This window comes from Trachypithecus francoisi, unplaced genomic scaffold, assembly GCF_009764315.1.
Source record: "Trachypithecus francoisi isolate TF-2019V2 unplaced genomic scaffold, Tfra_2.0 Lachesis_group12, whole genome shotgun sequence".
Taxonomy (NCBI): Eukaryota; Metazoa; Chordata; class Mammalia; order Primates; family Cercopithecidae; genus Trachypithecus; species Trachypithecus francoisi.
Window position 1 is genome coordinate 48,419,326 of NW_022681457.1, and position 60,199 is coordinate 48,479,524.

Sequence of the window (60,199 nt, forward strand, 5' to 3'; positions counted from 1 at the left end):
ATTTTCTTATTTAAGGGGAGCATGAAGAGGTGTTGAGGTTATGTCAAGGTAAACAAAACCACCATTGTGGTAAAGACCACCATGAGGGATAACTAGATATATGGTTTACAAGATGTTTATTGAATACACAGAACAGTCTAGATGTTCCTAGGCAGGAGGGGGTTGCGGTGACTTTGGGTGGGTTGGTGTCCATGGCTGGGTAAACATTTATTTATTTATTTATTTATTTATTTATTATAATTTAAGTTCTAGGGTACAGGTGCATAACATGCAGGTTTGTTACATATGTATACTTGTGCCATGTTGGTGTGCTGCACCCATCAACTCGTCAGCACCCATCAATTCATCATTTATATCAGGTATAACTCCTAGTGCAATCCCTCCCCCCTTCCCCCTCCCCATGATAGGCCCCGATGTGTGATGTTCCCCTTCCCGAGTCCAAGTGATTTCATTGTTCAGTTCCCACGTATGAGTGAGAACATGCGGTGTTTACATTTCTAAGAAGTAAACAAACCTATCAATGGCCAAGCTGCTTGTCACCTGTGAAGACTTCCATGGAACCGGATGTGGGCTCCCCCACCCTTACCCCAGCATCTGGCACACCTGAAGGCAAATTGAAATATTTACAAGTACACAATTTGAGACTAAGATATTGTTATCATTCTCCTATTGAAGACAAAAGCAATAGTAAAACACAAAGACCTGTGATAAACCCCCTCTGATAAGTTGGAAATGTGTGTCTTTATTTTCATATCTACATACATATATGTATATATATAATGGTAAAGAAAGACACCTTCATAACCCACATTTTCCAAAGAGAGAAATCACAGGGAGATGTACAGCAATGGGGCCATTTAAGAGTTCTGTGTTCATCCTGATTCTTCACCTTCTAGAAGGGGCCCTGAGTAATTCACTCATTCAGCTGAACAACAATGGCTATGAAGGCATTGTCATTGCAATCGACCCCAATGTGCCAGAAGATGAAACACTCATTCAACAAATAAAAGTAAGTTCTTAGTAATTATCCATGCTTTTTAAAACATAGCATAATGTTGTGACAGAGAGAACATGAGTGCCCTATTCCAGCTGCACGACACTGGCATGTATTTTTGTGTCTAAGTCTCAGTTTCTTCATCTGTAAAATGGAAATAAGTTAACCATTAGGATTCTTGTGTCAGATAAGATAATAAATGCAATTCACATAATTCAGGGTGATACATTGTTGGCAATTGATAACTGATAAATTGATATGTACTGCTGTGGATTATGTCACTGAAAATTTAGTTCTATAGTACGGCAGGGTCAGCTACATTTGACAGATACTGTGAGATGCACAGACCCTTTGCCTGATTTTACCCTTGGCACGTATCAGACTCTCCGTTTATTCTCCTAATTGGAACCCCCTTCCCTGTGATCCTAAAAGGAGCCCAAGATGCAAATCTCTGATGTAAGAACAACACTGACCCTCTGATGGGAGAAAACCTTGCATTTTATCAGCCCCAATTCAAGGGATCCTTTCAAGGATTTCTTGCTACCTCTTACATAGCAGAAGGGAAAGGAAGAAGGCTTCCTGTCCTGGCAGGGGCATCTATACCATTGAAGAAGGTCTTGTACAACAACAAACAGCTAAAACTAAGAGGGAAATGCTTTATGAAAGACCACCCTGGAATCTGGTTGTAGCACATCCAGAGGCAGTGCTGTACTAGTAAGAGGACTAGTCTGTAAAATGGGAATAATAATAATAAATATCTCTCTTATTGGATTTTGTGAGGATCAAAGTTTAAAATGCATGCACATAAAGGGAAGCTGGGTGGAGTATGTAAGAATATGGTGTAATATTTTGCATGTCTTCTGTTAATCTAAATTTATTCCAGAACTTTAAAAAATAACTTTAAAAATGCATGCATTAGTGCCTGGTACATAGTAAGAGCTCATAAATAAATGGTGGATATAGTCATCAGCTCTCTCTAGATGGAAAACCAGAGGGATTTCCCCCAGAGATCCATTGCTCTAAGCAGAAGCAAATACAGAAAGATAATGTTTGGAAAGAAAACCATCTCTACCTGCCGGGAGTGTGTGGTTAGAGAATTGGAGCAGTAGGGGATGGGGAACAGAGTGGAGGGTGTCATTCACCATAAAGTTTACCTACTTAACCCAAAGAGAATCAGGCTGTCTGTAATAAAAGGGAGATTCAGACCTCTTGAATCTCTCAGTCATCTCAAATGTTGAGTGAGTTTTTGATTGTTTCTGAATTTGGAAGTGGCATCAGCAAACGTGTGACCAGTGTGTTTCGGTCTCTGGCTAGACAGTGGGGTTCAGCAATATGCCAGAAGGAGAATGTAGATGCCATATTCATCTTCAATGACCCTAGTGATTTGTATCTACAGTATATAGTGCTTAGAGCTTTCAAAGTGCTTCCACTTCATTGTCCTTGGAGGTTTTCCTCCTGAGATGTGTACTTCTCACTACAATTATTAAATTGGCTTTCTAGTATGGATCCTGAAGTTGGGGGTAAGATAAGTTGGCTTCCATTATTTCCTTCTCTGTAACAAGAACACTTAAGTGAATAGAATGCTCAGAGTCCCTAACTCCCTCCTATTCCATGTCCCAGATCTGCAGAGTTGAGGGACCTCATCGAGGGCTTAGCCACCTTTCCCGACCATTCCTCCCTCTGCTCCAACAACCTTCTTGCTGATGAGAGACTCTCCCCTGGTGCCCCTGTTGGGACAGAAGCCTCTAAGTCAGCCTTTAAAATACTTGCTTCAGCAGGACAGTCCCCAGATTTCCCTACCTACAAGAGCAGTTGATGGCTCTGCACCACTTCCATCCACTGCATTCTTGCTAATATTAGTAGGGTGAGTACACGTCACAAGCTGAGGAAGGGAGAGTCAGAGAGAAACTCTCTCTCCCCCTGTCAAATATACATACACACGCACACACACGTTTGCACACACACATGCCCATGCACACACGCAGACATACACGCGGGCATGCATACACACACACGAGAAGGTACACAATAGGGTTATTTTGGAGTCTCTGCAATGCACAGGACCCCACGCACTGCCTGTCTTGGCACTTCTATACCAGTTTGTCACTTACCAAATCCACTTTATTTATCCATTCATTTGTTTATTCATTCAACAAATATTTACAGAGCATCTAAATTATGTCAGGTACTCGAAGTCCAGTGGTCAATATACTGTCCCTGTCCTGAAGGAATTTCTAGCCCATCCTATAAACTGTCACCCCCAACCTTCTCTCAGCCTGAGAGTCTACGTGTGTATTAGGATGTGAGGTCATTTTCTGAAAATCTGGAACAGATGCCAAAACAAAGATCCCTTAGTATTGTTTCTATTACAATGTGGAAGACAAGAGCATTCCATGTTACTCATTCTTCCTGGGAGACACTGGAAATTCCCATTTCACAAGTCAAATGGTAATATAATACTCTAATATATGAAGTTTTATACCTACTTTTCAAGTTTTTGGTGATCTTGGCTCATTTTTTAATTTTATTTTTTAAAGTGACATAATATTAAACTCTCCTAGTGAGTGTTAAAAATCCAGGAGTTTTAGAAGAAAAAAATGTAAATCATTAAGAACACTTAAAAAAATAGAGGCAACCATTATTATCACTATTTGAAAGGGAGAAACTGAAGCTCAGAGAGGTAAAATAAGTTCCTCAAGTTGACCTCTTAGGAAGAGGCACAGCAGGATTTCCCCTTGCGCTAATACCCAAGTCCTGCTTCCCCATAAAATGATGAAGTGTTTCCGCTCGGAAGACAACCCCCACTAGGCAATGGAGTCTGGTCACTCTGGTCTGTTCCCACAAGGACTTTGCTTCTGCAATGACCCCTTTTTCTCTTACATTTTTGGTTTTTTTCCCATTAGCATAGAAATATTGTATAATAGTTCCCATTAAAACAAACAAAACTGTCTTGTCCTGAAGTCCACTTCCAGCTACTGCCTATTTCTCCCTTCCCTTTTAGTTCACAGAAAAACTTCTGAACCTGTTGTTGTCTGTATTCACTGTCTCCACTGCCTCACCTCCCACTTTCTCGAATCCACTCTATGGAGCTGCTGTCTTTATTCTGCCACAAGGGCTCACCATGCTGCCAAGTCCAGCAATCAGTTCTTAGTCCTCATATGAAGTGATGGCTCAGCAGTGCTTGACACTGATGATCACACCCTCCTCCCTACAACACTCTCATCCCACAGCTCCTTACTTCCTCTGCAGGCACTGGCTGCCCTTCTGAGGCCCCTGTACTGGCTCCTCCTCTTCCTACCTCTGAATGCTGGGGTCCCCCACATTCACTAGGCTCAGTCTTCAGCCTCTTCTTTCCTGTCTATGCTCACTTTCGAAGCAAATGGTTTTCAGTCCTAACAGACATACTGCCCCCTTTCTGTAACAGTATCTTCTATCACTCTCCCTGCTCTCTTGTCATAACGTGTCTCAGGGAATCTGCAGACACATTTATAATTTAACACTGTAGCTATTTCATTTTAGAGAAGTAAAATTAGGTGTAATTTGAAAGTATATAATTATGCTATTTTCTTATATCTAACTCTTAGTACCACGCTGTACAAAAAATAAATACTTCTACAGCCCTTGGCAAAGTTTAAGAAAAAGAAAAATAAATAAATAAACAAATACTACCATAACATTTAGTATTACATTTAATTTGACTTAGTATATAATCCCAAAATGATTACAAGAGTCAGCAGGTGTTAAAATCATATTCACTTTTTCTCTTCATTACTACTTGCTGTGAGACCTTGAGAATTGTACTAAGTCTCAGTTTCACCCTCAAAGATTTATTGATCCTCAAAGAAGCGAGTGAAATGAAATGCGTAGCTAACATTCTATACTTGCTTGTGCGAAGTAAACATTGTTCCTAGCACATCACATGTTTCACTTTGTTCCTCACCACGACCTTATCAGCCAGTTACTATAATATAATATTCCATTTCGTAAATGGGAAAACTGAGGCTCAGAATTAGAAATTGCCGAATGTCCCACAAAAAGTGGTGCAGCCAGGATTAGAGTCTGTCTCTAGAGTCTACATTGCTAGTGATTTTTCGATGACACAGGGTATATGGCAGATGCTCACAAAGCTTAGCTATTATTATTAAAATGTGTTTCTACATTTCTTCTTCCCATCCTAACAAATAACTAGTTTTTGAAAATGTGAAATTCCGATGTGAATTTGAATGACTGATAATTTAATTTATTTTCAGTCAATTGTTATGTATGTTTTTTTTTTCTTCCCAGGACATGGTGACCCAGGCATCTCCATACCTGTTTGAAGCCACAGAAAAACGATTTTATTTCAAAAATGTTGCCATTTTGATTCCGGAAACATGGAAGACAAAAGCTGACTATGTGAGACCAAAACTCGAGACCTACAAAAATGTGAGCATATCAAGTTCTTCTTTAAAATTCCATTTCCTCCTGTAACCCAGATTTTTTAAAATCAAAATGCTCTAAAATCAAACGTGATTGTTTAAAACTTACTCCAGCACGAATATGGAGTTTGCTGAAACTTTGTGATGATAAAAACTGTTTCTTAAATTTCAGGCTGATGTTCTGGTTGCTGAGTCTACTCCTCCAGATGATGATGAACCCTACACTGAGCACATAGGCAAGTGTGGAGACAAGGGTGAAAGGATCCACCTCACTCCTAATTTCATAGCAGGAAAAAAGTTAAATGAATATGGACCACAAGGTATGAACTATTCTACCATACTTCTCATACGATTTAACTATTTTATGTTCAAAGTGTATAAACACTAGCATTATCTTTGGGAGTAAGCGCGTATAAGCCAAATTATTAGAGTTTAAAACATCATCGCATTTTTCACTTGAAATGGAACATGCATTTCACTTAGAATTTCTAGCATTTCTCAGCTATGAATTTAATTTACTTTAGATACATGTATAAATATAGTATTTTGAATTTTCATAAATTATTGTAGCATCATACTATAACTGTAAAAGAATTTATTTTGTATTATTAAGTTTCTATGGATATGTAAGAAGACAACGGAATTAAATCTTCTGTCTGCGATTCATATGATAGCCACGAGATGGCGTATATGTGCAGTGTTCTCAGACGTGCAAGCAAATTATGAATGAATCTTGTTACATTGTGGATTCTTCTTTAGGAGACCGAGGCGGGCGGATCACGAGGTCAGGAAATCAAGACCATCCTGGCTAACACAGTGAAACCCCGTCTCTACTAAAAAATACAAAAAAATTAGCCGGACGTGGTGGCGGACGCCTGTAGTCCCAGTTAACTTGGGAGGCTGAGGCAGCAGAATGGCGTGAACCCGGGAGGCGGAGGTTGCAGTGAGCCGAGATTGCGCCACTGCACTCCAGTCTGGGTGACAGAGCGAGACACCGTCTCAAAAAAAAAAAAAAAAAAAAAAAGTGGATTCTCATTCATTAGGTGTGGAGTGGGACTCAAGAATCTGCATTTTTAACAAGCTCAGAGGAGATGTTGATTCTAGTTGTCTGTGGCTCACACTTTGAGTAGCAGACAGAATACCTTTGCAATTCAGCTCTCAAAAACATGTAACTAAAGAAAGAACTCCAATGATAAACAAACTTTATCATTTATATATGAGGTATACATAATAATTATTGGAGGAAGTATTAAGTAATGACGTATATATAAACTGTACTTTTCAAGTATAATCAAATGTGATTCATTACTAAATAACTAGCATTAGATTTCTTTATCTCAAAAAAGATTTGGATCCCCTAGAACCAGCTTGATTTTCTTTTTTTAAACACATAAGGCAGAGAAAACAAGCAAACAAAAGAACACTATCCAAGCCCCATTCACTCCCAAATACACTACAGCGCTTAAAGACCTGATCAAGAGGATGTGTCAAGCGTACCTCTCTGTTGTTCTACAACACATTTCACCTCCATAACAGAACAGAACATTCTCAATGTATGGCTCAACAAATAAGTGTTGAATTGATTGACCTAACTGCCCCATCCCACTCCTGAGCCCACTCCAGCCATCGTGATCATATATATAACCATTCCTTTATAATGTCTCCTTTCTGTACTGTGACTCCACTCCAATTCTCTCACAATCTTCCTTTAAAGAGACCACAAACACCTACAAAATAAAGTCCCAATCCTTAGTGTGGGATACTAGAGTTTCCACACAATGCCCCACGTCACATAACCATCCAAATTCAGCCTTCCTTGAATTTACATTTCAGAAAAACTGAGCTGTACATAAGTCATTAAGATTTCATACAAGTTTAACAAATATCACTGAATGCCTGCTAAGTTCTAGACACTATGTGCCCAGATAGGACAATGAAGAAGTCATATTGTCGATCCTCATGGAGACAATTTTCTATTGCGGGAGACTGGCAATTAAGTAGCAATGACTATTTATCATTGTAAGTTCCTAACAGGAGATAGTGAAATGCAAATGGGGAGTACTGGGCCTAGGATGAGGATGTCAGGGCAGGCTTCTAGGCACATAGAAGCTTGATTTTCAAAGAAGAATAGGGGTTATCCAGGCAAAGATAGGAAGGAAGTATTCCAAGCTAAGGAAACACAGGTAAAAAAGACCAGAGTTGAACAAGAGCATGATGTGACCTAGGAAAAAAGGAGTTCAGGAACTCATCCTAATTCTAGAATTTTGGAAGTGAGTGGAGAACAGCAAGAAACAAGGTTGCAGAGAAGAGCAGGCCTGAGGCATCAGGGACCTTGTACACCATGTTGAGAAGTTAGACTTTCCCTGAAGGATGGAGACATGGAAGCCAATCTGGTGACTATTGCAGCAATTCAGGAGTAAGTGGCAATGGGCCTGGAAAGGTGAAAATGAATAAAACAGACAGAGATGGAGTAAGCAGACCTTGAGGTTTGATGAGATAGGAGCCATGAGGAAGAAGAATTGGTTGAGGATGTTGCCCTGGCTGCTGTGGGAATGCCTGGGCTCCCATAGCCACCTTTGTTGACCTGTGTCATCATGCCTGCACCACCAGGCATTTTAGCTTCTAATCACACATGCCCTCCACTATACCAGGAGCTATGTGAGGACAGGGCAGCTGTTTCTCTGTATCTGAATGGCTGCTTGGCACTTACGAGGTGCCTGATTAACATTTGATAAGCCAAAATAAGTATTTATATTTCAAGAAAATGTACAGCTATGATATTAGATCTAAAGAAATCAAGTCTTTCATTTAAAAAATTAACACAGCAAAGCATAAATATTCCAAAACATTGCTTTCTCCTAGTCTGAGAAGGTAATTTTGCCATTCTTATTGTAATCAGTTTTTTAAAATACTTTCTCACAGCTAGGGCATTTGTCCATGAGTGGGCTCATCTACGATGGGGAGTATTTGATGAGTACAATAATGATGAGAAATTCTACTTATCCAATGGAAGAATCCAAGCAGTAAGGTATGTATATTTTTATTTAACTTGTTCCAAACTATTTTATTTATTTATTTATTTATTTTTTTGAGATGGAGTCTCACTCTGTCGCCCAGGCTGGAGTGCAGTGGCGCAATCTTGGCTCACTGCAAGCTCCGCCTCCCGGGTTTACGCCATTCTCCTGCCTCAGCCTCCCAAGTAGCTGGGACTACAGGCGCCCGCCATCTCACCGGGCTAGTTTTTTGTACTTTTTTTTTTTTTTAGTAGAGACGGGGTTTCACCGTGTAGGCCAGGATGGTCTCGATCTCCTGACCTCGTGATCCACCCGTCTCGGCCTCCCAAAGTGCTGGGATTACAGGCTTGAACCACCCCGCCCGGCCCCAAACTATTTTAAATTGCAACCTTTTTTTTCTTGAATTGATTACTTTAAAAAATGCGTGTCCTGTCTTATTTTCTAATTCAAATTCATTCTTAGTGCCTTCTTTTTCAGAGTTCCACAAAACCACTGTTTGGTTACTTTACAAGTGTTTCAGTTCATTGAATTCTTCACTCTGCAGCTAGAAATCATTTGCCTCCTTTTTTTTTTTTTTTAACTGTACCAACTATACAAAATCTACAGGTGCTGTGTTCAGTGTCTCCATCATCCCATACCAGCACCAGTGACATAAACAGAGCTAATGAGGCTCTTCAGTGCCTTGAGAGCAGAATAATATCTTTTTTTTTTTTTTTTTTTTTGAGAAAGGGTGTTGCTCTGTCACCCAGGCTGGAGTGTAGTGATGCAATCACAGCTCACCCCAGCTTCAACCTCCGAGCTCAAGCAATCCTCCCGCCTAAGCCTCCTGAGTAGCTGGGACTACAGGCACACATTCACATCAGACTAATTTTTATATTTTCCATAGAGATGGAGTCTCACCATGTTGCCCAGGCTGGTCTTAAGTTTTTGTACAGACAGGGTGTCCTTATGCTGCCCAGGCTGGTGTTGAACTCCTGGGCTCAACAGATCTTCCCACTTCAGCCTGTCAAAGTGCTGGGATTATTTCTGCCATCACGGTAGTGTGAGCCACCATGCCCACCCAGCCTAGAATGGTATCTGTGTGGACTTTGTCAGTATGAATGGGCTTGGGAGGGACTGTGAAACGTATCTGAAAAACAGTTTGAATATCAAAGCAAAACAGAAACTCCTCCCAGTTTGAATTAAACCTTGCGCGATGTCAGTAGAAATCAAGCACAACCCTTGGAAAGAACACTTGGTTGCCGTGAATTTATGGGCTAATTCTTGCAACCAGCAGTCTCAGTGCACAAAAGCTGCTTTAGTGCAAACAGAAGTGATAGGGAACGTCCCAATGTATTTTAAAGAGTTAGTATAACTCAGACACTAAAACCTGACAAATGGAATGAAAAAAATTCTGTAGCTACAGCCTCTCTAAAAAGATAGAGGCGAAGATTTCCAATAAAAGGATAGCAAATTACATCTGGCAAAATTAAGGGAATAACAAACACATTAAAACCAAGTAAGAATGTGTTCCAGAAATCCAAAAATGTTGTAATAGTAAGTAATGAATATAGTATATGAAGAAAAGAAGAAAATAAATGATTGTTTCAATAGATTCTCAAAAGAAACTTGATAAAATGCATATTTATTCCTGCATTTAAGAACAATACCCTCTTTTTAAGTAGAAGTTGGTACAGCGTCCTCTCCATGTCTGCTTCCAGTCTTGCTTGCCTGATAGCCCTTTAAGAAGATGCACTCAGCTTTGATTCCTGTCTCCGCCTAGTACAATTTTTTCAAAAGGGGCTCAGAACTCAGTTCTGGCTTCCATTTATCCCACAAGACCATTACTGCTCTTTACTTTTCCCTTTCTTTATCACAGTCAGACTCTGTACACTTGGTCCATTTCCATTATATTATGCCTCAGTGTTGGATCTCTTCAGGCATAAAGAGGCACCAAGTGGGCTGGGCACAGTGGCTCACATCTGTAATCCCAGCACTTTGGGAGGCCCAGGCAGGATCGCCTGAGGTCAGGAGTTCGAAACCAGCCTGGCCAACATGGCAAAACTCTGTCTCTACTAAAAATACAAAAAAACTGGCCAGGTGTGGTGGCACACACCTATAATCCCAGCTACTCAGGAGGCTGAGGCAGGAGAATTGGTTGAACCCGGGAGGCGGAGGTTGCAGTGAGCCAAGATGACGCCACTGTACTCCAGCCTGGGACACAGAGCAAGACTCCACCATAAAAAAAAGAGAGAGAGAGAGAGACAGTGAGAGAGAGACACCAAGTGCACTGCTGCCTCCTAGAGCCATGCACAGTCTTCCTGATGCCTTCAGCCTATACATGCTGCACTGCATGGACCATAGCCCAGAGGAGCTTCTCTGATGCAATCATGTTGCTTTGACTTTTCTTTTTTTTTTTTTTTTTTTTTTTTTGAGACGGAGTCTTGCTCTGTCACCCAAGCTGGAGTGCACTGGCCAGATCTCAGCTCACTGCAAGCTCCGCCTCCTGGGTTCACGCCATTCTCCTGCCTCAGCCTCCCGAGTAGCTGGGACTACAGGCGCCCGCCACCTCGCCCGGCTAGTTTTTTGTATTTTTTAGTAGAGATGGGGTTTCACCGTATTAGCCAGGATGGTCTCGATCTCCTGACCTTGTGATCCGCCCACCTCGGCCTCCCAAAGTGCTGGGATTACAGGCTTGAGCCACCGCGCCCGGCCTGCTTTGACTTTTCAAACGCAATGGGCACCATTCCAAACCTGATATCTCTTTCCCAGTTCTCTTTCCTATGCTTCCAGCCAGTTAGACACTGTATATTGCCTTGGCAGACAGGGTGATTAGTATTATTTCTTTCCAGAGATATTCTAGAAACGAGTACATATACAACACGTTTTTCTTTCCACGGATAAGACATGATCACCATGTCCTCTTTAAACCTTTTAATTTTAATATATTAATAATACGTATTGTTCATTATCTTCCAAATGTTTAAATTATTTGTAAGGCTTAGAAGCAATCACACAAATGACAGCACTGCCCAGGACAGGAGGTTACTTCATTCATATGATACAGAACATCTGTTTAGAGCCAACAATCTACCTCATATTTAATAGGGAAACACTAGAGACACTGCCAGGACTAAGAATGGCCACTGTTATCACAATTATTCAACCTTGCTTAGGAAACTGTGTCCAACGTAACAAAACCGGGGAGGTAAAAAGATGGAAAGGCTGTAATCCCAGCATTTTGGGAGGCCGAGGCGGGCGGATCACAAGGTCAGGAGATCAAGACCACGGTGAAACTCCGTCTCTACTAAAAATACAAAAAATTAGCCGAGTGCGGTGGCGGGCGCCTATAGTCCCAGCTACTCAGGAGGCTGAGGCAGGAGAATGGCGTGAACCCGGGAGGCAGAGCTTGCAGTGAGCCAAGATCGCGCCACTGCACTCCAGCCTGGGCGACAGAGCAAGACTCCGTCTCAAAAAAAAAAAAAAAGACAGAAAGGAAGAGAGAAAATCACTGTTACACAGATGATCTGTGATCCACTTAGAAAACACAAGGAAATAAATTGAAATTAAAATTGACAAGGGAAGCCAATAAGGTGACCAGGTACAAAATAAATATTCAAATTACTTTTCCATATGTTAGCAATAACCAGTTCAAAAATATAATACTCCAAGACAGCAATGAAAGGTATAATAAAAGTAGAAACAATGCTAAAAAATGTGGAAGACATATTTAAAGAAAACTATAAAATCCTTCTCAAGGGGTTAAAAGAAAACCAAGATAAATTGAGAGACATTCAATTCATGGAAGACATAAACAAATTTCATATATAGGTTTTATGAAATTCTAGTCAAAAGTACATCAATTTTTACCTCATTAAAAAAATCCAGGAGTTCGTTTAGTAGATAGTAGCTAAGATCATTTTGGGGAAAAGATGTCCTTATTTCTTGGATCATGAGAGGAAAATCACAGGAAGGCAATCTGTCAGAAACTGAGCATAGACTCTGACCCTTTGAAATGACGACATCACCTAAACATCTAACCTTCCTATATTTTCAGATGTTCAGTAGGTATTACTGGTAGAAATTACTGGTAGTAATGAGAGATGTAAATTTGACAAGGATGAGGTTCATGTATTATCTAGTAAGTTACTGTCAGTGGGATGAAAGCTCTCACAGATGGTTGTTAGAGGCCTAAATTCATAAAGGGGATTCTTACTTTTCAAATTTTAAATATGCTATAAAACTACATTAATTAAAATAATGTGGGCCGGGGCACAGTGGCTCACCACACCTGTAATTCCAGCACTTTAGGAGGCCGAGGCAGGCGGATCAGGAGTCAGGAGATCAAGACCTTCCTGGCTAACACGGTGAAACCCCATCTCTACTAAAAACACAAAAAATTAGCCAGGCGTGGTGACGGGCGCCTGTAGTCCCAGCTACTCAGGGGGCTGAGGCAGGAGAATGGCGTGAACTTGGGAGGTGGAGCTTGCAGTGAGCCGAGATCACGCCACTGCACGCCAGCCTGGGCAACAGAGCGAGACTCTGTCTCAAGAAAAAAAAAAAAGAAACAATGTGGGTAGATATTTACACTTACACATATAATTTAGTTATTATAGGTAGAATTACAAATCTGAAGAAAGGTAGGCTTTCTTGAGATAGACATTTTTTTAACTATGTGGGGAAAATATTAAGACTCTTTTCCAATTGGATGAACTCTTTAAAGATAAAAAGCAAATTATTAATGAAAACTAGAAGAATGTTAATAAGTATCAAATCCCTAGATAGCAAAACTCTTTCAATGCATTCAATCATTGAAAAATATAACTAAGAGAATAATAAATGTGGCTACATAGAAATTAAAAATTTTGTTGCACACAAACCAAACATTAAATAAAAAGGAAAAACAGAAAAAGATATTTGCAAAAATAAAAAAGAAAGCCTTTAGAAGCTTAGTATTGTAATACATAAAGAGCTTTTGAAAAATCAGTAAAACAGTAACATCCAAATAGAAAAACAGACCAAGGAGAAGGGTAGATAATTTACAAAAGAAGAAATTAAAATGCCCAGGAGTTTGAGACCAGCCTTGGCAACACGGTGAAACCCTTTCTCTACAAAAAATAAAAATTGGCCTGGCATGGTGGCACGTGCCTGTGATCCTGGCTACTGGAGAGGCTGAGGTGGAAGGATCACCTGAGTCTGGGGGTGAGGTTGAAGCTGCAGTGAGCCATGATCACACCACTACATTCTAACCTGGGCAACAAGAGTGAGACCCTGTCTCAAGAAAAAGAAAATTAAAGAAATGAAATAATACTAGTAATGAGAGATGTAAATTTGACAAGGATGAGGTTCATGTATTATCTAGTAAGTTACTGTCGGTGGGATGAAAACTCTCACAGATGGTTGTTAGAGGCATAAATTCATGTAACTTTTCTGGAAAGCAATTTGGGTGACACATATTAAATTTAAAAATTTATTGATCCTGTGATTTCATGTTTAAAAATGCATTTCATGTTTAAAAATGCATTGTAAGGACATGATAGAGAAGCTGTATCAACAGGCTTTAAAATGTTCAAACTTTTGGATCTAGTAATTACTCAGGGAATCAATCACAGGGCAAACTTGGAAATACAGTCAAAATTGGATATGAAATTTTGTTTATTCATTGATGTTTTATTTATAGTACTGACAAATTGGGAGGGGAAACTAAGTTCAACAAGTTAGTCTGAATACATGTGATGGTATTAAACGATATAAAATTATTAAGATCACATTTTGAAATTTTTTTTTTTTTTGAGGCAGTCTCAACTGTGTCTCCCAGGCCGGAGTGCAGTGGTGCGATCTCAGCTCACTGCAACCTCTGCGTTCCAGGTTCAAGTGATTGTCGTGCCTTAGCTTCCCAAGTAGCTGGGATGACAGGTGCACACCACCCTGCCCAGCTAATTTTTATTGTATTTCTGGTAGAGTTGGGTTTCACCACATTGCCCAGGCTGGTCTCAAATTCCTGGCCTCAAGCAATCCACCCGCCTCAGCCTCCCGAAGTGCTGGGATTATAGGTATGAGTCACCGCATCCAGCCACATTTTGAAAAATATTAAATAATATATAAATATATAAATAATAATATTAAAAAGTTAAATATGCTAAGATTTTTTAAAGCAGGAAACAAAGCTATATGTGCAGTGTTATGTTAATATATACATATTCAACATGGTAACAGTAGCTCATTTCTGATGGTGAGACATGTTTTTTTCTTTTCTTCATGCTTTTTGCCATTTTCCAAATTTTCTGTAGTGCTCATGCATTGTTATATGGTTAAAAAATAAAATTAAACAATAAGATGTAGGGGGAAAGCATTCCAACTGTAATAGCAACAAAACTCATAAATACCTAATGCATGGAAACATTTAAAATACCTGTGAACATACCAGAACTCCGCAAAAGTCGTATGCAATAAACTAATTAGAAAACAAACAAATAAGAAATGTCAGCAAATCTTTTGTGGGAAATAAAAGAGGGCTCTTGACCTTCTAGGGATGAAGGGAATAGATTCAGAGGTGCCTGAGGACTTAAGTCTGTATTAATGCTAACAACAGCCCTAAACCAGACTTGGCTCTTCTGCTGCCTAGAAATATATTCTAATACCATTTTTGGAATCCCCCAGATACTTTCTGGCAAACAGAAATGACTCTGATGACAGTTTAACAATTTTGCTATGATGGGATGTCCTTGTTTCTTGGATCATGAGAGGAAAATCACAGAAAAGCAATCTGTCAGAAACTGAGCATAGACTCTGACCCTTTGAAATGACGACATCACCTAAACATCTAACCTTCCTATATTTTCAGATGTTCAGTAGGTATTACTGGTAAAACTGAAGTAAAGAAGTGTCAGGGAGGCAGCTGTTACAGCAAAAAATGCACATTCAATAAAGTAACAGGACTCTACGAAAAAGGATGTGAGTTTATACCCTATCCCTCACAGACCGAGAAGGCTTCTATAATGTTTGCACAACATGTTGGCTCTGTAAGTACCTTGTTTTCCCCCTTGTCCCCACCCCCCGCCCAGATTCTTTTGAATTTAGTGAGGCTTTTACTCCAAGTGCTCCAAGGCAGAATCAAAGTTTACAGAAATCATCAGTGAGCAGTGGATTATCTCTGGGACAAGCTGGGCGTGCAAGTCAAGGATAAAGTCCTATCTTCCTTCCCCTCACCCTCCTCGTGTCCACGCTTTCTTCTCCATCATCCTCCCCCAACTAGTTTTTAGTTCAAGTGCTTAGCATTACTTTAAATACTCACAAAGGCATACAAGCACACACATTCTTACTTAAATAAGGACTTTACCCAGGGGGATTAGGCAGTTCCTTTTGTTAGTTAATAAAGACATGATCAGTAGGCTCTTTTTTTTTTTTTTTGAGACGGAGTCTCCCTCTGTCACCCAGGCTGGAGTGCAGTGGCCGGATCTCAGCTCACTGCAAGCTCTGTCTCCCGGGTTCACGCCATTCTCCTGCCTCAGCCTCCCGAGCAGCTGGGACTACAGGCGCCCGTCACCTCACCCAGCTAGTTTTTTGTTTTTTTTTTTTTTTTTTTTTTTTTGAGACGGAGTCTCGCTCTGTCGCCCAGGCTGGAGTGCAGTGGCCGGATCTCAGCTCACTGCAAGCTTCGCCTCCCGGGTTTACGCCATTCTCCCGCCTCAGCCTCCCCAGTAGCTGGGACTACAGGCGCCCGCCACCTCGCCCGGCTAGTTTTTTGTATTTTTTTTAGTAGAGACGGGGCTTCACCATGTTAGCCAGGATGGTCTCGATCTCCTGACCTCGTGATCCGCCCGTCTCGGCCTCCCAAAGTGCTGGGATTACAGGCTTGAGCCACCGCACCCGGCCAACTTTTCAGAGAGTTCTTTTCAGCCTGCATGTTTGCTTTTGGTTAACTGAAATTTTCTATCTTTTTAAGAGTATTGGTTACGTTAGGGAGGTCATATATAGTTTAAATAGCTTTAAAGTTTTAAAATTCTTAATTTTTTTAATGACCAACTGGTCATAAAATGAACTTGGCCAGTTATTGATATTACTGTTAAATATATAAATCAGAAATTTTGCACAAAATGAGATTGAAGGCATCAGTTAACTGACTTCAGTGGGAAATCTCTCTTATCTTCCAGTCTCATATAAAATTACATTTTCCTTTTGGAATGGAGGTTGAAATAAATTGCAAGAGTCTGTCAATAGGAATGTAGCATAAGTTTTTAAAATGTGATGCACCATGGCTCACCAGGCCCATTGTCCTTCAATTTGGCATTGCAGTCCATTCCCGGGCCTATTCAGAAACTTCCAGGAGGAGGCCCAGATTATATATTTTAAATTAACCACAGAGTTAAATCTGATGCCTAGTCAGGTGTGGTAGCCTCTGCCTGGGGTTTACACAAAAGTTTTTCAGGTCTTCTTCCTAAAAAGTATCCATACTGATAACATAAAAACATTACCAAAACACGTGACCTGAAAAATGCACATAAAGAGAAAAATGTTGTACAACTAATGATTACTTTCTAAATTAATAGAATCCTAGATACTAGGATTTATAATTGAATGATAATATTGTAAAGTCACTGAGAGGAGGAATCATGTTACTTCTCTTTTATATACTGTGTCTTAATAAAAAATCCCCCACATGTGAGGGATATAAATACTAGCAAGTGTTATATGACATAGGAAAGGGAAAGGAACCATCATTTATTGGCTGTGTTAGTATTGACCCTAGTGCCTATATTCTCATTTATTCCTTGCATAATAACTATCACTATTTTATAGATTTAATAATTCAGGTGCAGAGAGGTTAAGGTTAGTCAAAAAACAAAGTTATATTGAGTTTTTGTTATGTGTCAGACACTAGGGCTAAATTTTGAGGAAGCAAAATTTAGTAAGCAGGTTTTTGTAATAGATGGTGTATTAATTCATTTTCACACCACTATAAACTATACCTAAGACTGAGTCATTTATAAATGAAAGAGGTTTCACTGACTCACAGTTCCACATGGCTAAGGTGGCCTCAGGAAACTTACAATCATGGTGGAAGGTGAAGGGGAAGCAAGGCACACCTTACGAGGTGGCAGGAGAGAGAGAATGCAGGGGAAACTGCCACTTACAAAATCATCAGATCCCGTGGGAACTCACTCAGTATCACAAGAACAGCATGAGGGAAACCATGTGAATAATCCAATCACCTCCCACCAGATCCCTCCCTCAACACGTGGAGATTACAAATCAAGATGAGATTTGGGTGAGGATACAGAACCAAACCATATCAGATGGATTTACAGTCCAATAAGTGCATTGCAATGTTAAAGGGGCCTTAATGAAATTTCTACAAGATACTACGAAGCTGTAAAGGGCAGAATGGAAATTCTCAGGAGGAAAAGTAGAAAATGAAGAAACATTTCGGAAGTGACTTTTTGGCTGAACATGAAGGTAGTTTACAACATAGAAGACAGAGGAGGAGCAAAGCCTTAGAGATGCCAAAGGCTAGCAAGTTTGGGAACTGACAGGCTATAGTGGGGTAAATTAAGAGACATGGAACACACAGCCAGAATGAGAATAGAGAAGGAAGCAAAGTTCCAAGTCATAGAGTTTGCCGTTGGTATATGAAGGAGCGGATTGTAATGTATGAACAATCATGAGCCAACAAAGGGTGTTAAGCAGAGGAATAAGAGGAAAGACTCTCAGGCAGCTGGGAGGTGGACCAAACAGAGAGAAAACAAGACGGAAAAGTTACATAGGAAACTGCAATCATCTGAGGGAGGGACTGTGATGGCTTGGGTGATGGATATTTCATTGGAGATGGAGAAAAGATGATGAAATGGAGAGACAGTGAAATGTATTGGTCTTGGTTACTTTTTAGGAGGGAAAAGGTAGGAAAACTTCCAGTTTCCTAATTTTGGTGATGGAGTGCAAGGTGGTGACATCAAGTTAGGAAATACATGAGGAGGAGGAGCAGATGGGAGGAAGGTGATAAGGTCAATAATGAACATGAGGAGTTTGAGGAGCATGTGAGACCTCCAAGTGGATTTTGGAGAGAGCTGGAAGATTGGGAGTTGAAGGTTGGAATATAGTGTGTTAGGAAATAGGTGGGAAGTAAGGAAATGGAGTTTGGTAGTATAAGGATGGAGAGATAAGATGGTTCCAAGAGAGGAATGCTGAAAAGGGTGCCATGGAGAGAGTAGTGATGGCTTGAAATGGTAAATTTGAGGAGTAGGAAGGAAACCAGAAAGAGGAGGTAAATGGATTGCCGAGGAGCACTAAGGGTCTAATGAGATTGAAGGCCTGGTTTAAGGTAGGAAGTCTCCATTATGACCATGATTTTCCCCAGCACTGTTTTACAGTGATTGTGCAATTGAGCCAAGGTTATGCAATAGCAGAGCAGACAGGAAAAGGACAGAGGATTAAACTATTTTAAACGTGGATTTAGAATATTTCTATCAGGCTGGGCATAGTGGCTCATGCCTGTAATCCCAGCACTGTGGGAGGCCAAAGTGGGCAGATCACTTTAGCTCAGGAGTTCAAGACCAGCCTGAGCAACATGGAAAAACCCCATCTCTACTAAAAATACAAAAATAAGCCAGGCATGGTGGCACAAACCTGTAGTCCCAACTACGCGGAAGGCTGAGGTGGGAGGCTTACTTGAGCCCAGGAGGCAAAAGCTGCAGTGAGCTAAGATTGTGCCACTGCACTCCAGCGGCTGACTAAGTGATACCTGTCTCAAAATAAAATAAAATATTTCTAACAAATTATCAAATATTTTACCATGTAGTTTACCATTATCTATATCATTTCATTGACAATTTCAGGTAGTTGAATTCTGTACAGAACAAAACCACAACAAAGAAGCTCCAAACATGCAAAATACAAAATGCAGTCTCCGAAGCACATGGGAAGTGATCCGTGATTCTGAGGACTTTAAGAAAACCACTCCTACGACAACACAGCCACCCAATCCCACCTTCTCATTGCTGCAGACTGGACAAAGAATTGTGTGTTTAGTCCTTGATAAATCTGGAAGCATGGCGGTATGTTCAATGAGTCTTGGTCTTCTGGATGCTGGTCACAGATATGCATATTCTGGACCCTGACTCGGAACTGGTTGGGAATAAACATAACCCGAGGGCCAGAATAGTTGTAACTATAACATTGTCTTCAGAAATGCCCACTTCACCTTTGTTCAACAAAGATTCAGCATATACTATCTCATTTGCCAAATTGAATTAATTTTCAATTTATGAGCCAAGATCTGATGAATTATATGAGCTTAACATTTTTAATGTTTCACTGACGATATATAAGTCTATAGGTCCACAGCCTTATGTATTACTCTGTTCTCATACTGCTATAAAGAAATACCCAAGACTGGGTAATTTATAAAGGGAAGAGTTTAATTGATGCACAGTTCCCCATGGCTGGGGAGGCCTCAGGAAATTTACAATCATGGTGGAAGGGGAAGCAGGGATGTCTTACATGGCAGCAGGAGAGACAGAGAGTGAAAGAGTGAGAGAGAGTGAGAGAGAGAGAGAGAGAGAGAGCACACAAAGTGGGAAGAATCCCTTATAAAACATCAGATCTTGTGAGAACTCACTCACTATAGCGAGAACATCATGGAAGAAACCACCTCCATGTTCCAATCACCTCCCACCAGGTCCCTCTGTTGACATGTGGGGATTATGGGGATTACAATTTGAGGTGAGATTTGGTTGAGGACACAGAGCCAAACCATATCACCTGATACAGAACTTATATAGAATTATTACTAATGCATTGAACTTTAATGATTATGTAATCTGTTTTTATCTTTTACTATTTATATACTGACCCTAAAATTCTACCCAAAGATGCTGCTAAATATAAATAAGAAATTTTTCCCCCTAGGATATGCCTCAAGTAAGCTTATGGTCATTTGCTCTACATTTATGCAACCACTTCCAAATTCCCTATTGCCTTTTCTGTTATTAGTCTTTCCATCTAAATGTAACCTGTTTTTCTTTTGCTTCTCCATTTAGACTGGTAACCGCCTCAATCGACTGAATCAAGCAGGCCAGCTTTTCCTGCTGCAGATAATTGAGCTGCGGTCCTGGGTTGGGATGGTGACATTTGACAGTGCTGCCCATGTACAAAGTGAACTCATACAGATAAACAGTGGCAGTGACAGGGACACACTCACCAAAAGTTTACCTACAGCAGCTTCAGGAGGGACGTCCATCTGCTCTGGGCTTCGATCGGCATTTACTGTGAGATGTGTTTTTCTATTGTAGTTTAGAATGTTTGCAATTTATGTTGCTTAACAAATTTCCATTTCCAGTGTTTTCATGCATGCCTAGGGTCCAACTGGATGAGAGAGCCAAGGTCAGAGCAATGGTTCAAATGATGCAAAGATACAAACCTCCAAAGATACGTGCATTCATGCTTTTCTGCATGCGTATCTGCATTCAAAATATTCGTGGTGTGCCTTCTACGTGCCAGGCAATGTGCTAGGCCCTAAGAATACCATGAGGGCCAAATAGACACTACCCTTCTGTCATGGAACTTACCATCTTATTGGGGGAGACACCTTAACCAAAATATAACACAAATAAGTATATATTTACAAACTGCAATGAATGCTGTGAAGGAAAGGTACACAATGATGTAAAAAAGTATCTTCTGTGGGAATAAAGAGGTCTGTGAATATGGTTAAGCTTTGAGGCAACTGAACACTCCAAACTTTAGGGCATATCAGACCTCCTTTTGGGAAAGCAAATAGTTTATTTATTGAAGCAGGAGGGCTTGGGGACTGTAACTATGATTGTATTGGGGTAATACCTAAAAATCTCTCATCTGACCATCCAATCACATCATTCCTCTACTTAGATGTCCTGTCTCCCCATTTTCAGCGAAATTAAGAAAAAATTTCTCTATCTAATGTGTAAGATCTATCATGATGCAGCCTTTATCTACCTTTCCAGGCTTAAGCACCAGGGACTCTCTGCCAGGCAGCCTGTGTTTAAGCAAACGGGATAACCTGTCCTTCAGAGCTTCCACATCTTTGCCACACTAGGTCCTCACCAGAGCACTGTCTCCTCCCTTCTTTGAACTTTTAATCACGCTCATTCTTCAAAGACCCATCTCAGACACCACCTGCTTCTTGACATCTTTCCTGATTCTTTCAACCATATAGAATTGCTTCCTAAACCCTATAACTCTTAAAAGAAATGCCCTCTTATAATATCTAGCTAGTCTGTCTTACATTCTAATTATCCATTGCAATTGAGAATAACTACTTTAGGAATACGACTTATCTTCTTACCTCCTAGACTGCTAGCACAATATCATTTATGCAGGAGGTTCTTAGTAAATAAAATTGAATTCATTGTTTGATGCACTAATAACACCTGATGTTTAGTTGCTGCAAGTATAAAATGCAATATTCCATCTTTACCTGGAGGCTCTTTAGCCACATGAAACAGAACAGGAGATTGAAAGGGGCTGGCAGGGATAAGGTCTCAGAACCTCGCAGTATCTTAGGCAAGTTTGCCCTAAGCCTGCTCGTTGGGCACATCACACTCAATAGTGCTGTTCCATTTTCCCACGTGGCAGCAGAAATCTGTAGTTTCCAGCTGACACTGCTTGATGTGGACAATGGGCTTGACCATTTCTTCAAGTGCTTCTGTCCCTCTGACCATTTTGGTCCACTTTGAAGATCAGTTCCCTGAAAGTGGTTTTTATCGCATATACAGTTAGCTACGAAACCCTTCTCCAGATGCCTGCATGCATCTGCGTTTCATTACCCTGTCACCCACCCAAGCCTTGACTAAAAGAGCAAATAAGGGAGGAAAACAGACAATGAAATCACTTGTGCTGTACGAAACTCTCGCTATGCAAGACCCTAGGGGAGATGACTAATGCCAGATGGCACGGTGGTGAAGAGAAAACTTCTGATTCTGCATTTTCCATTCAGATGAGTAAGAGAGAGAGTGGTATACCAGTGGAATTTAGGATGTCCCCTGGAGTGGAGTCTGGGTGTGGGGTGAGAGAAGCTCATGTGGCTTCAGGGTGATGAGGCAAAGGACCTTGGATGTTATACTGTCTTCAAGATCCCTGCTAGTCCTGCTGCAGGCCCTGGTCAGGTCTGCCCTGGGCTCCTTGCAGTGGTGTCTGCTGTAGCCATAGCAGTTTGGCTTGTTCTCTTTTGTTCTCTTGGCTTGCTCAGGGCCCAGTGGTCCTTCCCCACTGACTCAGTCCCACCCTGGCTCTCCCTGTTGGAGAGGAGCCCTGAGCACCACCCTGTCCTCCGTCCAGCCTCTAGCCACACTGTTCACTCCTCAACCTCTGTGGCAGGATTATCTTTCTCTCACCTGCCAACACTCAACTCAGTTGTCTTCTGTCTCCCCTTTAGGATATGTGGGAACATTTGCCTATTTTCCATGACACACGGCAGTTATGGGAAGTGAGACAAGAAAATCCAAATTGGGCCTCTCTGGCCTGCAGCTTATTAAGGCCAAAGCCATGATCACAGCTGACAGGCTTCTGGGCTCTGGGCTCCTTGACACAGCAACAGTCACAGTTCTGTTCTCTTCTAGGGAGTGAAGGCAGCCTCCTCTAATAGCTGAAACAGGGAGAGAGGTGGAAGCCTCCTTTCCCTTCAACCTTCAGAGGACACCTTCTTTTCTGAGATTCTAGGCCTTTGGAGGATGCCTTCTTTTTTTTTTTTTTTTTTTTATTATTATACTTTAGTTCTAGGGTACATGTGCATGACGTTTATATCATGTATACTCCCCAATGCAATCCCTCCCTCCTCCCCCCTCCCCATGATAGGCCCCAGTGTGTGATGTTCCCCTTCCCGAGTCCAAGTGATCTCATTGTTCAGTTCCCACCTATGAGTGAGAACATGCGGTGTTTGGTTTTCTCTTCTTGTGATAGTTTGCTAAGAATGATGGATTCCAGCTGCATCCATGTCCCTACAAAGGACGCAAACTCATCCTTTTTTATGGCTGCATAGGATGCCTTCTTATCTGAGATTCTAGGTCAGAGAGATGCTTAGGCTTGACTGCTTGTTTCCCCTATTTCTGGGTCTCTCCTTCCACTCTTTTTAGGGGAAGAGTGGACTCTTGCTTTCTTTTCTTAAATAGATAGCATTATTATTTTATCTAATTTTCCTCCCATCCTAATCTTATTCAACATTGGCAGGAGTATCCTCTCTATGCCATGTAAAAAAATAAATAAATAATCCAAATGTACCAGGAATAGTTGAGACACAGGTGTCACACAACAACTAGGAACTGAGATTAATGGAAACGAAATGTTTTGCTTTAATCAGAAAGACTGTTAAAAATATTGACAACTCATGTGACCTAGGTAATGACCAATCAAAACCAATGCCAGGCATAAATAGTTGGTATTGTCCGACTGGTGAATATCATACAAATTAAAGTCTGCCCTGGGTCTAATATCCCCCCAATATAATCCCCGTTAAATGAGGATGGTTTCTGAAGGCGTCTTGGAAGCTCTGAAAGCCTATCAAGGAGAGACCACGTGAAGGAAACTAGGAACACCTCCTTTGCTGTTTCCCCAGTGCTGTCCACCCCTAGAGTTGCCCTGCATCCCACACCATCCCTCTCTACAGCAGACTAGCCAAGGGGAAAGACAGCAGTCAAGTTCCATGAATGCTGCTGGGTTAAGATTGTATCATTTCAAGGCAGACAGATATTTGGTCATTCCCAGACACTTTGGTTTATTCCTTCTGGAATTTCTTTTCTCCTTTCCTGTAAGCAGAATTTTCATAAACACCTTGGCCACCCTGAGTCTGATAACTCATGACCTGAATTCTGTCCTTAGGTGATTAAGAAGAAATATCCAACGGATGGATCTGAAATTGTGCTGCTGACGGATGGGGAAGACAACTCTATAAGCGGGTGCTTTAACGAGGTCAAACAAAGTGGTGCCATCATCCACACAGTCGCCTTGGGGCCCTCTGCGGCTCGAGAACTAGAGGAACTGTCCAAAATGACAGGTGAGGGATGATTTGCTGAGACCCCCGGTATTGTCTCTCCTACTGGACTGTGAGCTCCAGTGAACTGGGGAGTGGGGGAAAGATGGGATGGAGAGAGAGAAGATAACCTAATTGGCCAACTAGCCACCCTTACCCCCAAATGACTATTTGAATGGACTCTGCTGATTTATTTTAAAGCTTTGGATCTAGGACTAGGGCAGTGTGGAGAAGAGAGAACTAGCACAGCACTCTAGTGAGGACTTAAGACCTTCTTCCTGAGCCAAGAACCACTCCCTTCCAGTGGCAGCTGGCCAAGAGACCCAGAGGAGACAGATGACAAGCCACTAACTACATAACACCATGGCACAAGTGCTACATTAGCAATAGAAAGTACAATAAAGCACAAATAAGGGAGCCTTTAACTTTACCTAGAGAAGAAGCGTTCAAGAAACAGGAGGAGCAGCAAGGAAGGGCAAAGAGCCTGTTAAACAAGGCAAAAGATCACTCCCAAAATAGAACACAATGCAGTTTCTCCATAAAACCTTAACGTATTGTGTGTCTAACTCTCATACACAGTCAGATGGTTAAAATAGATTCCATATGTCACCAGTTTCTTTAGCAGAGTAGGTGAACACATTTTTTTTCTTTTTTAGGGATAATATTGTGGATCTCAATTATCATACTGAGTTGCCTTCTGAGGCCACTAAAATGCCAGAGCTGTATATTCCTAGTACTATCTGTCCTAGACTGGGTTTCTTAGAAGCAGAGCCTGAGACAGGGATTTGGGTGCATGCAATTTATAGGGGAGAGAGTGCTCAGGAGAAAAGGAAGGAGGAAAGGATAGGGCCAAGGAAGGAGCTAAGCACTGATGCAGACGTAGGCAGTCTAGCTGCGCCCCCAGGGGACTCTGGAATTGAAAGCGCATCACAGACTTTTCTCACCTTGAGGCAGGAGGGTGGCCTTTTCCACCACTGTGTCTATCAGTCTTTGACTGTGGACTGTCAGAACAGGGCAGAGGAGGGGGCATGTTATTTCTCTATGCAGGGTGGCCCCTTTTAGTAAGACAATTCTCTGGAAGAGGAGGCAGCTATAAGCCAACGCCTAGAGCAGCTGGGAAGAGATGCACTTGGCTAGGTACGGAGATGTGGGTGGGGCATCAACAGCCTTACTGAAATTACTTCCTTAACTTCAGATGGAATCATAATAGTTAAAAAGTACTTTCACATCAACTAACTTAGTGACACCTATTCTAAATAGCCCAAGATTGCCTGGCCTGGTGTAAAATCCTGTTTTTATGATATACTACTCTGTAACTGTCCCTTTGTCCACTGTTGTTTCTTGCTGTTGTCACATATCTGTCTTTCCTCATTTAGAAGAAAACTCTAAAGCCAGGTTTGTTAGAATTATGTTTCAAATAAATCAATAGTCTTGGAGTACGGCTTAATTAATTCTCTCAAGTAAAAGTAGAGGACCTTTAATATGTAGATTTCATGACATAAGTTTATATCATAAGTTGATATCAAATTGTATCAGAGATTCATGGCTGCTTTGCAGATAGTTAAAGTAACCAGGTAACTGAGATGTTGCTAAAGCTATTATGTACTAAGATTTAAAAATTAGTGGCTGGGTCTGGTGGCTCACTCCTATAATCCTAGAATTTGGGGAGGCCAAGGCCGGTGGATTCATTGAGCCCAGGAGTTCAAGACCAGCCTGAGCAACATGGTGAAACTCATCTCTAAAAACAAAAAAAAAAAAAACAAAAATTAGCCAGACATGGTGGTATATGCCTGTAATCCCAGCTACTTGGGGGCTGAGGTAGGAAGATCACTCGAGCCTGGGAGGTGGGGATTGTAGTGAGCCAAGATCATGCCAGTGTACTCCACCCTGGGCAACAGAGCAAGAGCCTGTCTCAGAAAAAAAAAAAAAAAGTTAAAATAGTATCAAAGTCTGAGTTAATGTAGGCACCTATTTGATGTTGATCTATTTACACTTTAATAACACAATGGGATATTTATTTTGTATATTCTCTAAACAACAGCTAAAATGTTGCAAATATTTGCTTACTGGTAAGTAATTTCTGAAAATGTATTGCATTTTAGGAGGTTTACAGACATATGCTTCAGATCAAGTTCAGAACAATGGCCTCATTGATGCTTTTGGAGCCCTTTCATCAGGAAATGGAGCTGTCTCTGAGCACTCCATCCAGGTTGGAGTTCTTAATCTTTGGTTTTTCATATTTACACATAATCATAGCCAAGATGAAGAATTTAATGGCTAAAAGTTTTAAGTTTTACACTCTTCTGGTACTGAATTAAAATTAAAATAGAAGGTCCAGCCTGATATTAGACATTATTCCTAAAATGCAACACTACTCATTTAAACAAGACAATTAGTGTTTACTTGTTTGGAAGCAATACCACGTGACTTCTTCATAGAAATCAGCAGATAAAATGTCGTAGGTCCAAGAATTCTTTTTTAACATCTCTAAACAAGCAACTAGAGCAATGTAGTTGGCTCAGAATTTTCTTCAGAGTAGATCATCTCAATTACAAATGTTCTGGGACAAGTATCCAGGGACTACTTGTTTTACTTTTCCATTACATCAAATTTCTGATGTTTGCCAAGATTTACATATAATGGACAGAAAGTGCTTTGTACTGTAAAAAGCCAGCGGTGTCAGTCCAGATGCCTGGATCTTGGCCCTGGGTCTGTCATTAACTATGTGACCTGGGCAATGAACTTCACCTCTGTGGACTTTCATTTCTCCGCCAGGTATAGACCAGAAAACTTCCAATGGCCCATCTGGTTCTAAAATTTCAGGAAAACCAAATTGCCTTTCAAAAGTCTTGGGACTATTAAGAAAAAAGAAAAAAATGCATCTTTTTTCAATGCTTTTTTTAAGTAATTGCAGAAGTTATTTGCGTTAATTTTTAAACTAGAGAGAGTGAACAATCAGCATTCACACTGGTGTGAATTATAATTTTTATGATGAAAGTTCAGATAAAGATAAAGGAATACCGTAATGTCAAAGCCTAATAATGACAGATTTTGAAACCACAGGCTTTCTGGCTTATCAATGGAGCATTTACTCAATCTAGGAAGACACCAATTATACCCATCTGGGTTATTCTGGTTCAGATTTAGAAAATTAAACTCAAGGGCCTGGTTTGGGAAAATGGAGGAATGTGTCCTAGAAAAGTAATTAAAGTGATAAAAGGACAAGTTCACATTTAGGAAATTTCTGCCTGTGATTTTTGTATTTAAGAAACCTAACAGAGAGAGAGCGAGAGAGATGGAGAAATGAGCAAGACTCATTCACCAGCGTGCCACAAGAACCAGGTCTAATAGCCCTTTACTTTCTCCACATGCCAGCTTTTAATCTACCTGTGAAACTAGGAAATCTGGCTCCATGACCAGCCCAGTCTGTCTTCTAATAGGTGCTAACTTTGAGACAATAACTACCTAGGAGATAATCCTCAAAATCACATTTTCTAAAAAAGTCTTCCCTACCTCACTCCCTGCTCTGCAGCTCCCACATCTATTCCAAAAAAGTTGGCCTTGGCTTACTTCATTTATCTCCACGGGACCTGCAATACTCCCTGACCTAGCAATTAGGTAATTCAGACAATTTCACCCACAATGTGTAGGTGTCACACACACCCACAATGTGTGGGTGTGATGAATGTCAAAGGATTGATAGAAATAAAATCCTATAGGAGATCAGAGGAAAAGGGGAATTTTTTTACAACTGGTAAATGAGATGGACAGCAGAGAAACCTTTACGGAGAAGGTAAAATTTGAATTTTGAAGGATGAGTAAGGCTTGGACAAATAGAGAAGACTAAGAAGGCTTAGATAAATGGAGAAGACAAATGTAAAGCCTTCTAGGAAAAGTAAAGAGTATGATAATAAAGGCAAAGAGTCAGGGATTCACAAGGATATTTTGGGGAAGTGGTCTTGTTTGGGTGGAGGAAGGGAAATTGTGGAAGCTAAGGCTAGAAAGATAACTTAGAACTGCATCATAATTGCTCCTAACACCAAATCAAGGACTCAGGCATCACTGAAGTCTTTTTGATGGGGCACTGGGAAGAGAGGGGCAGAAGGGAAAAGACCATGTGATGGGAGCTGTATTCTCCAGAAAGTAAGAGCTGTTTTTCTTAACAGCTTGAGAGTAAGGGATCAACCCTCCAGAACAGCCAGTGGATGAATGGCACAGTGATCGTGGACAGCACAGTGGGAAAGGACACTTTGTTTCTTATCACCTGGACAACACAGCCTCCCCAAATCCTTCTCTGGGATCCCAGTGGACAGAAGCAAGAAGGCTTTGTAGTGGACAAAAACACCAAAATGGCCTTCCTCCAAATCCCAGGCATCGCTAAGGTATGGAGTCAGCTTTTTTTGTTTCTCATAATTCAACAAGATAAAATAAAGCTTTTACAGTATAATTGTAGCATTTTAAATGTTAGTGGTGGCTAAAAGGAGAGTCAGTATTGAATCAAAGAGAGAACAAGGAAAAAAGTCTCCATCCAATGAAAATCACTCAGTACGCCAGCAAGTAAAGAGAAAGGAAATAGGTGATATTTTGTCCAGGTACTAAATGGAGAACCTTCAAATTACATAGTAATCAAGATGCAAAATGATCCTCGACGTTTTGGGGTCACAAAAACGATTTGCTTTATCTCAGAGACTCGTCTCTTATAAAAACAAAGCAACAATAAGCATACAGCTTTCAGACCTCACCATCCCCCTGACACCCCCCGTGGAATTTTCTTGACAATGGGAACGATATAGTTAGTTCAAGCACACTGAAGCTCCCCATGGCTGACAGAGTATCAAACATGCACACCTCTTCTTAGATATGCTTCCAACATGCGTGTATCAGAGGCTTTTCCTTTACGTGACATTGAAGTCAGGTCTGTGTCACCTGAAGTTATTCATTGGAAATGTTTACACGTGTTTTGGTTCAGGTTGGCACCTGGAAATACAGTCTGCAAGCAAGCTCACAAACCTTGACTCTGACTGTCACGTCCCGTGCATCCAATGCTACCCTGCCTCCAATTACAGTGACTTCCAAAATGAACAAGGACACTGGCAAATTCCCCAGCCCTATGATAGTTTATGCAAATATTCGCCAAGGAGCCTCTCCGATTCTCAGGGCCAGTGTCACAGCCCTGATTGAATCAGAGAATGGAAAAACAGTTACCTTGGAACTACTGGATAATGGAGCAGGTAATCACCCAAGAAATTGGAAAGTATATATTTCTTTTTCCAAGAAGCAACCAGGGAATGCCAAAAGGGCACAGTCTGGTGAGGGCAGTTAGACAGGCAAGGCAGAACAGCACTGGGGTCCGGTTGGGAGAGTTCTCCATTTCCCCACAATTCCTACGTTTATAAATGCTGGAAGATATGAAGGCTTCTGCAAGCCCCAAAACACATTAATAGCTCAACCTCAATGGATTCAGAGTCTCTAGGGAGTTGTCATAGGGTATTCCACAAACCCCAAAAAAAGAAAAAGAGGAAAATTCATAACTATATTGTGGTAGGTGCTTTGTATATACACACACATATGTGTGTATGTATATACACAAATGCATATATACAAAGACATATATAATCTTTGTTTTTACAATATCTTCACTGAGGCTTTCACTTTTAGAAAGCAGCAGACGTAGATTCAAGCACAGTCCTATATGATTCCTGTATCTATGCAGATTCTATATTAGCTTGCCCCAAAAGTGAAAATTCTGCCCCTTATTCTTGTCTTTAAGAAGTCTATCGGGGAGAGACAGAAAGAGAATTCTACATTTCTTTTTAGAAAAAAACATGTCTTCTTACTGTGAAGCAAGTAATCATACTAGAATGAATCCTGTGAATGAATTTCCCACCTCAATCTACCTTGGGGAGAAGTCATGAATTTTATTAAATAACCATACAACATTTTTTTCCTCCACAGTTGCATATAGCAGTTTAATTTAGTTCAACAGATGCTTATTGACTAGTTACCTTGTGCTGTGTTGGGTGTAACAAAGAAACAATATCATCTTCGATTTCATTAAAAAAGTCAACAATTCAAGAAGACAGAATGTATACCTAAAACCACACACACTACACACACAGTGATAAAAGAAGTAAGCCTCACCCTCAACACACCAAAATCTTAAGGTCTCCTGGAGCTAATGCTGAATTTCTTGTTGCTTTGAAAATTCTTAGCCTACATATGAGTTGGAAATATACAAATACCCTCCCAGTTACCTTTAGGATATTTATTAATTCCTTCATTCTTTATCAAGGTGCTGATGCTGCTAAGGATGACGGTGTCTACTCAAGGTATTTCACAACTTACGACACGAATGGTAGATACAGTGTAAAAGTGCGGGCTCTGGGAGGAGTCAACGCAGTCAGACGGAGAGCGATACCCCAGCAGAGTGGAGTAATGTACATACCTGGCTGGATTGAGAATGGTAAGCAATCTGTAATAACACACCTGGCTTGTGCAAAAGGATTGGTTTCAAGAGGAAACTATTAAGCCTGTGGGGCAGAATGGTGCATGATTAAATCAGGGTTTCTCAACCTTGGCACTACTAAGATTTTAAGCCAGACAATCCTTTATTGTGGAGGGCTATCCTGCACATTGTGGGATGTTTAGCAGCATCCTTAACCTCTATCCATTATTTGTCAATAGCAATTCCCTAGTCATGACAATCAAAAATGTCTCCATATGTCATCCACTGTCCCTTAGGGGGGCAAACTAGCCCCCGGCTGAAAATCACTAGATAGAACACAGCTTTTGACTGCCTCACTTCAAAGCCCAGCCCTCTATCAAATACAGTATTTTGTATAATCTTTTGTACTTCACTCTCCTCAGTTGTAAAATAAGGATAATAATGGCAGTTACCTGATAGCATGGTCACAAAGAATAAATAACACATCTAACAAACTGTTACTGGTAAATAGTATTTAATAAAGGTTTTATCATTATTTTAAAAACATTTTTAATGAAGTTCTTTCCATGGAAGCATTTCTAATTTATCCTAATGAATCATTTAAACAGAATTTAAAAAGCAGTAATTTAGGGTTTGTTAACTACATCAATATCATTATCCAAGTCCACTGTCTGTCTTTCCTCTTTTCTCCTCCTGCTCAGGCCAGGGAGCATAGTAGATGAATTTCATGCGGGCCAGCACACTGACCCCATGTGTTAGCAGGTGAGAAAATTATGTCCATGAAACAGACAGTCCCATACCACTTTTGGTTACAAACACTTGCCCTGGACTAGAGAAGGAGTTGAGACCAAGTTTGTGTCCCAGTGGATTCCCAGACTAGTTTTCCATCAATCTCCACCCTGTCCTGGGCAGGCTTTTTCTTGATGTTGGTGTGGGGGAAGGAGAAGAGCTCCTTTGAGAACCTTCCCACTGTCATCTTTACTTGGCTGTGTGCTTAGTGAAGAGAGAGAGGATTCAGTGACACATGGTGTCCCTCATGCAAAGGTGATAATAGAGGGGAAATGTTTTAAAAGATGCCACTGCCTTTTTTTTTTTTTTTTTTAAGACAGTTTTGCTCTGTTGCCAGGCTGGAGTGCAGTGGCGTGATCTCAGCTCACTGCAACCTCCGCCTCCTGGGTTCAAGAGATTCTCCTGCCTCAGCCTCCCGAGTAGCTGGGACTACAGGTGCACGCCACCACGCCCAGCTAAGTTTTGTATTTTTAGTAAAGACAGGGTTTCACCATGTTGGCCAGGATGGTCTTGATCTCTTGACCTTGTGATCTGCCCACCTCGGACTCCCAAAGTGCTGGGATTACAAGCGTGAGCCACTGCGCCCAGCCAATGCCACTGCTTTTTGAGTTAGGGGAAGGAGGCAGAAGGGGACTGGTTAAGTGACTAAGTCTAGCCTTATCACAGCATTTTACTTACAGTAATACATTTCATTCTTGTAAGTATCCATTTTTAAAGATGGGGAAACAGAAGCTAGAGAGGTTATGGGTTCATATAACTAATAGTGTTAGTGCCTCGCATAACAGTAGGCCATGTTCTTCCCTCTATCCCTCGATAAGCCGTAATGGCAGTCTCTACTGGTGCTTTCAGTATGAACCCTGAACCTGCTAGAGCATTCACTTCATCTTTGCCAAAGACCAGATTAATGGGTATGAAGATTAAATGGTCTTTAACAGATAAAAATTTTATAAAGAGGTAGAGTTTATGAGAAAACAAATTCTAAGTAATGCCATGTTAGGATCTTATGAGATATTTTTATTGAAAAGAAAAGAGAACCTGAGAACTCTACAGATTGAACAGACCAGGGTATTTTTTAAATTCCAGGATTACTTTTATACCTATCTTTGATAAGAATGGGGATGAAATTGGAATTACTACAATAACTAGATTCCCATGCATTCACTGAGAAAATCAGAAGTCTTTCAAAAGCACAAAATTTTGGAACCTCTAACATAAAACATTTCATTAAAAACTGAAATTTAATAAGAAACATGAAACGCAAACATGGAGAAAGTAAAAGAAATATGCATAAACAATCAAGGCATTCTTGAAGGTCCAGTTGATTAGTTGCCAAATAAATAGGAAAGATAATGAAACCCACACTACTATTTAGGTGGAAGACATTTCTTGAGGCAGTCTGAGGTTTAAAACAGAGTTAGTATTTAGGCCGGGCAGAGTGACCCACTCCGTAATCCCAGCACTTTGGGAGGCCGAGGCAGGTGGATCACCTGAGGTCAAGAGTTCGAGACCACCCTGGCCAACATAGTAAAACCCCATCTCTACTAAAAATACAAAAAATAGCTCGGTGTGGTGACACATGCCTGTAATCCCAGCTACTCAGGAGGCTGAGGCAGGAGAATCACCTGAACCCGGGAGGCAGAGGTGGTAGTGAGCTGAGATCGCACCACTGCACTCCAGCCTGGATGACAAGAGCGAAACTTCATCTCAAAAACATAAACGAAAGAAAGGAAAGGAAAGGAGAGGAGAGGACAGGACAGGACAGGACAGGACAGGACAGGAAAGGAAAGGAAAAACAGAGGTAGTATTTAAACTGACCTTGCGGAAAGACAAGATCAGGATGGGCAAAGAGATGGAAAAAGAAGCAATTTCAGGACAAATGTCATGAAAATAAATTCCAAAAGGTTATTCCACTAAATATCCAGGGAATACCTTAAGAGATAAAAAGCTGTGATTCTCTGTTTGCTCTTTTCCCTCTGATGAAACCGTATTTGGGGTCTTGTCTCCAAATATTTAAAATTAATTCTGTGTGTGGAAGTAAAGAAGCAGAAGTGGGGAATAGGAAGAGGGTGATCCGATAATAAAACAGACGGAGGTATCACCATTTAGTGATGTTGCTTACCATATTTCGCATAATTTTTTTTAATACAGATGAAATACAATGGAATCCACCAAGACCTGAAATTGAGGACAATGTTCAACGCAAGCAAGTATGTTTCAGCAGAACATCCTCGGGAGGCTCATTTGTGGCTTCTGGTGTCCCAAATGCTCCCATACCTGATCTCTTCCCACCTTGCCAAATCACCGACCTGAAGGCGGAAATTCACGGGGGCAGTCTCATTAATCTGACTTGGACAGCTCCTGGGGACGATTATGACCATGGAACAGGTAAGCTGAACCTGGTGTGGACCCTGTAAAGGAGTTTACCAGCCAAGCAGAGGAGCAGAAGCGGGTGAGGCAGGCACCTGTGTTCTGATGCTTGGGGGCAGAAGGCAGGAGGGATCTTGCTGGTCCTTTGAAATGAGGGATAAATGTATTTAAAGAAGAGAGATTTAAAACCTGAAAAACTGGTATACTTTGGGAGTAAGAGGTTTCAGCCAGGAAAGGTAAACCTCACTTAGTTTCTGAAAACTTGCCAAACTGTCCTTTGACAAACTCCATTTTCTGGGGAGCAGTGACCCCTGGAGAAGAACTGGGAATACAGCATAGATGTCTATAGAGCAGAGCTCTTTTGGAAGGAACCTCAGGTCCTACCAGACTTTCTCTTTCAAAGTGCGGTCTGCGGACTACAGCATGCGGATACCATGAACACTTGTTAGAAAGTGTTTTCAGATCTGCATTTTCAGATCCCTGGGTGATTTGTACACACATTACAGTTTGAGAAGCACTGGTGCAAACTCCCTCTATAAATAATAAAATAATAAACAGTTGTTAAACAACCTCTTCTTTCTGCCAGGCACTATGCCCAGAAATGCTGACCAAGGCTTTAAGTCATGCCCAATCCAGTTTTATGCTTATCACTGTGTCATTATATACAAAGAAGAATGTAAAAGAGATAGTGACCCTTGTAAATAGGACCATCGGTTCATTTATTTGGGAATCTTATGTGGTGATGATATGATTTCTAATAGACTTTTAAAGCTTTTTAAATATTTTTTAAAGCTCTACAGCTTAGGAAGTTTCTTTAAGATTTCAGAATTGAAGTCACATTCTTCTTGTTTTTCTTTTTAGCTCACAAGTATATCATTCGAATAAGTACAAGTATTCTTGATCTCAGAGATAAGTTCAATGAATCTCTTCAAGTGAATACTACTGCTCTCATCCCAAAGGAAGCCAACTCTGAGGAAGTCTTTTGGTTTAAACCAGAAAACATTACTTTTGAAAATGGCACAGATGTTTTCATTGCTATTCAAGCTGTTGATAAGGTCGATCTAAAATCAGAAATATCCAACATTGCACGAGTATCTTTGTTTATTCCTCCACAGACTCTGCCAGAGACACCTAGTCCTGATGAAACGTCTGCTCCTTGTCCTAATATTAGTATCAACAGCACCATTCCTGGCATTCACATTTTAAAAATTATGTGGAAGTGGATAGGAGAACTGCAGCTGTCAATAGGCTAGGGCTGAATTTTTGTGAGATAAATAAAATAAATCATTCATCCTTTTTTTTTTTTTTTTTTTGATTATAAAATGTTCTAAAATGTATTTTAGATTTCCTGTAGGGGGCGATATATTAAATGTATTTCCTGTAGGGGGCGATATACTAAATGTATTTTAGACTTCCTGTAGGGGGCGATAAAATAAAATGCTAAACAACTGGGTATATATGCATAAAACTATGCATTCAAATCCAAAAATTTAATAATCATTGAGTCTTTTATTAATGAATTTAAATACTAGAAAGAAACAGGGCTTGCATCAATAAATGGAAGTATGTTTTTATTTGTTTTAAGGAGCTTTGTCCCTTAAAAACAACATGCAATTGCATAAATCTAACAGAGTTGCTAAAAGTTGTTTTGGTGAAGAAAAGACCAAACTAAATTATTTAAATATAAAAGTCGTGACTTGTTATGTAGGGGTTTTGGACCAGCATCACCAGGAACATGTCTTATTTTCTCTAAATTTGAGCAATGATGGTGCATTTAAGGAAGTGATGGCATTGAAGAAAGAAAGAACAGCATAATGAAAGTTCTCTAGGCACAGAAATAATGTTATGTGCATGAAATTACAAGAGTTAGCGATGCTTTAAGCCATGGCAGTGGGGATAAGGTGGGAAAGACAGTTTCAGGCCAGGTGTGAAGGGAAAGTGATTGAGAAAAAATATTTATTGTGTACTTTGTCCAAGGGTCCTTCTAATGCCTTATATGTATTACTTTATTTAATGTAATTCAGTTCTTTCAACAAATGTACACCAGCTGCTTATTATTTTCCAGGCCAATGCTAGGTTCTAAGGATAGAAAGATAAGTAAGCATTGGATTTTTTCCTGTACACTAAAAAGAGCATTTGAGGATTTATTTTTGAAGTCAGGAGGCAGATATGCTCAGAGATATGCTTGAGAAGGGGGTCTTTGAGAACCACATGAAGGCCTTAATAAGCGTGAGAAAGGCGGGTAGCATGACAGATGAAAGGGGAAGGAGAAGAGGAAAAAGGGCTGCAAGTGTAGGCCTAGCAGTATGGCAGTCTTTGTGAAGGACTAGTCACAGATTCCAGTGCCTGCAGGAGTAGATATTTCTGTGAAAATTGTTTCCGAGTTCTCAGTTATTAGCACAATGAGTTCAAGATGTGGGTGGCTTTCTTTATGATTGAAAACAAAATATCTAGCATATCGTTTTTGTGTCAACCCAAATTTCTTTATGTGTAGACCTTTCTTATTTCAAAACCAGATTTGAGGCATCTTAGTGATACATGCAATAAACATAAAAATAAAGAAATAAAATATATAATAAAAACTAGAAGAAGTGGTCAGCTATAAACCTATAAAGAACGCATGGGGGAAAAAAAACTAAAGGAAAAATCACCACACCAAATGCCTAATACAATGTTCTGTACAATTGGTACAGCCAAGTCACATATTTCACTTTGTGGCAAGTAGGCAGGACAAATGAGGCATATATAGTAACAAGATTAACAGAGTCTATAGTGAAAAGCAAGCCAGAAGCAGCTCAGGAGAAACATGGTTTTTCCTAGTCATGAGACCCAGGAGAAGTTTTATCTATGGATCCTCAGTTTATTAGGGCACTGTGATGTTAAGGGCTGCAGCAGCATCCTTACAGTAATCATAACAAAAGTTTAATATAGTGCTAATTACATCCTTCACAGTAAGCCAAAGGAGCAACACCACAGCATTGTTCAGGAAAGGCAATTATACAGGGACCCCAAAAATGCGGGCCTAGCAATTAGCTCTTGAGCTTGCCCCAGAGGTAAAATTTGGAGTGAATGGGTTGCATGTCCTTCAGGCTGTTTCCTAGGACCCATGTCTCTTACATACAAATTTGTTATAAAAACTGAACAGTAGAGAGTTCCAAGACTATGAAGACCCTGATGTTCCCAAAGTCAGTACTGTTTATTGAGGGCACAACCAGTTGCTTTGCCAGCCAAATGGTCACAGGGTTGTTGGGGGTGCATGGCAATATATTCAAGCTTGTGTACAAGGCATTTGAGGTTGGGGGCATGGAAAAATACTGAGGCACTGTGTGTATGATATTTGTGCATGGGAATGTAACTCCTTGACCCTGAAAACAGAACAAGGAATGGAGTGTGTCATAAGAAACGCTGAAAACAGCCTCCCGAGAATGCAGTTTGGGAGCTTTTACAAGGCCATAGGTGCCTCGCGACCCGACCTCAAAAGGCCATCTAGTGGATGTTTGTAGTTTAACAAGCCCTTTCAATAAATACTTGGCAGATAGATTCTGGGGTGACTCTCTCTCTCTCAGAAGAGTGGTCCCCCGCTCCGCTCAGCTCGAATCGTCTGATAACTCATTCTTGGTGTTCACTGCAAGCTATAAGCTCTGCAAGGGTCAGTTTGGAGTCCTCTTCTGAATGTTACAAAACCAAACCAAGCACATACCTGATGAGAAGGCCACTTACCTGCCCCATGTGACAAATGAGTCTGAGGTCCCAACTTCATAGAACATGGTTGCCATGGGTCTCGCCTGGAAAATTTCCAATAAGTTACTCACTGAGATTTTAATTTCCCATTTAGGTGAACTCCGAGAAATGTAGCATGGGCTATAGTAGTAACCTGCAGAGAGGCTTACCATGTGACTTCGGAGAAGAAGAGATAAATTTCATCATGTAGATAAGATAGAAAATAGAGAACAACAAAGAAAAATCATTCTTATGTACTCTGGGTTATAGGAAAGTTTATTGCAAAATGGATCTGTATTGTCATAGGAGATAAATAAGCCAAATTTTTGCCTTATGCCATCATTGACTCGCAATGGCCTTAGTTTCTTTAGTTTCTGATAAGCCAATTAAGTGAGTGAGTAAATCTGGTAAATCTGTCCCAGACATTGGTACTTCTCTTAATATCCAAGTATCCAGCATCAAAAGAGGGTAGGGAGAAATATTCTCCAAGCTCCCCTTGGCAACTTCCAAGCTAGGCTGTTACCCCTATGATCTAATGTGGTTTGTTTAGAGCCTCCATCCTATGTCATTGATCTATGCTGTTTTTTATCCCTTCTCTTCACTGTTATCTACTATCCTCACCCAAGCTAGACACAACACTCTTCCTCCTTCACCTCTTAAAATCACTCCGAGTGGGATCAGAATCTATATGAATGAGTCAATTAATATCTCAGGCTCAAAAGTCCTTGATTGTCACCCCACTTCCACTAAAATTTAGCAAACTATTGGTTTGAATAATAAAACTGTCTCTTTATAAGTAAAAAATTCGAATACTGGCAATTCCATGTGGTTTGACCAAGTACAGCTAAGGCCGCATTTTGACCTAGTCATGACCTGAAACAACTCCACCTGTGAAATCTTAAAATCCAGTATCCTATTCTGGCCACAACCTCCTAACCCTCCGTGCTGTTCACTTCCTACCCCACTGAACTGATATTGTAATTTCATGATGACTGTCATCACTTGATTGTTTCTTTTCACCTGGTCCATTATCTTTTTCTTTCTATGGCCCCTATATGCCTTGGGGTGTCACTTCAAGTCCTCCTTTGACAATTCCTTCAACTCCCACATCTACTTACCCTCTTAACACACCTGCCCTGAAATCCTCTAGCTTTGCATTTAGCATACTGTCTGTGCGATTGAGACATTTATTGATCTATTCAGCAAATATTTTTAAAGTACCCACATTGTATTCCAAGTTCCATGTTAGACACTAAGATTACAATGGGTAATAAGCTATATGGTTTCTGCCAACTAAAGTACAATGAAGCCAACAGACACTTAACAATGCTCAGATCTATAAGGAACTTAAATTTACAAGAGAAAAACAAACAACCCCTTTAAAAAGTGGGCAAAGAACATAAACAGACACTTCTCAAAAGAAGACATACATGCAGCCAACAAGCATATAAAAAAATGCCCAACATCACTAATTATTAGAGAAACGTAAATCAAAACCACAATGAGATACCACCTCACACAAGTCAGAATGGCTATTTTTAAAAAGTCAAAAAATAACAGATGCTGGCAAGATTGCAGAGAAAAGGGGGACACTTATACACTGTTGGTGGGAGTGTAAATTAGTTCAACCATTGTGGAAAGCAGTATGGTGATTCCTCAAAGAGCTGAAAGCAGAACTACATTTGACCCAGCAAACCCATTACTGGGTATATACCCAGAGAAACATAAACCATTCTACCATAAAGACACACACATGTGAATGTTAACTCCACCACTATTCATAATAGCAAAGACATGGAATCCACCTAAATTCCCATCAATGATAGACTGGATAAAGAAAATGTGGTGCATATACACCATGGAATACTATGCAGCCACAAAAAAAGAACAGATCTTGTCTTCTGTGGGAACATGGATGGAGCTGGAGGTTATTATCCTTAGCAAACTAATGCAGGAACAGAAAACCAAATACCACATGTTCTCAATTATAAGTGGGAGTTAAATGATGAGAACTCGTGAACATAAAGAAGAGAACTACAGACACTGGGGTCTACTTAAGGATGGAGGGTGAGAGGAAGGAGAGGAGGAGGAAAAAATAACTATTGTCCTCTGGTCTTTATACCTGGATGATGAAATAATCTGTACAACAAACCCTCATGACACAAGTTTACCTATGTACATGTACCCCCAAACCTAAAATAAAAGTTAAAAACAAACAAACAAAGCAATGCACAGTATGTAGGGTCTATTTCAGGGGAAACGCATATTATAGGAACTCATGCTATATATACCTAATCCACATGTGGTATCTGCCAGAGAAAGTGATCCTTTTACTTTAATGGTGTCTGGGTATATGTATAAAATAAGAAGAGAAAAGCAAGAGAAAGAAATGAAGCAAAATAACCCTAATCAAACCTCTGTTTCTCCAAATATTTCTACATCTTGGAATTAGTCATACTGGGCAAAATCTACTTCCAGGTATACTCTGGAATTCCTCTAGGGATCAAATTCTTTTCTAATTAATTTTTTGTTGGATATTGGCAAGTTATAATTATATATTTTATGAGGTACAAAATGATTCTAATATATATATACACACACACACACAATATAGAATGATTGAACCCAATTAATTAAGAAATCCATCACCTTAAATTCTTATCATTTATTCCTCCTGTCTGGCTGAAACATTATATACTTTGACCAACATCTCCCCATTCCCTTAACTCTCCAGCCTCTGTTAATCCCCATTCTACTCTGTTTCTATGTGTTCAATTTTTTTGGCTTCCACATATAGATGAGAACATAAGGCATTTGTCTTTTGTGCCTGGCTTATTTCACTTAGAATAATGTCCTTCTGGTTCATCCATGTTGTCACAACATAACCTCTTTTTTTAAGGCTGAATAGTATTCCACTGTGTGAATATATAGATATGTGGTATACATATATATATACAACTGTATATGTATGCATATACAGATACATATACATTCATCCAAATAGATGAATGGATAAAGAAAATGTTCTATATATGGATGGACACTTAGATTGATTCCATAACTTGGCTATTGTGACTGATGCTGTAATGAACATGGAAGTACAAATATTTCTTCAACATAGTGATTTAAAAACTTTTGAATATGTACCCAGAAGAGGAATTGGTGGGTTATATGGTAATTTAGTCTTTTAGGAGACCTCAATACTGTTTTCCATAATTGCTGTCTTAGCATACATTCCCACCAACAGTATACTAGGTTCCCCATTCTCTACATCCTCACCAACAACTGTTTTTTGTCTTTATTATAATTGCCATTCTGATAGGTATTTGATAGGTATTAAGTGATATCTCATTGTGGTTTTAATTTGCATTTCCCCAGTGATGTTGACCAGTTTTTTCACGTATTATTGACTATTTCTTGTCCTCTGTGTTACTTCGGCCCATTTATTGAGTGACCCGAAAGGCTGCCAGTTTTCAGTGGGGTCCAGAACAGAAGGCTTTGCAACAAGCCCAGGCTGCCGTGCAAGCTGCTCTGCCACTTGGGCCACATGACCAGCAAATCCAATGGTGCTTGAGGTGTCAGTGGCAGACAGGGATGCTGTTTAGAGCCTTTTGCAGGCCCCCATAGGTGAATCTCAGTGGAGGCCTCTAGGATTTTGGAGCAAGGCCCTGCCATCTTCTGCAGATAACTACTCTCCTTTTGAGAGACAGCTCTTGGCCTGTTACTTAGCTTTGGTGGAAACTGAATATTTGACTATGGGTCATGAAGTCACCATGCTCTCTGAACTGCCTATCATGAACTGGGTGCTTTCTGATCCATCTAGTTATAAAGTGGATCATGCACAGCAGCATTCCATCATCAAATGGAAGTGGTATATAATGTGATCTGGCTCGAGTAGGTACTGAAGGCACAAGTAAGTTACACGAGGACGTGGTTCAAATGCCCATGGTCTCCACTCCTGCCACCTTGCCTTCTCTCCTCCAGCCTGCACCGATGGCCTCATGGGGCGTTCCCTATGGTCAACTGACAGAGGAAGAGAAGACTAGGGCCTGGTTCACAGATGATTCTGCACAATATGCAGGCACTACCTGAAAGTGGACAGCTGCAGCAATACAGCCCCTTTCTAGGACATCCTTGAAAGATAGTGAAGGGAAATCTTCCCAGTAGGCAGAACTTCCAGCAGTTCACTTGGTTGTGCACTTTGCTTGAAATTAGAGATGGCCAGATGTGCAATTATATACTGATTCATGGGCTGGAGCCAATGGTTTGGCTGGATGGTCAGGGACTTGGAAGAAGCATGATTGGAAAACTGATGACAAAGAAATCTGGGGAAGAGGTTTGTGCATAGACTTCTCTGAGTGGTCAAAAACTGAAGATATTTGTATCCCATGTGAGTGCTCACCAATGGGTGACCTCAGCAGAGGAGGATTTTAATAATCAAGTGGACCAGGTGACCCATTCTGTAGACATCACTCAGCCTCTTTCCCCAGTCACCCCTGTCATCGTCCAGTGGACCCATGAACAAAGTGGTCATGGTGGCAAGGATGGAGGTTACTCATGGGCTCAGCAACATGGACTTCCATTCACCAAGACTGACCTGGCTATGGTCATTACTGAGTGCCCAATTTGCCAGCAGAAGAGACCCACACTGAGCCCTCCATATGTGAATGGCCCCATTTCTTGGGGTGATCAGCCAGCTATCTGGTGGCAGATTGATTATATTGGACCTCTTTCATCATGGAACAGGCAGAGGTTTGTCCTCACTGGATAGAATAAGTGCCTATCTGGAATAGACACTTACTCTGGATATGGATTTGCCTATCCTACATGAACTGCTTCTGCCAAGACTACATCCATGGACTCACAGAATGCCTTATCCGCCGTTGTTATATTCCACACAGCATTGCCTCTGACCAAGGTACTCATTTTACGGTCAAAGAAGTGTGGCAGTGGGCTCATGCTTATGGAATTCACTGTTCTTACCATGTTTCCCAACATTCTGAAGCAGCTGGATTGATAAAATGGTGGAAAGGCCTTTTGAAGTCAAAATTACAAAGCCAACTAGGTGACAATACTTTACAGGGCTGAGGCAAAGGTCTCCAGAAGGCCATGTATGCTCTGAATCAGCATCCAACATATGGTACTGTTTCTCCCATAGCCAGGATTCATGGGTCCAGGAATCAAGGGGTGGAAGTGGAAGTCGCACCGCTCACCATCACCCCTAGTGATTCACTAGCAAAATTTTTGTTTCCTGTTCTCGTGACATTACATTCTGCTGGCCTGGAGGTCTTAGTTCCAGAGGGAGGAACGCTGCCACCAGGAGACACAACGATTCAATTAAACTGGAAGTTAAGATTGCCACCTGGACACTTTGGGCTCCTCCTACCTTTAAGTCAACAGGCTAAGAAGGGAGTTACAGTGTTGGCGGGGTGATTGACCCAGACTATCAAGATGAAATCAGTCCACCACTCCACAACAGAGGTAAGGAAGAATATGCATGGAATACAGGAGATCCATTAGGGCGTCTCTTAGTATTACCGTGCCCTGTGATTAAGGTCAATGGGAAAGTACAATAGCCCAATCCAGGCAGGACTACAAATGGCCCAGGCCCTTCAGGAATAAAGGGTTGGGTCACTCCACTAGGGAAAAAACTATGTCTGCTGAGGTGCTTGCTGAAAGCAAATGGGATACAAAATGGGTAATAGAACAAGGTAGTCATCGATATCAGCTACCATGACAGGACCAGCTGTAGAAACAAGAACTATAATTGTCATGAGTATTTCCTCCTTCTTTTGTTAAAAACATGTTTGTACATGTATACACTCACACCAAGAAAATATCTTCATTTTACTTCCTTTCTCCTTTATCATGTGACATAAGATTTATTGACTTCACATCAGCATTTAAGTATCATTAACTTTGTGTCATAGTATTTGGGTTGGGGATTGGTGCATTTCAGTTGTATGAAGGACAGTTGTATTATGTTAGGCATAATCATAACCTTATTATTATCTCTATTTGAAGATTATGTGTGATCTTAGGAGATGTATATGCGTTCAAGTTGACAAGGGATGGTTAATACTGAGTGTCAACTTGATTCAATTGGAGGATACAAAGTATTGATCCTGGGTGTGTCCTTGAGGGTGTGGCCAAAGGAGATTAACATTTGAGTCAGTGGGCTGGGGAAGGCAGACCCACCCTCAGTCTGGGTGGGCATAATCTCATCAGCTGCCAGTGCAGGTAGAATACAAACAGGCAGAAAAATGTGAAATGAAAGACTGGCCTAGCCTCTCAGCCTACATCTTTCTCCTGTGCTGGATGCTTCCTGCCCTTGAACATCAAACTCAAAGTTCTTCAGTTTTGGAACTTGGACTGGCTCTTCTTGCTACTCAGCCTGGAGATGGCCTATTGTGGGACCTTGTGATTGTGTGACATAATACTTAATAAAATCCCCTTTATATATTCCATTAGCTCTGTCCCTCTAGAGAACTCTGACTAATACATCCCCTTTTGAGAAATGTCTATTTAGGCCCTTTGCTTATCTTTTAATCAGGTCATTTTCTTGTTATTGAGTTGTTTGAGTTCCTTCTATATTTTAGATATTCTCTCTTTATTAGATATATGGCCTTGCAAATATTTCCTCCCATTTCACAGGTTGCCTGTTCACTCTGTTATTTGTTTCCTTTGCTGTGCAGGAGCTTTTTCGTTTGATGTAATCCCACTTGCCTATTTTTGTTTTGTTGCCTGAGCTTTGGAGTCGAATCCAAAAAAAATTACCCAGAACAATAACAAATATAAAGAAAATACAAGCACTATAATCTTTAAATTATACTTTAAAAATACACCTGACATATGGCCTCAATAGATTTTCATTGCCTCCAAGTAATCCTACACAGTTTCAGACTTTTAAAGAAATGCCAAAATCTTTCCCAAACAAATGTTTTAGAGTGATTCATTAAACTAAGAAAGATAAGACAAATCAACAAAGCAGTGTTCAAGGAGGCTTACAGTAAAATTTCACACAGACAGTAACATTTAACAACCCAGGTGAGAACTAAATAATGACAAGAAAGTTATTCAATCTTTCCAACCTGGAAGTATACATACCTTTGTCACAATCTTCCCTAGGAAGAACCAGCCCTGGCACCCAAGTCAGTTCTGGCACACACAGACCATGGAAGGAGGATGGGTCATTTGTCAGGGAATTTCAGGTTGGCTATGTTATGCATGTTCTAGAAATGTGGGGCTCTGGGAGGACACACACTGGGTGTCACAACCCCTTGGTCCTGTGGACTCTCCACTCCATTGGAAGAGGACAGGACATATTACACAATTTTGGGGAGCCAGTACAAAATGAAAATGAAGGACCAAGGCCTTATTCAAATATCAGGAAAAAAAGTGTTATTAAAGTTAGTAAAATATAAAGCTTTTTTCTTTCTTCCACAGTGCATCTCAGCTTGTCATGGTATATATATATTTTTTTTTGTCATTTAATGTTCTCCACAAAGAAAAATTATAACTCTAAAGTATTCATATGAATTTCACCATGCATCTACATTGTGGTGCCAGTGTTAAACACACATGTAAGAACTTTTAACTTGTATATTGAATACACAATTTGTATTTTGTAGCTTGTACATGCATACTTTGTTTAGTCAAAACAATGAAAATACTGCATAAAACTGGCTCAAGTGTTTTTATTTCACTTAATATGTTCACATTCTATCAACACACTCTACCTTCAGCTGACTGATGAATAAGAAAAGACTGAAAGGAAAAGGAAATATGGGCTGCTTCATCTTCTTCCTTCTATGTCATCATTTTCAGCACAAGTAATTGGCAAATACAGGGAAGTAACACAAATAAGAAAGGATAGGTAGAATTGCGTGGTCATTTATGTTTCTTAGAATGTCGTTGCTTTCTTTCTGTGTTGGAAGAAAGTTCTGATTTGAACTGAAAGTGTGGTCTCAAGATGTCAGGGCACCTGCTTACTCAGTCCTAGAAATGGCATGCTTATCTGGTACTTTGAGTCTCACTGATTTTCCATGCATTCTAGGTCTACCCAAATTCTTTGTACATGAGCCATCAGGAACCTGTATGCAAATGGCACAGTACGGAATGGCAAATACGCATATTACACCTATCTCCACTAGTTACACACGTTCTCTATTGTCCCATCAGAGTTCCCTTATAAAACACAAATTAAAAGATAAAATTATTAAGAATTTTAAGACACCTGAAGCAGAGGAACAAACCAAGCACAGGACCCCTTGAGTGCAGGGCCATAAGTGACTACACAGGACTCTCATGCCCTTGAAACTGGCCCTGGGCCCACTAAGGGGAAGAAATGTCTTATCAAAAGGCTGTGTAGATGGACAACTAAGACTGAAAGTTAAATGATCTGCCTGCAAACTCATTTGGTAAGCGACTTAAGCAGTATGTAAATCAGAGTTAGTCTGACTCTGGAAGCCAATCTCTTTCACCAGTTTATTATATTTCCTCTTGAAAGAAGCTTAGTTGCATGAACTGAGCGAACACTGTACAAGCCTCAGATGTTCAACAGCTTTAGTCCCTATAGCCAAGAAGCATTTTCAGGTTAATTCATTGGCAGGCTCACTCCAGAAACACAGTCGCAATTATATTAATGCTATTCACAAGACATTATTTGCTGGATGAAGAAAGAAGCGGAAAAACTACTTTCCTTACAGCAGTAACAGAATACTTAGAATAATAACAAAATACTTATCATTGCTTAGTAATAATACTAAGAATTGCTACTATTTACTAAGCACTTTCCATGTGTCAAGCACTACTCTAAGAGCTTCCGCTATATTATCTCATTTTTCTTCACAGAAACCCTAGGTCAATGATATTATTATCTGTATTTACAAATCAGGAAGCTGAGGCAAAGAGTGGTTCAACAAGTTGAGTAAGGTCATATGGCCAGTTAGTGACAAAGCACTAGGTTAGTTGAACCCAGACAGCTTTGCTACTTTGAACCGTCTCTCTCTATGCATGGATCCATCTCTGTGTTAGTAAGCTCTATCTGCAGGCAGATAGAACTAAAGCAATTGACCCAGACAAGATAATCTGTAAATATTTCCAGAGTAATAGTACAAGTAACTTCAGGAACGTTTTAGTTTATCTGATGAACATCTAACATTAGTCATTTTTTTTCTTGCATTTTACTTTTCAGAAAATAATTTTTAATGCTTTCATTAAAGATCTAACTTTTTGTCATGTAGCCAAAGTCCCATATGCAGGAAATATTTTGTATTTAATTCAATGCCCTGTGTACCTTCCTTACCTGTATTTCCAGGAACCAGGAAATCAGGGGAAATTCCTATGGATTCAGGGAGGAACTGTTACAAGGGACTATTCTCAACATAACTATTGACTTTGGAATTTTTATGACTGTGCGTCCATCAAATTTACTAACTTAAAGTATGTAGTTAATGGCCTAGCTTGCTTGTCTGTTTTGTTTTTCTGTTTTAACACCGGATAAGGCGTGTCAATCAAATTTGCTAATTTAACACAGTTGACATAGTTGTCTAGTGAGTTGGAGTTTTTTGTTTTGTTGTTCTGTTTTACTGCTGAATGGATTCTTAAATTAGGAGAACTGGCATCTTACTAATCTTTGTCACTGTGGGTTAGACGGTTTGAGAATCTAGTGGGACTTTGAATCAGAATCCCAAAAGTGGTTGTAGATGCTTTAAATTCTTACCACTTTTCTATCTTTTTTTTTTTTTTTTTTTTTTTAAATAATGGAGACAGGGATCTTGCTATGTTGACCCAGGCTGGTCTCGAACTCCTGGCCTCAAGTGATCCTCCCACCTCAGCTTCCCAAAATGCTGAGACTACAAGTATAAGCCACCTTACCCAGCCCATTCTCTTAAAAGAAAAAAACAAATCACCACTTGAAATGATTTAAACCATTCACCAATAAAAAGCTACTATAGAAAAAACATCTATCATATTTTAATTTAATTCATCAACAATAAGTGACACAAACAATTCTGTGTAAAAAGTCAATATTCTTTGGAACTGTCCTTTAATCCTTTGGGAATCTGTTGTAATCAACCTTCATTTTGACTAATAGCAAAGACACAATCTGATTTTTTAAAGCTCTGATATGCAGAGAAGATAAAGAGAATAGTTGATTCTTGAAAATGTTTTCGCTCCACTCAACCGAAGAACAAATTATTTACCGTCAAAAAGCATTTTCTAGACTTTACCTGGAATAAGCTAGAAAAAAGGATTGGTAAATTTAAGAAACCTGTTTCTTTCTTTTCCTTCCTTCCTTCCTTCCTTCCTTCCTTCCTCCTTCCTTCCTTCCTTCATTCCTCCCTCCCTCCCTCCCTCTTTCTTTCTTTCTTTCCTTCTTTCGTTCCTTTCTTTCTTTCTTTCTTTTTGAGACAGAGTCTCAATATCATGTAGAGAAAACATAATTAGTGTGAGGCCCAAAGAGGAAATAAGTCACTGCTATAGAAATAGGTATTTCCCGGTACCAGTATCTAGTCTCTGGGGTGAATTTGTTTTAAAAAAAATAGATAATTTATTATAGAAATGATGGGAGAGTAAAGTAAGTCTGAATGTCTATTTTTTTGCATATATGACAAACTATTCTAGAGAAAAACAGCAAATATTTCTCTGTAAAATTTCTTCCAAAAGAAAATTGCAAAACTTTTCAAGATACTGTTGTATTCTATGTTTTAAACACAAGATAATCTTACAAACATTTCCTTGCAATACCACTTGCTACAACTTAAAATCAATACTAATTTTCCCAGTCTCAGAAAAAATAGAGAACTGTTGTTCCTGGTTAATGCGTTCTATGCCTCTTAAACTTGAGTGTGTACATGAAACACTTGGGAGCTAGTTAAAATGCAGATTTTGGTTCAGTAAGTTCAGGAGCCCAAGATTCTTTATGTCTAATAAGCTCCAGATGATGCTGGAGGACATCATTTTGCATGAGACTGCCCCACTTCTCATACCTTTGGCTATCTGCCCCTTCCCTCCTTGCTATCACTGATTTACCCTGGGTGGGCACCTGACTCAGAAGGCTTATCAGAGCTCTTCTCCAGGACTTATTCAACAGGAGCCAGTGAAGGAGATCAATGTCTCTGACAGAAAAACTACGTGTTGTAAGGCTCGGGGCTCCTCTCTATCCATTTTTCCTGCTGAAAGAGGGAAGCTGGTATAAGAGGTGAGGCCAGTAGACCAAGAGATGGTCAGAACGCTGGCTACATTCATGTCCCCAGTTTTCCCAATTCCCTTTGAACCTGAGCTCTAGGGGCAGCCTCACCTTACAATGCTATTTGAGACATGCCCAATACTTTTTACATATACTGTACATTTAACTAACTTATTTGAGTTGGTTTTCTGTCACATGCAACCATCAGAGTGCTGCCTAAGTATAATACTCATACAGTACAATTAAATTTCAGAAAATAACTTGTTTACGTTAATTTCCTTTTTGAGCTAACTAAATCATTTAGTGTAACCTTTGTATGCAGAACCTATTTCCTAAATTTTTGTTTCTTACCTCTTGGTCTGAGTCTAACACTGTCTAGCACTTGAGACATAGTATTTGTTGTCTGGGATTCATCTACTCATGGAGAACAATCTGTACCACATGTCAGGCACTGTGCTGGAGGTGGGACCATGTGGTCCCTGTTTTCCAGTAGTTTACAATTTAGTAGGGGATATGGATAAAGCAACAAAGTAATGTAATGTGATGTAATATAATGTCATATTAATATAGGAGCATAAAGGAGACAGTATCATGGAGAGGGTGGCACCTCCTCAAAGTCTTGATGGATAAAGAAGGAAGAAGGAAATTCCAGCCAGAAAGATTCAAATAGGCAAAGGTACATAAATGAGAATTATAATGCTTTATGTAGAAAAGTGCAAATGTTTCATCCCAAAGCATGAAGAGGAGAGAATAAGAGGGTCAAGGGTACAGAGGCAATAGGGAAGTAGCCAACACAAATCAGGAAAGGCTTTGAATAACATGACAGTGATCTTGGACTTTTATCCTGTAGGCAATGGATAATGATTGTGAAAAGCAGCAACAGGTGTGGATCATGTTTTACTTAGACTGTGTTGCAGGACATATTGGGAGCAATCAAGTTAGAGACAAAGAGTTCTGTAAAACAGAGTTGGCAATCTTTGAGCTAGTGAGCTATTGAGCAAAGCTATAATGAGGCAGAATAAAATATTTTAGGGTCAACTGATTTTTTCTTTTTCATTACCTGTTACAAATATCCTAACTTTCATACATTTTCTTTTACACATAGGTAATTTTGGAATTGTTACATTACCATTTAAAATATTTGTCGATGAACCTTATACTATTGCATCATTAAAAATCTATACTGAGAGTCTCTGTCTTACTAAAAGTGAGTTTAACTAATTCACGAAGGTTTATCATTATTTATTTATTTATTGCATTTATTTCTTCATTTTATGTATTTCCTTTGTGTTTCTTCTGTTTCCCTCCTTTCCTAACATCTATTGGATAGGTTGAGTTTTACTCTGCTGGTTTGAAAATTACACATTATGATTTTTAGTCTTCTGGTATTTTTCTCAACTTAAGATGTGTTCTTATCTCTAGTATTTATTGATTTATTTCCTACAGTAATAGAATTCTAAAGCTTGTCAGTAGCTATATTTTCCTTATCCCCTTCATTTTCAACAGAAATGCCTTAGTAAGCTCTTTTGTCTCTCTGGACTCCAACACCAACCTGACTCATGTTGGTGTTTTCTAAAGTTTAAACATTGATAGACTTTTGTTGTTGTTATTCTTTACTTTAGACAAGAAATTTTACTAAATTATTTACTGATATTTATTTCCTATATCATATTTGCTTCTAACTGGATAATTTCCTCCAACAGTGCTTTTAACATGTGTGTTAGGTGGTCTGAGTCTTAGTATCCACTTCATGCAAATATGTAAGTGATAATTTAAAATACTAGGTTTAATTTGTTTCTTTAAACACTTTGAAAATACATTCTACCACTTCTTGTACCTAGAGCTGCTGTTCAGAAGTCTGAGCTGGATGTGTAGTTGGTCATCATCAGCATACAGAGGATAACTGAAGCCATGTGTGGGAGGGAGATCACCAACTGGAACACAAATGGGAGAAGAGAAGGGAGCCAAGAATGAACTCTGAGAAAAGCTAACATTTAAGGAGGGGATACAAGAAGAGGCATTGTGAGCTAGACTGAGAAGGAATGGCCAGAGTTTTGCAAATGTAATCAGAAGTCATGAAAACTAAGAAAGGGGGCAGTTTCAACAAAGGGGGATGATCAGCAACAACCTCAAATATTACAGAAAGATCTAGCAATACAAGTATTTCAAACTGTTTTTCGCATGTAACAATATGTACAAGTTACTGCATTTTCTTTAAGATGAGAAAGGTTTGTATCATTTTTCTATGTTGGGGGGGGCAGGGGGAGGAGTAGGAAACCAGTAGAGAAGAGGACATAAAAAAGAGAGGAGACAAATAGCACATCAAGAAGGTACTGAAAGAGAATGGAGGATAAAGAGCACAAGTGCACAGAGATTACCCTTTACAAAGGTAATGATCAGTGCTCTCTGATGATTAAGGAAAGAAATAGTCACGAAGGCAAGCATTTGAGGGAATTCATGTCTAGGAGCTTCTATATTCTTTGTGAAGTAGGAATCAAGGCCTTTTGCTGATAGATAGGGAGTGAAGTGAGTTAATAGTGCCAGTAGTATTGGAACTATTAATGATACCAGTAAATAGCACCAGTAGTACTGGTCTACTTGTACTTGTCGTATGAGATATCGCTTCTAATTAGACCAAAGAACAAAAATATTTGCCCAGAGTAAATAATTAGATTTCCCCCACTGATTCCCCAGAATCAAAAACCAAAAATAAACCTAAGAGAAAGTGTTGCTTCTATGTCCTTAAAAAGTTGTGAAAAGGAACCATAGTGCTTTAATTGCATGTTTAAGAATTTATTACATTTTCCTTTTAATGTTATGAGGTGGAAGTTGTCTGACGAGTCTCTGGTTCTTTGGGGAAAATTTTGGTTCCAACCTAGATTTTTGTAATTCTAAGCTCTATAATTAAGGCTAAGACTCAGTTAACAAAATTTTACAAAGTTAAAGAATGATCAGGGAGCAAAATTTTGGTCGCTGTATAGTTTCCTAGGGTTGCAATAACAAAGTGCCACAAACATGGCAGAATTTTATTGTCTCATAGTTCTGGAAACTAGGAGTTCAAGATCAAGGGGTTGGCAGGTTGAATCCTTCTGAGTTTTTGAGGGCTGTGAGACAGAATTCGTTCCATTCCTTTCTCCCCCTAGCTTCTGGTAGTTTGCTGGCAATCTCTGGCATTCCTTGACTTATAGACACATCACCTGATCCCTTGCCTTCATGTCTACATGGTGTTGTCCCTATGTGAGGGTCTGTGTCTAAATTTCCCCATTTTATAAGTACACTAGTTATATTGAAATAGGAGCTTCACCAGTATGATCTCTTAATTAATTACATCTTTAATGGCCTTATTTTCAAATAAAGTTATATTCTGAAGTACTAGGGGTCCAGACTTCAACATAGGAATTTTGGGGTAATAAGATTTAACCCATAATAGCCCTTTTCCAAACTTCCAAAACTCTTTCCAAAGAGCCCCTTTCAAAACTTTTCAGGTCATGAAAGTGACTCAGGGTATTTCAAACTCTCAGTCTATGGTTATTACTTTTGTTTTTATTTTTATTTTTTCCCAGGTTTTCTGCTTATGAGAAGAAAAGCAAAAGTGAAAAGGAGGAAGCCATTTATGTAACAACCTAGGAGGAAGGTGCTGGCAGCCTAAAGAAACAGATGTGAGAGGAATTCTGGTCTATATAAGAAGTCTGACTGCCATTTAAAAATTCAGGATTTTAAAAAATAATTTTGTTTAAACAAGAGCGTTAAAAATACCAGCTATTCAATAATTCAAAAGAATTAAGAATTAGTGAGTGCCATAAACTATACATCTGACAAAGGTCTAATACCCGGAATTTATAAGGAACTTAAACAATTCAACAAGCAAAAAACAACCCCATTAAAAAGTGGGCAATCACGCCTGTAATCCCAGCACTTTGGGAGGACAAGGCAGGTGGATCACAAGGTCAGGAGTTCGAGACCAGCTGACCAACACGGTGAAACCCATCTCTAGTAGAAATACAAAAATCAGTTGGGCGTGGTGGCACACACCTGGAATCCCAGCTACTCAGGAGGCTGAGGCAGGAGAATCGCTTGAACCCGGGAGGCGGAGGTTGCAGTGAGCCGAGATCGTGCCACTGCACTCCAGCCTGGAGTCAACAGAGACGCCATCTCAAAAAAAAAGAAAAAAAAAGTGGGCAAAAGACGTGAACAGATGCTTCTCAAAAGAAAACATATAAGTAGCCAACAAACATATGAAAAAAATGCTCAGCATCACCAGTAGTCAGAAAAACGCAAATCAAAACCACAATGAGATACCATCTCACACCAGTCTGAATGACTATTATTAAAAAGTCAAAAAACAATAGATGTTGGCAAGGCTGCAGAGAAAAGGGAACACTTATATATTGTCAGTAGAAAAGTAGATTTGTTCAGCCACTGCAGAAAGCAATTTGGAAATTCCTCAAGGAACTAAAAATAGAATTATCATTCAATCCAGCAACCCCATTAGTGGGTATATACCAAAAGGAAAGAAATGGTTCTACCAAAAGGACACATGCACTCATAAGTTCATCATCACACTATTCACAATAGCAAAGACATGGAATCAACCCAGGTGACCATCAATAGTAGATCAAATAAAGAAAATTTGGAATATATATACACCATGGAATACAATGAAGCCATAAAAAGGAACAAAATCACGTCCTTTGCAGGAATATGGATGGGTCTGGAGGCCACAATTGTAAGCAAATTAATGCAGGAACAGAAAACCAAACACCATATGTTCTCCCTTGCAAGTGTGAGCTGAACATTGAGCACACATGGATATAAACATGGGAACAATAGACACTAGGGAGGAAGAGAGGGGTGCGTGAGTTTAAAACTACCTATTGTGTACTATGCCCACAACCTGGGTGATGGGATCATTCCTACCCCAAAACTCAGCATCATGCAATATACCCATGTAGCAAACATGCACATGTACCCCTGAATCTAAAGTAAAAGTCGAAATTATTTTTTAAAAATTAGTGAATGTAATCCTGATAAAATGAATAGAATTTTAGAGTTGAAAAGAATCTTAGGAATTACCTATTCTAATATCTTAATTTGCTACATCATATTATAGAAGGCCAGAGAGATGGCAAAGTTAGACCCAGAAACCATTTCTCCAGATTTCTAATACAGTGGTTCTTCCTCTGTCTCTTATGATACCCAGTGTGTTCTACATGACAGTAAATCAACCAGTAAATACCTGATAAAAATCCTTAATTATGGAAGAAAGCAAAATATAAGGCATGACTGATACTTCAAAGAAGCTTACAATTTTGTTAGAGAAATAAGACATGTACACTATATAAAGATGATAGTAGGTAATTTTAGGGTTTTGTCTTTCTGGATGAGAACTGCCTCCTGCATCCAGATCTCTATGACTAGAACTTTTCCGCCATAAGACCCCCATATTCTGGCCACAGGTGATTGGTTTAGAGACTGGTATATGACCCATGATGGGCCAATTATAGTATCTCATCCCCCTCCCACTCTGGTAATTGACCAAGGGATGGGTACCTAATCCAAGTCAGGCCAATCAAAGTATTCGCCTAAGAGACTGAATGAATCCATTCTTTTCCAGTGAGAGAAGCTTTAACACATAAAACTCAGTTTCTGTTCTTGGCTCTGTTTCTTGTCATATGGACAAGGTCAGCCTTCATAAGAGAGAATGGAAGTGACTAAAGAAAGTAGAAACAAAGGAGAGAGAGAGAAATGGGTAAGTTCCTGGTTTCGACTGCTCTTGAAATTAGCTGTACCTTGACCTTCCCACACTTCCTTGTTCAATCTTCATTGGGATCTAGTAAGTATTTACCACATGTTAAGCCCTATTCTAAGCATTTCACAATAACAACCCATTTAATCCTCACAACAATCCTATGAGGTAAGAATCATTACTACCCCCATTTTACAGAAACTAAAGCACAGATTTAGTAACTTGCTTAAGATCACACTTCTGGTAAAAAGTAATCAAGCCAGGATTCAAATTCAGGCAGTGTGTTCCAGAAACTGTTCTTTCAACCAGAATTTCATATATATTTCTGTTATACATTGCATTACACTAAGTTGCAGTCATTTGTCTCCATGTCTGTCTTCTGTGACCTCATTTGTCTCCATGCTAATCTGTGACCTCACTAAAGTCAAGGGCTATATTTAACGTCTTTTTGTATCTTTAAGGCCCGCTACAGTGCCTGGTTAATAGTCAGCAGGGCACTGAGCAAATGCTTGTTGGACTATTGGTAACCCTGGAAAACTGAGGTTACCAATACCTGACACCAACCTACCTAATAAAGCTACCTAATAAAGGCAATAACACTGTGGTGTTTAACTCATTAACTTAAACATGAGATAATAGAAAGTGTTAAACCTTCATCCTCTTAAGTTTCTAAATTTTTCCTTATGGCAAAATATATGTAAAATAAAATTTACCTTTTTAACCATTTTTAAGTACACAACTTAGTGGCACTAGATACATTCACACTTTGGTGCAACCATCACTCCCATCCATCTGTAGAACATTTTCATCTTCCCAAACTGAAACTCTACCCATTAAAAATAATTTCCCATTCCTGCCTCTCCCCAGTTCCTGGAACCACCATTCTACTTTGTCTCTCTATGAATCTGACTTCCGTGGGTACCTCATAAAAATTGACTCATACAATATTTGTGTCCTTTTGTGACTGGCTTGTTCCACATAGCATAATGTCTTCAAGGTTCATCCATGTTGTAGCATGTGTCAAAATTTCCTTCCTTTTTAAGGCTGAATAATATTCAATTGTGTCAAGACCAGCTCAGTCAGGGAAACCCTAACCCAGTGGTGCTAGAGGAATTAAAGACACACACACAGAAATACAGAGGTGTGAAGTGGGAAATCAGGGGTCTCAGCCTTCAGAACTGAGAGCCCCGAACAGAGATTTACCCACATACTTGTTAACAGCAAGTCAGTCGTTAGCATTGTTTCTATAGACATTAAATGAACTAAAAGCATCCCTTATGGGAAACGGAGGGATGGGCCGAATTAAAGGAATAGGTTGGGCTAGTTAACTGCAGCAGGAGCATGTCCTTAAGGCCCAGATCATTCATGCTATTTTTGTGGCTTAAGAATCCCTTTAAGCGGTTTTCCGCCCTGGGTGGGCCAGGTGTTCCTTGCCCTCATTGCGGTAAACCCACAACCTTCCAGCTTGGGCGTTATGGCCATCATGAACATGTCACAGTGCTGCAGAGATTTTGTTTATGGCCAGTTTTGGGGCCAGCTTATGGTCACATTTTGGGGGGTTTGTTCCCAACACAACTGCACGTAGATATCACATTTTTTCTTAGTTCATTCATCCATCAATGAACAGTTTGGTTGTTAACTGTAAATAATGCTGCTATGAACATGGGTGTACAAATATATGTTCAAGTTCCTATTTTCAATTCTTTTGGGTATATACCCAGAAGTGAAATCGCTGAATTATATGATTATTCTGTGTTTAAATTTTTGAAGATCACCATACTATTTTTCAAGATTGCTGCATCATTTTACATTCCCACCAGCAATGCAAGAGGGTCCCAAATTCTCCACATCCTTGCCAACACTCGTTATTTTATGTTTTTTGTTTTGTTGGTTTGATGATAATAGCTTTCTAGCAAGTGTGAAGCAGTGTCTCATTGTGAAGTTTCTAACATTTTTGACCAGTGTTTATCTTTCTGACAACTCTGAATATTCTAAATTTCATACTACTCTTGAATCCTACACTGAAAGAAAACTTATTTCAAATCATAGAAATAAAGAACACTTCCCAAAGGATAGTATTCTTTCTATTTTATGCATATTGGTATGGAGGTGTTGAAATACTCTACGTTTTGTGCTTAATATACAAAATTCACACTTTTTTCCTAGTTAACCCTGTGTTAGTCTTTGTCCTGTCTTTAATTGAGCAGTTCATTTAGACCCTATTTATCTTTATTCTATTTAGATCAGCTTTACAATTTTTCAGTCATTCAAACTTTTTATCCAGTTCTTCAGGTAAGAGTCATCAACAAGTGAATGAAGAAGCACGTTATTTATCAACTGCATTTTCTAAAATCGAGGGGCAAATTTTAAAACATTTTATGCTCTTTATATTATATATTATTTATTTAAACATTGTATATTATTACTTTATATTATTTATATTATTTTATATTATTACTTATGAAGTATATTATTACTTTATGAAGTTTTCTCCCTTAAAAACATATTGTCTTAAATAACAGTCAAAAGAATTTACTTACAAAAAAAAAAAAAAAAACACAGCAAACTTTATTGACAGGCACTTTGTCTAAAAGAAAATTAAAATTGATTTGCTCTGTGACAATCTTCTGAATAAAATACCTCAAAGTATACAGAAACATTAAATTTCTATCTAGAGGGAAAACCCATTATATAAACACTGTATTTCACTAAATAAGGAGTTCAATAATAATTTTCAACTTGCTTACTTTGAAGCACACATATGTAGAAAGAAGAAAAACAAGTAGCCCAACCAATAATTAGTTGGGCAAGTATTTAACCGAAAGAGGGACCTTTCCTTCCAATCATCCCTCCCCCAAGTGGCAAGAGAATTGTCTGAGCAGGTTTTACAAGAATAATTCAAAAGCTAAAATAGGATATGAATGGCACAGCTGACTCTGTACCAAGAATGAAGGGCATGCTTGGTAAAGAAATGCAAAGATGTGAATGCCTAGCAAAGAAAGTAGATCAGGCATGAAAGATTGTGGGTGGCAGTGCTGCCACCATAAGCCTGTTTGACTGTAGCAGATAAATGATTTATAATAATGCATTTATATCCAAGTCAAACAAACAAAGGCATAGTCTGGCCATTATAGTCAATATGGTGAACATTAGTGTTTCTCAAAATGTATTGTGCATATGAATCATTGGAGAACCTGTTAAAATGCAGATTCTGATTCAGTAGGTCTGGGATAATGCCTGAAACTGCATTTCTAACAAGCTCCCAGCTGATGACAATGTAGCAATGCAGCTGGTCCACAGACCACGCTTTTTTTTTTTTTTTTTACTTTTTTTTTTTTTTTTTTTTTGAGACAAAGTCTCGCTTTGTCACCCAGGCTGAAGTGCAGTGGTGCAATATCTTGGCTCATTGCAACCTATTTCTCCCAGGTCAAGCTATTCTTTTGCCTTAGCCTCCCTAGTAGCCTGGGATTACAGGCATGAGCTACTGTGCCCAGACCATAGATCACACTTCTAATAGCATGACATACAGAATCAAGAGATACAGCGAATTAGATGGAAATTGAAATTTTCTGAAGCTCTTGGTGGTGTGCGCCTGTAATCCCACCTACTCAGGAGGCTGAGGCAGGAGAATCGCTTGAACCCGGGAGGCGGAGGTTGCAGTGAGCCAAGATCGTGCCACTGCAATCCAGCCTGGGCAACAGAGGAAGACTCCTCTAAAAAAAAAAAAAAAAGAAAGAAATTGCATTCTGATAAAAGAGCAGGCATTGTTGGGGCCACCACAGTCCTCCATAGCTGCAGCAGCCATCTTATGATGAGTAAAAAGCCACCAATCCAAAGGTGGTGAAGAAATATAGAAAGAACCTGTGTCCTTATTGCCATCATTAAGCTACTATACTAGCCCTAGACTGCCTTATAAAGAAAATCAGTCCATATTTGGTTCAGCCACTATTAATCAGGTGTTACAACTGAAAACACTCCTAATAAATAGATATAGGCTAAAAGTACTAATGTGTCAAGTGTGGACAAACAAGCTAGCAGGACAGAGAGAGAAAGAAGAAATGAAAGACCTGGGTAGTCTGGCCGGGCGCGGTGGCTCACGCCTGTAATCCCAGTATTTTGGGAGGCCAAGGCAGGTAGATCACGAGGTCAAGAGATCAAGATCATCCTGGCCAACATGGTGAAACTCCATCTCTACTAAAAATACAAAAATTATTCAGGTGTGGTGGCACAGGCCTGTAGTCCCAGCTACTCATGAGCCTGAGGCAGGGGAATTGCTTGAACCCGGGAGCCGGAGGTGGCAGTGAGCTGAGATCGTGCCATTGCACTCCAGCCTGGGCAACACAGCAAGACTCCGTCTCAAAAAAAAAAAAAAGACCTGGGTAATCCCAACTGAGATAAGCTTCTGTGAATAAGCAAGAATCCACCATGGACTAGAAATCCCCAGCTTTTTATAGACTTCATTTTTTTTTGAAGCAATTTCAGGTTCACAGCAAAATTGAGAAAAAGGTAGAGATTTCCCATATATCCCAGTTTCCCACACATGCATAGCTTCCCCTGTTATCCACATCCCTACCAAATATAGTGATATATTTGTTATAATTGATAAACCTACATTGACACTATAGTTTACATTAGGGTTCACTCTTGGTATTGTACATTCTATGTGTTTTCACAAATGTATAATGACGTGTCCACCATTATAGTATCATACAAAGTATAAATCTGTGCTTTGACTTTTTATCCTCACCCTCCCCCACTCAATCTCTAGCAATCACTCACCTTTTTACTGTCTCCAAATTTTTGCCTCCAAATTGTGCCAGAATGTCAAATAGTTGGAATTCTACAGTATGCAGTCTTTTCAAATTGGCTTCTTTCATTTAGTAATATTTATTTAAGATTCCTCCATGTCTTTTCATGGCTTTGTAACTCATTTCTTTTTAGTGGTAAATAATATTTCATTGTCTGGATGTAACACAGTTTAATCATCCTCTCATCTACTGAAGGATATCTTGACTGCTTCCAAGTTTTGGCAATTATGAATAAAGCTGCTATAATAATCCATGTGCAGGTTTTTGTGTAGACATGTCTTCAACTTTTTGGATAGATACCAAGGAATAGAATTGCTGAATCATATAGTAAGAGTATATTTAGCTTTGTAAGACACTGTCTCCCAAAGTGGCTATGCCATTTTGTATTCCTGCCAATGAGAGTTCTTGTTGCTCCAGTATTGCTGTCATTCGATCTTGTCAGTATTCAGAATTTTGGCCATTCAAATTGGTGAGCAGTGGTAGTTCATTGTGGTTTTACTTTGCATTTCCCTGATGACCTATGATGTGGAGCATGTTTTCATATGCTTATGTTCCATCTGCATATCTTCTTTGGTGAGGTGTCTGTTAAGGTCCTTGGCCCATTTTTTAATTAGGTTGGTTTTCTTATTGTTGAATTTTCAGAATCCTTTGTATGTTTTGAGTAACTGTCCTTTCTCAGATGTGTCTTTTGCAAATATTTTCTCCCAATCTCTGGCTTATCTTCTTAT

General features: G+C 39.7%; 1 protein-coding gene across 1 annotated transcript; it reads left to right on the forward strand.

The window, feature by feature from the left end:
* The first annotated feature begins 591 nt into the window (after positions 1 to 591).
* On the forward strand, positions 592 to 35,305 carry CLCA1 (chloride channel accessory 1). The gene is made up of 14 exons (XM_033225477.1): positions 592 to 1,009; positions 5,279 to 5,419; positions 5,585 to 5,732; positions 8,335 to 8,440; positions 15,250 to 15,427; positions 19,238 to 19,456; positions 20,441 to 20,668; positions 24,252 to 24,426; positions 26,505 to 26,611; positions 28,569 to 28,784; positions 29,372 to 29,633; positions 30,695 to 30,865; positions 33,785 to 34,021; positions 34,865 to 35,305. The coding sequence occupies exons 1-14, from the start codon at positions 767 to 769 to the stop codon at positions 35,254 to 35,256; spliced, it is 2,823 nt and encodes a 940-aa protein (XP_033081368.1). The 5' UTR covers positions 592 to 766; the 3' UTR covers positions 35,257 to 35,305.
* The last annotated feature ends 24,894 nt before the right edge of the window (positions 35,306 to 60,199 follow it).

Bases quoted from the DNA above. Each gene is read 5' to 3' on its own strand.
- CLCA1 (XM_033225477.1), top strand. From the start codon at position 767: ATGTATATATATAATGGTAAAGAAAGACACCTTCATAACCCACATTTT. The intron at 15,428-19,237 runs GTAAGTACCTTG...TGACAATTTCAG, and splicing joins TTGCACAACATGTTGGCTCT to GTAGTTGAATTCTGTACAGA. The intron at 29,634-30,694 runs GTAATCACCCAA...TTCTTTATCAAG, and splicing joins ACTACTGGATAATGGAGCAG to GTGCTGATGCTGCTAAGGAT.